This window comes from Neolamprologus multifasciatus, chromosome 16, assembly GCF_963576455.1.
Source record: "Neolamprologus multifasciatus chromosome 16, fNeoMul1.2, whole genome shotgun sequence".
Taxonomy (NCBI): Eukaryota; Metazoa; Chordata; class Actinopteri; order Cichliformes; family Cichlidae; genus Neolamprologus; species Neolamprologus multifasciatus.
The window spans coordinates 35,240,491-35,312,321 of NC_140454.1; the positions used below are offsets into that span (position 1 = coordinate 35,240,491).

Here is a 71,831-nt window from a genome sequence, read left to right on the forward strand (position 1 = left end):
ACAGGAAGGAGTCCATGTTGAAGCGGGAGTTGAAGACCACGACATCTGCCACCAGGCTGGTGTCGCACACACACACACACGCACACACACACACAGGTGAGACAGAGGACATGAAGCTCCATCACTCTGCAGTTTACTGAGATTCAGGTCACCTGTCTGAAACAAGCTGCTGTAGCTCCTCCCACTTTAAGACAACTAAACTCTGATTGGCTGCCCTCACATATAAATTATTTACTTATAGTGTGTAGCCGTGTCTGCACCTGGAGCTTTTGACCTATACATACCTGTGTAACGTGAACTTTGACCTGAGGTCAGAGCTTCGTCCTGGAACAGGTACACCTGTGTTTAAGTCCTGAAGTTCAGACTAACTCTGAGGAGAACCTGGGCGGGAGCGTAAGGACCTGCTGTCTGCAGGCTTACATAGGTCATGTTTAAGCTTCAGGTGAACATGAAGACACGCCTCCATGCAGTGATCCAGATCAGATACATTAGTTTGGACTGAGGCCTTGCGGGGAGGCGTGCGGACACCGCTGGGCGCGGGCCAATCAGACATCTGCTAACGATCCCTACTGTGTTATTTGATGGCACTGTAACCACGTTAGAGGAGACGGAGCGGCTCGGCTTATTGACGAGCTGCCCGCAGATCAACAACAATCAGTTTTCTGCCGCTCGTTACTGTCTCGCCACTGATTAATGAACACTACAGCCCCCGCAATTAACCAATCGCATCCCAGCAGCTCATTAACCAATCACACACTGCCTTACCAAGGCAAACTAGAGCACAGCGCATCAATCAGCTAATAATCAATAATCAGTTTACGGGCTGGATGCTGGCAGTACGAACATCAGAGTAGCCATTACTCAGACAGCTGACAGGAAGCTGATCGGCAGCTTTCTGTGGCACACCGCCAGCTCCAGACCAGCACAAACCCCAGACCAGCTGACTCGCTCCAATGACGGTAATGACAGTTACCGTAGTTACCGGAGCACATGGTTTCTGCTGCTGTCTGCGTGCATCACCCTCACAGCCTAATGGTGTCACAGCCCACACCCTGGACCCAGCAGTACCTTCTGGTTAGGCTCTACAAACGCAGACTCCCCCACCCCGTACAAACACACTCACCATGAGAGCACCTGGTTGTAGCCGTACTGGAAGTCCCTGTCCTGGTGTCGGCGGACCGGATAAAGCAGCTGGTTCTCGTGGAAGTACAGCACCTTCTTGAGCCGGGCCAGATCCGGTCTGAGAGCCGCCAGCTCACACAAGCTGAGGACGGAGCTGCTGAAGAGGAGCCTGCAGAGAGAGGAGACGATGAAGACGATGCAGACAGCGTGTCAGCAGCTCAGCTGATCATCTCAACACTGAGATTTCCTCAGTGAACTGCAGAGCCGACGCCTGCTTCCTGCTTCGAGCAGGTGAGGGTGTAAGGCCGGAGGAGGAGCTCCTTCACCTGGGCTGCACTGATGGAGAGGGCCAGTAAGCGTTCAGGGCTCACATGGATGCTTGAGTGATGGTTCGTGGCTTTGCTGAGTAATGTCAGAGTGGGTTTTCAAAATAAAAGTCCCTGCTTCTTTCATGCTCTGGGAGGGGGGGGACACACACAGACATGTCCTCATACAGTTGGTGACGGCGTCTAACCCACACAGAGAGATCAGAGGCCGGTGGCTCGTCACACCTCGGTGTTTTGAAGGAGTAGGAGGTCAAAGGTCAGCGTGGTGAGATGGCGAATCTTTGCTCCGAGGATGAGTCAGAGCGTTGTCCCTGTAAGAACGGTGGTGTTGATCTGCACTCTCTGATGTGATCAGATATGAATCAGCAGCTTGTCAGAGTGGCGGTTTCAGGTCGCTGTGATCCCTGCCTGGTTACGGTGAGTCGCTGTGGACACGTCAGACAGAGAGTTTGGGATGTGATGACATCTGTAGACACGTCTGTATGAAACGCTGTGGAACCATCTGCCTCCACAGATTAGACGGGCCTCTGTTTTTAAATGTCTTCACCCTGAGAGACGATGGCTTTCAGTTGACTGGATGTTGTTTTTTTTAAATGTAGAGCTTATTCTTTTGCTGTTTCCTTGTATCTGCTGTTCTTATGTCCTGTGCAGCACTTTGCGCCTGTGCTGGCTGTTTCACAGTGCTTTATAAATAAAGCTGGATTGGAACTCTGTTTGCTGCTGCAGTCACTGATGACATCACCTAAATGTTGAGCTGAGCGCCCAACCAGCCGGCCCCACAAGACACTAAAGGTGTTAGAAACAAACGCTCAAACTAGCCCTTGTGAGACTGCAAAGCATGCTGGTTGGTTTGTTGGAACGGCCTGCTGAGCGGATGTGTAGCTCGCTGCTACTAGCACGAGGACAAAGGTGCTGATGTTGGTCACATGGACTTTATCAGAACAAATCGCATGACACTTAATCTGAGCATGCTCATTAAAGAGGTTCCACGAGGCAGGGTTCCGTCTGCAGTCCTCTGCTCTTTCTGAAGCAGCTTACATTTCCACCCTTTGTGTAGTTAGTGTGAATGCTTGAAAAGCATTCACAGTATTGTTCTTCAAATCTTTATTGTGTGGATGCTGATTAAGCAACACAAAGTTTCATGCTTTTTTTCAGCCGTTTCAGAGTTTATAATGGGTGTGTATGGGACGGAATGTTGGTGCTAGAGTGAGACAGCTCACCTGCTAGCGTGAGAGGAGCGAAAAAATTTATCTTAAAATCTTTTCTTAAAACTGCTGCTGTGTCCACAGCGTTTGCTCTACCGCCATCATTTTACTCTCAAAATGTAGCCATCGCTGTCCTCTTTCATCAAATGTTTTTATTATTGTAATAGGTGTTATGGTTCTGTCATAAATGTCACCAATGCACAGCCTCCTCCCTCCAACTCTTCCATAGACTAATGTTAAAATGGCTCAGAAGGTTTGTCTGAAAATCAGAAGTACAGGCTGTCTTTACACTGTCACCACGTCCATATAATAAACTCCACAGGCATGAAAACTGAGAATTCAGTAGACTAGACATTGCTGGTGCTCACGGTGAAAGAATTTTGTCACTACGACCTGTACTTTTGATTTGGGAACGATTTGTTTCGGGCTGACTTTTCTGTTTATTTTAAGCAGCAGAAGAGAGGCGCATGTCTGTGTGCGTGTGTATGGAGCCATTGGGTGCAGTCACTATAGCAACCAGGCTCACACCTGCCTGCCTAACGAGCTCTCTCTCACTGTGCCAAGATTCATCTTAAACACTTCTCTTTCAACTGCTGCTGTGTCCACAGTGTTTGCTCTACAGCCATCATTTTACCCTCAAAACATCGCCATCGTTGTTCTCTTTCCAACAGCGTGTCTTTCAAAGCTCAGAGATGTAAAGTTTTTAAACTGTGTGGATCCAAGTGGAGGGATCACATTTTAGTCATTCAGTGATTTAAAGAATATGAACTTCATATCATAATATTCATTCAGATGTTTTCTGACTCTAAATTTTCTTTTCCCATTACTTAAGTTTTTCTAATTTACATTTAAACATTTTCAGCTATTTTCCAACTTCTGCTGTGTGAACATCAGCTTTCAAAAGTTCTACACTTTGGTTTTCAGGTGAAAATTTCTGTATTTTTCATCTCATTCAAAAAATTTTAACTTGAAATTCAGCAATTAATTAATTTCAGTGCATACATTGAGATTTCAGCATTCACACTGCAGTTTCTTCAGAAAATGCACTTTCTAGTTTTACCTGTTTTTACCCTGCAGGGACCACAGCCGCTGATTAATTCCTAATCTGAGTCATTACATGTACTGATGGAGATCCCCGAGCCTCCCTCCTCCGCATCCACAGCTGATGCAGTGCAGCTTCTTCTCTGATCCTCAGGCTCATCCTCATGGCCGTCACCAGGTAAGTAGCAGCGAGGCCTCTGAGACCTCCCTCTAAATGTCTGTGTGTTGACTCTCGTTTGGTGATGTCAGTGGTTAATGGACAGTTGCGCTCAGAGTTAACGCGGCGAGGAGTTCAGGTGGGGACAGTTTATAAGTTACATGCAGGTTTAAACCACAGCCACCCCACAGTGAGGGTTAAAGTGTGGATTGTGTTACCTGTCTGGGTCTCACCTGTATGACGGGCAGGCGGGGATGGTCTGGCTGAAGTAGAGCGCCGCTGTTCTTGCCCTCCAGTGCCATTTTTTGGCAGGCAGCGTGAAGACGGAGCAGCCCGCGATGTTTTCCTTCAACAGGTCCATAAGCTGTTTGTGCGAGCCGCCGTAAAACGCCTCCACCAGCAGGATGCGGGGAGGCGGGGTCTCCTGTGCAGGAGGCGGGGTCTCCTGTGAGGGCAGATGAGAGCTGTTACTCACAGATGGAGTCATATACTCTTCATACGCTCTTCAGAGTCATGAAACACCTGAGCGTCAGTGAATCAGGTTCGGTGTAAAGCGACAGGTGCACGCTCAGCGTCTGTGTGCAGCCACGCCCACACGCTCCATATAAGGACACATGTGCACCGGGCTGTCACAGCAGGAAATCAGGAGGGTTTGAACTGTCAGAGGGGAAAGTGGAAAAGCTTAAACAGTGGAGCTGGAATAGGCTCTGCCCCCAAGACCCTGATTACCTGTTGCTCAGGTGTATTAAAGCAGCTGGACAGATGTTAGAGTGTATTTCTGTTGTGACTGAAAGCTGCTTGTCAGCGTTTGTGTGTGATGATGCTCAGGTGTGTGACGTCACCTGGGACTCCAATCTCACACACACAGAAACACACACACACACACACACAGAAACACACACACACACACACAGTGTGTATCACTGCTTACAAACCATGAATGACTCATACCAACATGATCAATATGATCAATAACACTGATGATTATTATCACTGTGATCATTACTGCCATGCGTGTTGTGACGCAGCACTGCAGCACTTCCTGTCAGACAGGAAGTAGTGGGGTCGGTGCGTCAGGCCCATTGATGGTCCATCGATCATATTGATCACAGCGATACAGGAGAGCGATGGCTTTGTGAGCGTGCGTGCAGGCTGATGGAGCTGATGGAGTTTTCCTGCTCATCACTTGGACGGAGCAGAAGTTTTGCACAATCTGCTGACACGCGAGCTGAACCGATCACACGGGCTGCTGCGCCGGAGCAGATGTGGAGGAGATGGCGGGGCGCTGCAAGGCAATTAGCTGCCGCTGCATTGTTGTTGCTGTCGTTGTGTTGTGTGCGCTCGCAGCTCATCCCTGAGCACAATGCGTGCTGATGGATCCATTATGGAGTTTACGCAGCAGCGGCTTCCGCTGAATCCCCTGCCCATGATTTCCAGTCCGCCTCCATTTAGCTGCCCACAAAGCACTCAGCGCGCCCGCACACGCTCAATCAGTCCATATCACCGGGCATGGCGCGGCAATCAGCGCCGCCAATGAGCCGATTTAATGCAGACAAATCTGAGCACAATGTCGGCCGTTATTCTGAAAGCAACTTCCTGTCTAATACAGTCGGAGGACGCCGTGACCTTCAGAGCAGCCGGGCCCACACACACAGCAGGAACCCAGAAACCGAGAGAGCTCTACCCGAAGCGCCAAACATCTGTTCATTCAGAAATCAGACAACAATCAGCCTGATGTCATCAGTGTTTCCATGTTTACGTCACACGAGCTTAAACCTCTTCTCTGAACTTTCCACAGCTTCCTGTCATCGCCTCCGAGCTGCTGATCAGGAGCACCGACCTCTTTGGGCCCTGGAACCACATGTTTGACCACCCCCTCCCCACAAACCTTCAGATTTCTGATCATTATTAATAACAATGTTATTTACAAAAACAAAAGAAGTTGCTTGTCTTGCTGTGCTGACCTCTCACACTGAGCTCTGGGCCCTCACCAGGCCCTGAGCCAGAGGTTGGAAACACCAGAGTAGAGCAGGGCGATATGACCAAAAATATTTATCATGATATACATTTGAAAATTTGTGATAACAATATAACTGACGATATAACTGACACTAGACAAAATACTTTACAACTCCTCAACTTTATTAAAAAAAAAACCCATCAATGTATTTTCACTTATTTTCACTTAAACAAGCAGCTGTTTTTTATCTGCATTAAAGTTATATAAAAATGTAACAGTGCAAATTCTTTGCTGACAGTTTAACCAAAAGGCATTTCCAGTGGAAACTGGCCGACATATCCTCAGCATAACCATGTATAATATCCACAACACTTAAAAAGAGGTTATACACACACAATACGGTAACATTATGTTGAAGCACAGTACGTATCACTCCGCGAGGCTCCGCCTACAATAGCCGTAACATAAGACACACGGGATTATAAGGGGCTCTGTCGACTTTCAGAAAAATCAAAGGATTGATTTTAAGTGTGTCGTATTTTCCAAACAACACGGTAATAACGACGGCCCGCTAGCATGCGCTACCAAAAATAGTGCTTTGTTGTGTATCTGACGGACGAAAGCTAAACCAGTTCCACACCAGTGAAGCTGCAGCATTTTTACAAACCAGTTCAGGTTCATCTGTTTCATTCAACAATTTGCTTTTGCCACCATGCTTTTTCCGACGTGTGTGTATGAAAGCAAAGGCACTGCGCATGCGCGTTTTACCCATATTCTATCGCCATATTTCATTCTTCTATCATGGTCCAAAATTATACCGGTATATTGGCCCAGCCCTACACCAGATTATTTAACAATTTGTTTTTGATCAAATGAATCTGCACAAACAGACTATAAAAAATGACTGAATCATGAATGAAGGGATGGTGTTGTTTCAATTGTTTTAAATAAAGTTTATTTCTACTTTTCAGTTATGTGTGCACGAACCTCGAAACTGTCAGCGACCCTCGTTTACTTTACTCGACCTCTCGTCACCTTTCACAGTAAAAGCAGGTTCAAAGAAATTGGACTGTTTTCATGTTTGTGCCTGATCACATTACCAAGATTTTCAATCAGTAAATAAATGATTCCATCAGTGACGTGAAAATAAATGAATGTTCTTAGAGACATTTCAACCCCAAGGCCGACACACACACAGACTGCTATTAATGAAAACAGGAAGTAGAACCATGTCTGTGGTGCAGTGGTGAGATTTAATAAAGGTCAGAGAGAAAATTCACATCCTCACACCGGGACCGGTCGATCAGACTGATTATCGATCGGTGCTCGATGAAGCCGGGTTTGAGGGGCACGTAGATGAGGCCAGAGCGCCGGACGGCGAGGCAGGAAGCGTGTCAGTAGACGCGAGCTGGATGGTTCCACCGTGGAGCCGGCGGGGGATTCCAGCTCACACTCATCTCACCTAAACACCTTTCCTCCCACTGCGCCTGGAAGCTGCCGACTCACTTGAAACAAAGGGTTAATGCGAGCGGCGTTCCCCGTAGGGAATCCCCCCGCAGCCTGAGTCAGGCTGGAAACAGCATGCCGCAGAACCACGGTGTGGGCGGAGCCCCGACAGCCTCAGCATGCAGCGGCCGGACCGGTCAGGATCAGGCAGGCCAGCCTCCACCCTGCCATGACGGACAGAGCTCCATCCACAACCACAGATGCCCATCGCCCAAAGCTTTCAGGAGCCCTGCTACGAGGTTTCAAGACGAGCACTGGCATCACAGCGAGGGGCGTGTCTGACTGTGAAACTGCACACTCATTGGCTAATCTGTGGAGCTTCTTCTCCAGCAGCTCCCTGATGAGTCGATAATCTCCACGACCATGAACACGGAGGCGAAGCATCACTTTTGCTCTAAACCTGCCCCTCCGCCTCCACCCTCAGCCGGCAGTCCAAACCCACAGAGGTGACCTGTGCTGAGCTCCGACCTCACCACCTGCTGCACGCCTGAGCGTGCTCCTCCTCGGCCCTGCAGAGCAACTCAGATCGCGTCTGATAGCAAAGGTCACGACCCCTGGGGTCGGACTGAAACATGAACCAATCACATGTTTGTTTTTTTCTCCTCTCAATATTAAACCCTCAGCATGGACAGTACTGTGCCAAAGTCTTGAGCCACTCCTCGTGTCTTTATACTTTGCGTGTGCCATGCTGAGGCCTGTTGGAGGACAATAATGTGATGACAGTCCCAGTAGCGCTGCACCCGCCCCCATCTGCACTGTAAATGTCACTGTGGGGTTTTTCTGCTCAGCCCACAGTGACTCTGCACTAACTGATGTACAGAGGATCTCCACAGAGCCTGCCTCACTCTCACAAACACTAAACTAAAACTACAGAGAGGTGATGGTCGCGTTTAGCGACACTGTGGGCGTCTTTAAGTCTTTTCATATATCTGCCTCTGACACATGCCCTCCTTACAATAATCATTAAAAACACCAAAACCAGCAGTGAAACCAATAAAAACCAGAGTGAAACATCAAACCCACTGTGGAAATTCACCGAAACTAATGAATATGAGTGGAATGAATGTAACGGCTCACTCCAGTTCTCTGATCTGTCTCAGTGCTCCTGTTTAATGTTTGGATGTTTAGAATCAATAAATATTATTCTATGTGGTTATTTTGCAGCATTGTGAAATTCATCCGTAAACCATTCCCAGTCTGTCACTGCTAGTTTTGCCGTACAACGATTTTTATTCAACTCTGATGTATTTATGTTGCATTAAATCCCAACATCAGTTGCCTCACAGTATTTTCTACTGTGAGGTACAGACCCCACAATAATGCTGTCAGGCCCCTGTGAGCAGGCACTTGACAACAGTGGGGAGTAAAAACTCGCTTTGACAGGAAGTTTACTGTGGAACTGGGAAGTAAAAACCCACTGTGATCTGAGATGGGATGACCTGAACGTGATGCTGGACACTGATGGGGTGGAAATAAGAACACCTGGACCTCACAGGTGGAGGAGCTGTACCTGAGTAACACCAACAGGTACATGTTTCTTACTGAAAATGAAAACACACCTGAGACACCCCAGAGCCTTCACCTGTCACTAGTGCACCCATCAGCTGATTCATCCACAGACTGGTTTCTCAGAGCAAACACCTGCACAGGTATCCATCGCCTGTACCTCAGTGTGCGTCTGAGCGCAGGTACGGTGTTTGTTGGTGGTGAGTGCAATGACCCGAACACTCTCCCACGCACCGAGTCAGGGCTCGGTCTACGTCCAGGAGTAGCACTGTTTCTAGGCTTCTCCGTCCTGCAACGTGTTCAGCTCCGTTAGCTCTGTTAGCATCGTTAGCTCTAAAAGCGTATCACCAGGACTCAGTTAGCTGATAGCGGCTAACAGCTATCCGCTATCAGGTAGCTCTCCTTCCCCGGTGCAAAGTCCGCTCCTCCCCCCCACTGGCAGCCGGCAGGAGGACCGGAGCACCCGCCGGTCTGCTTCTACCGAGGACCCTCATACGAACGGCCAGTTCACCGACAGCGGGACACTCACCTCTGACAGCATCTCCCGGATCACAGCAGAATACGCACGGTCTGACGTCATCACGTCGGTTTAGCCGAGCCGCTCTTCCCGCCTTTTCTTCTGCGTGGAAAAATAGTTAAATGTAAATTAAAGTCCATCCATTCGCTTCCGCTTATCCTTTTTAGGGTCACGAGGGCGCTGGAGCCTATCCCAGCTGTCAAGGGGCGAGAGGCGGGGTACACCCTGGACAGGTCGCCAGTCTGTCACAGGGCTAAATTTTTAAAGTCAGAGGTTAAAAACTGCAGTTTAAAGAGTATTACACTCTCAGAGACACCAGCCTGTGGTTTTAGTACGCAGTAAAGTATCAGCAGTACTGCTACTACCGCAGTAATACTGCATTAGTATAGTTAGCAGCAGGCGGGGATTTACAGTAATTTAATCCAAGTTTAATTATTATGTGAATATACTTGAGCCATCGGAGTAACTTTGTGCTGAACATTTGGGGGGTCGAGATCTCTGTCTAAATAAATAAATAAATCTGGGGAAATTCCCAGATAATTAAACATGCAACTATTTTGCTGGGAATTCCTGAAATGAATAAAGAAAATCAACAGCCTATTTATGCAAGATAATTCATAATTTTATTGGGGGGGTTATATTGGTTGGGTCTGATTATTGGGGGGTTAGGGGGGTCATAACCCCCCTGGAAACTACTCCCCTGCCTGAGACTCACCTGAACACACCAGCCTGTGTGACCAGGTGCTATCTTACCTGGACAACAGTTTCTGTTCAGGCCCAAATTTTCACACAAGTTACAGAGGACACTCACGCCTGTTGTCCTGGGGACAGATGTGGCTACATTTTTGAAAATCAGCAGCGTTAAGAAGCAGGCAGCAGGTCACCTGGTTAACCTTTGACCCTGATGGTGTGGCTGAAAAATGGAACGTCACGCCTACATGTTTGCATAAAGTCTGTTTCTCTGTTTTATAAAACGGTTAAACTGCAGTCACATGATGCTGCATGTCCGTGGGTCACTTGATGTTCTCTGACTATCTTCATCACACATCTGCGTGTCTCATGAATACATGTACTTCATGCTTCAGTAAAGGAAACCTTTGCACGGTGTTTACGCAGGTAAAACTCTGCAGCTCACACTCACCATACACACCTGTTCTCACCTGCATGAGTCACTCTGCTTCACTAACAGTCATTAACCAGTGATCAAAGGGCAATGACGGGTCAGCTGACTGCTGTCTGGCTGTTGTGTTAAATTGCATAAATCTTTATTAATAAACCCTGTGGGACATGTGTGACGTTGGGCTGGTTTCAGGTGGTTTGAAGGCTTTGCCTTTGTTTCAGAGCAGAGATCACTGCACCAACACTGATTTAAAACCACGTCAAAGTCAAACTTTATCGTCCGCGTGCCACGCTTACAGGACCCAGTATGGACGTACCCCGTCACACACCTGAAGCAGGACTAAAGTGAAAGCTGTGAAGCGCCGTGTGGACGTCCAGCATCATTCAGGTAAGAGGACTCATGACAGCATCCGTTGGCTCGCCCGGTGGAGGCGGGGATGGACGTGAGCCGCTCGGCAGGTGTGGATGAAGGTGTGAACGGAGAGTGTGAACGATCACATCTTCAGTTACTGACATGTTTGTCAGGTGTGCAGAGACAGCACTCACACCACAACCTTTATTCCAAAAAGGTCATAGTTTATTCAGGAAATCATTAATTAGAAACGAGCCTAAATTAAAAGCCGCGAGTTCATTCTGAGCAGTTTAATCCGTGTCAGCTCTCCTCAGGCTGTGTGGGTCCTCGCTGGTCTCAGATCAGCTCTTCTCTGCACTGTGTGTGAACCACACTTGTTTGCATCTGCAGGTAAAAGCCGTAAATCACAGAGGCTGTAAGCGCGCGTCCTGCTAATGTGGAGAAAACCGATGATTTCAGCCGAGAGAGCTGCGCAGTCTTCCTCCACCACACGAATCATCTGGAAGTAAAATTTACAGAGCGTTTCTTTTCCTTTCTGGTCCATGCTGTCACAGGCTAAGCTCCCGGAACACGAGTTTGTCAGTTTAAATAAAGTTTATCCGTCAGTGCTGAGCTCATGTTCCGGACGGAGGTCCAGCCTGAAGCCAGCGGGCTGCGAGGTGTGTACTGCGGTCAGGTGTGTGTGTGTGTGTGTGAGGAGCGATGATGTGAGCGAGCAGCAATGTGACGGTAACACGAGGAAGCTAAAAACGGCGCTCGTCTCCGTCGCTGAGGCGTTAATGAATCAGACCCCGGTGCTACAAGAAGAATAACACAGCTTTATTAAAATTGATTTCGGCTACATTTATTCGAGCATGGAAATTAAAAATGAAAAATAATAAAACATTTCAGCAATTCCTTCATCGTCTTCACCAGTCTTTCATCACCTCTTTAGTGGGATGAATAAAGTGGATTTTTTTTTTAAATACAGTGTTTTCACCAGAAGCTTCGTATCCAAAGTTCCCCAAATTTAAAATTTCCAGTAGTTTGGAAAAAACAAAGAAAGCAACAAGAAAAGCTCCAGAGTTTTGCTCCGATCATTTTACTAAAATAGATGTTTGTGAGGAACTCTAATACTGTACACTACAGTATGAAATAAATAAAATTAGGAAATATAAAATGAGTCACATAAATAAAATGGCAAACTCTCAAATTAAAAACAAAAGTAATACTGACAGAAATACTGAGGTGAACAGAAACACAGAAAATTGCACAAACGTGTAAACTAAGAAACTGACGCCTTGCTACGCTAACACTGACGCATCGGACAGGTAAGCTCGTCACTTTAATACTGAAGCAGAGGACAGGTGGCGCTGTACAGGGATGGCACAGGTGAAAGGTTTGCATATAATAAGGCTTTCTCTGGAGAAAAACTCAACACACTCAGAGGGCTCTGCCTTTCATTTTCATTTCCTCTGCGCTTTAAGACTCCACGTTTTATTTTGAAAATCACACAGGTTTAAATGTTCCTCCACGTAAAAAAACAAAATCAGAGGCCCAAAGCCATGTGGTTAGTTGGCAAAAGAATAAAGTCGAATAAAAAATAAAAACATCACAGTAAAAGGAGATAAAATACGACAATAACACTGACAGGAAGTGGCCGAGTGTTCGAGGCTGTATACCCTCTTTTTTTCTTTTTCTTTTATTTTGTAGTGATTCAGGGAGTGGAGTGCAATTTCCTGAAGTGAGGTTCGAACACAACAACACACCGAAAGTTAAGAACATCATAGCACCACACAGCTTTTAGGCCTTATAATACTGTACATTAAAAACAGCTCATTTCATTATAGTGATACTCATTACGACTTCTTCTTCTTCTTCTTTTGTTTTTTGCATAATGTGGATTTTTAAACGGTCCCACACGGCTTGGGGGGGAGGGGGGGGACGCTCATGGGGTCGAGTCTCCGCTCAGGGACTGACGGAGGTTACCTGGGGCGTGGAGACGTTTTAAAAGTTAAACATTAACACTGATAATAATAGATCCCAGTGTTATTCAGACTTCCTGTGGACCCGCCTCTCCGTTTGGGCTCATCAAACCAAACTTTACACAAAACACTCATGACCTTTGACTCATCAGGTTCAGGCTGTGATTCCAAAGATTTACCCTGAAACGCTTAAAATCATACAAAATAATGTTGCTAGCATCATTATTTCATTCACATAAAACCTCCCACAGGTCTGAATGTGTGTTTAGGTATCATGGTGATGAAAACAAGCTAACCTAGGAAAATCGAGCAGGGATCATTAACGACCACGCGTATATGACGCTACGCCTCAAAGACCACACCTGGTGTCCAGAGAACTACAACTTGAACCTGCCCTTCATTCCACAGAGTCCCCAATTAGACCGAGACCATCGCTAACCCTAACACGTCATTCAGAGTTGCTACGGTTGCTGTTAGTGTCTTTAGTAAATGGTGTTCTGCTACAACAAAACTGGTTTCTCAGTAGGTCTCAAGGTAAACCCGTCTTCTCTTGGATTCACAAACACAATAATAAAAAATACTTCTGTACTGTACAGGCTTGCTTGTCCGATTTAAGTAGAAGCTTTTTGGGCTCTATTTTCAGTGTTTTTACTTAAAGGCTGAAAACTAGTGCCTTGGGGTCTTGGGGTTTTGCCCCCAAGATCTAAAAATCTATAAATCAAATCTAACATCAGCTCAGCAGAAACCTTAAACTTCAGGGTTTGAGAGCTTCAGACTGAACTGCCGAGGTTCAAAGTTCGGCCTTTCTGGCTGTGAAACTATCCCAGCACTTTAGCTAACGGCACAACTTAAACTTTAAAATGTTAAAGAAACAGGACTCCATTAAAAAAAGCTGTCAAACACTTTGAAGGAGAAAATAATCAGACTGAACCTGATAAATCAGAGGCCAGAGTTTTGTTAATAATACTAAGTTAACTGCACATTACAGCCTTTTTAAAATCATTTATGTTTTCGGTCGGCTGAACATGAACGAAGCTGAATCAGACCATAAACACATTTGCGACCCATCAGTCTCAGCAGGAAGTCTAAAGTAAACACTAATTTGGTGTGAGAACATGACCGCCGTCCCCTCCGGCCCTCGTCTTCCTTTCAGCCCCTCATAAAGCAGCAGCTGCATCGAGCCAGCGTCCCAAAGCTTTTGTTGCTCCTCATCAGTCCTCCTGGTCTGACCTGCCGTCTGTTTTCCCTTCTCGTGAACTCTCGTCCATCGGCAGCGGCGAGCCTTTACCCTCAACGTCCCCCATCAAGTCCATCTGGCTCCTGCTGTCGCCCTCCTGCTCCTCCTCTCCTTTTCTGAAACTTCCCTCCTGCCGCTCTGTCACCTCCTCAGACATCTTGCCGTCCATTTCCCTCTCCTCCCGTCCTCCTCCTCCCTCACCGCTGACCCTCAGCATCACACTGCCGCCATCCTCCTGCTGGTCCTCTGGGTCCGAGTATCCAAGTGGCCCCAGTCCCTGGAGGTAGCCCCTCATCAGCAGCTCGGTGGGCTCCAGCCCTGCAACTGCAACGCCTCCTCCGCCTCCCTTGTCCCTGGCCTCCCTCTCGGCCGCCTCACGCTCCTCGGCCTCCCTCTTGCAGTATGAGTAGCGGTGGTTCATGTGCTGCGAGTACGAGCCCGAATGCGAAAAGCGCTTGCCGCACTTGTCGCACTGGTAGGGCTTCTCTCCAGAGTGCAGGCGTGAGTGCTCGATCAGGTGGTGCTTGTGTTTGAAGGCCTTCTTACAGATCTGACACTGATGGGGACGTTTACCTGCAGAAACACAATGGAGGGTGGGACACGGTCAGGACGGACACAGCTGGACACGGAGACACACAGCAGAGTGAATCAGCACAAGACAAACAGCTGCAAACCCAACGAAGGAACAAGAAACTCTGAACAGCTACAGACACCGAGGACGTACAAACACTACAAAGAACCAGGAAACATTTGTGTTTCCAAGGTTTTCCAACTACATGAAATCTGGAAACTGTCTGGACTCTGTGGATGCTGTTTATTAATTAATCAGGTAAGAAGATTTTAGACTTTATTTTGAAGTCTGGCCTAAACTCAGGCGCAGCTCCACCTTTATGGAACCAGATGTTAATTATCTTTGGGCCACATCTGGTCAATAGCACAACAGCTGTAACTGGGCATGAAGTGCAGTAACTAATCCAGACTAGGCTGAATGAAATGTGGGCGTGATAAAAATGAAATTAAAAAAATGAAAAATGGAAGTGATGTTGTCCATTTATCAACCTGTCTGCTGATTATTTCCACGGTTTATCGCTTCAGCTCTGATCTACATGGAAAACTCTCACGTGTTTTTTCATAGAGACATAAATCTACAGCTGGACCAGAAAAAAATCTCTTAACTCAAAGACACAGCTGAAACAATCACCAATCAGAAGATTGAACTACAGATCTTTGAAATCTGTGCGGTGATTGGCTGACGGTAAAAAACAAAAACATGACGGGTTTGAACTAAAATCTTCAACTCATCCTTTTAACATTTCATCACACCCTCTGTGTCTGTCTGTTGCCATAACAACAATGAGGCATGCTTGAGACACCACGAGGTAACGCGAACCTTCATCGGCCTGCGGTGAGCTGCGATGACATCACAGCTCCGGATTTAAATTTAAGGAGGGGCAGGAACCCTAACAGCTGTAACAGCTCCCAACACACACACACACACACACACACACACACACAGAGCTGGTTTACTACGACTGTACAGGCAGAAATTTCTTATGTCTGACTGAACAGGATGCTTCAGCTGCTGCCAACTGGCAGGCTGAATGCTGCCCAATCACACGTCCCACGCACACATGCACCAAAAACATGGCTTTACCCCGACACACACACACAGGCAGATCATAGCCACAAATAGACCCGGAGCGCCTGTAACATCCACCATAGCTGGCATTCTGACACACACACACACACACACACACACACACAGAAATAACTGAGACGGTAGATTCCTGCTTCGAGTGTTGGAGGTGGGAGGGAAGCATGAGGGTGATGCAACTGAGTGAAAGACATGAAGGTAGAGCAGGTCTGAGTCTGAGGATGGCACACAGGTAAGATCAACCAAACTCCAATATTAGCACAAACACGCAGGTTTTGTATCAATGGGAACAACAACGACGTATTCTCATGTTCAGTTTTTGTTCACATATCAGAGGAATGCAAACAACACATGATTATCATTCCGTGAGCCCCCAACTCCCAAATCATAAACCCCACTTTACTGTAACACCAGCAGCGAATCTGACGACAGGAAGCATCAGTCTGACGTCTGTCAATGAAAAATTACTATTTAATATTAAATCATAAAATCATGAGAACGACGAGAAAACAAAAAACACAAGTAAAATCGAGATGAATGTGAGTGTTCAAGAACAGAAAACGAGTCATTACTATGTGTTACTACCTTTAATAACGAGCAGCTGAAAGGAGGCTGCATGTTAATGGGTCATTAAGTGGAAGTGCTGTGGGTTAATGTGTGAGGCAGGACATGAACCAAACTTCATTCAAAAAGCACTGATTTTATCTCCAGAGCAGTGAGAAAATGACAAACTGAGCTGACGCCGTGCAGCCAGAGTCGTCTGAGGGCGTGGCTCTGCTTAACGCCACAGATCACCTCTATCCGTGACGCAGCGAAAGGCGTGAAGGTGAGACACCAAACTTTAGTGAAACACTGACTTTATTCAGGACATGCTGGGGGGTCGTTTGGGATTTTGATTTGGATCAGAAGAGTCCTGCAGAGAAATCTCATGAAAGCATTAAACCCCACAATGCTGCAGTCTTACCGAAGCCTCCACATTCATCACATTTCCTGCGGGGCGACTCAGTAAACTGGGACGCTTTGATACGAACAGTGTTTGCTGCTTCACCTTTCCTACTGTGGTGTTATCATAAGTTGTTTGCTTCCAGTTTAAAAATGGAAAAAAATGGACCATCTCTCGGCTGTAATTAATATTTCCTTTTGATCTTCACACAGTCATGCAAACATGCACTCCTCCTCCTCTCTCAGTGTGAATGAGGTGCTGCTGATATTTGGGGCGCTGAATGTTTTTGTACTGCTCTCTGTATTAAAGGCTGCCTACCCCCCGCTGAAAAGAAAGGCGCATGTTAAAGGCCACGGCCTGCAGAGAACAAAAGAGAGAAGCAGAGCTACGAGTGGGGAGCTACGTGAGGAAACAGAAGAGTGAGGACAGAGGAAATAAGGAGGCATTGGGTGGGTAAAAACAAGTGTCCAAGTGTTATATATACCTGTGTGCTCATATTTGTGTCTTAGGAGGGAACTGGTCTTCTGGAATGTTTTGTCGCACAAGTCACACGCGTACATACCACTTTCAGTCTTCTTAATCTTCTTCCTGGAGAGCAGCGAATCGCTGTCTGTCAGGTCGTCCAGGCCTGACAGATAGTCCGCCGTGCCGTCCAGCAGCTCCCCCTGAGACAGAGACAGAGCTTCAGTACCCCGATAATCCCACACCTGTCGGCCTCGTGCCACGAGACTCCCCCCCACCGCCTCTGTGATCCCAAGTCTGGACAGGGCTTAAAGGCCCAACCCGGTAAGTCCCCCTCACCCAGGAGACTCGGAGAAAGAGGGGTGTGTTTACAGATAACAGCTGACAGCAGGTGAGCTGAGGTCAGAGGTTTACCAACGCTGACCATCATTTTTAGTTTCAATTTCAGGAACTTTCCCAAAAAGTCCACGCAGCTGCTTTCGTACAAATCATCCAAGAGTCAGCGGTGACCGGCGCTTCAAGGGGCGGGACTTATGAGCTGTTTACCTTTGGTGCTGCTGACAAACGGTATTTATGATGGCACAGTGAAAAACTCTCAGCATTTCACTAAATCCAGATTTGATCTGTGATGTGTTTTCAGGAGATGAACTTCCCTTCTTTACAGGAAGTGAGGTTTTCCTTTAAAGGGCAAAAAATTCTGAATGTGGAGGCGTTCCAGTCTTACGCGGAACCAGCCTCACTTCCACACTTTGCATTTTTACAAATACTCAGACATGAAACCTGGAAAACTCTGACTACTTTCAGTCGGAGCAAACACGTCCCGCCCCATAATGAGACCAGTGAAATGTAGACGCCACAGTGGAAACGCTGAAGCTCAGCTCATAGGTCCCGTGGCAGGGAGACCCTTTAAAATTCTCCATGCTCAGCACTGACTGGGTCAACAATATATTTAACACATCACTATACAGACAGCTGTAAGCCCCAAGCCCCACAAACAATCCCTTTATCTAACTTCTGTGCTGTGGAGCAAACACGTCATCATGATCAAAGCTAACGGAGCTGACGGCGGGTTTGGACTGCCAGCCGCCATGTTGTGTGATGGAGATGACAAAAGCCCTGAAAACTAGCAGCCACCTGTTGTCTTTGCTGTTATCTGTCCAACCATGAGCCATGCACGGCCAGTTTGCAGGTTTTCAGTGCAACACACTCCAGTCTGAGCAGGTCAGGGTTACTAAAACCTGGGAATACTGACCCTCCATGGCTCCTGGCTGGCTCTGTTTAGAAGAAAGAAAAAACAAAATGCATTGCCCTTACTTTACATGATTTTTACCTGGAAGCCTGGTTTCCGCTGGTACTTTCTCCTCTGCTGCATTTCAGCGAATGTGGTTGCCCCGGTGGCGTAGGTGTAGGCCATGTGAGGCAGGAAGCTCATGGGGTCAAGACCCGGGTAGGGCCTGAGGCCTGGGATGGTTGCTTGGGCAGGAGTCATGAAGGTGGGTGGGGGAAATGCTCCGTGAGGTGGAAGGGAGGTGTAGACAGGTCCGCCAGCAAAGGCATTAATCCCAAAGATGGGACTGGTGCTTTTCTCCAGTTGGTGAATAGCATTCCCTCCACCATCAGATCCCAGGACCTCCTTCTTAATGTTGACCAAATCAAAGGGCCCAGACGCCTGCTCTCGCCCCAAAGCCTCCCCGTTGTGCTCTCTGATTAAACCATTGGGTCTGGGCCGCTTCTCTCCGGCGGAGGAGAGCTTCTGCGCCAAGTGTTTGGGTAGCGACAGATCCAGCGGTGTGTCCCCGCGGGCTTCCTCCGAGTTCAGGCTGTTCGGAGTGTAAGAGCTACTCTGAGAGTGTTTGGAGGAAGTAGAGGAAAGGTTAAGGGGTGATGGAGTGTTGCTTCTCAAGTGGTCCAATGATTCTAGTGGTTTGTGCCCTGCTGTTTGCCGGCTGGTTGTAAACTGGTGGGAGGACTCGCAAAAGCCATTAGTGAAGCCTCGGTGTAAATCTGTAGCTGGAAGTGACATTGGAGACCGGTTCAAGCTGTGGCTGACTTCTGGTCCACTGCAGTCAGGAGGTGGTGACCTTTTACCGTGGTGGTTTTGGCTCTTCCACTGGGCAAACCACTCCTTGACAAACTCTTGAGGGAGGCCAACAGCAACTGAGATTTTGAGCAGTTCCTCTGAGTTGGGCTCAGTGTTCATGGCGAAATAAGCTTTGAGCAACGACACGTGATCCTTGAAGGGGCTGATGGGGCTGGTGGCTCGGTTGTTGCTGGAGACCTCGGAGGACATCCCTCCCTGGTGGCCAGCGGGACAGCCGTCTGCCGGTTGCAGGACGGCTTTTATTTCCTCGTTCATTTTGCACAGGTAGCGCTCGTGTTGGTGCAGGGGGATTGGCCCGGGGAAGGTCTCCTTGCAGTATTGGCAGGAGAATGGCAGGAACTGGTTCTGGCTTTCATGTTTCTTTTCCTCACTGCTGAGATCCACAGAATGGCTTGGTTTCTCCTTCTTAACATCCTCTTGCCTCTTAGACTCATCGATCAGACTCTTGGCCTCATTGACCTTCTCCAGTGTGTAATCTATGATGCTCTTGGTGGGACTGCCGTCGCCCGTCACCAGGAAGCCACCCTGAGTTGTCTTGGTCTCCTCCATCTGGGCACCTAACTCCTTCATGTAGGACCTGAGCTTGTCTTCAGGGCTTCCATCCATTTTTTGCCTGTACACCGTGTTGTCCACAATCTGGAGCACCTTCTGCACCTCGCTCAGGTTGTTGCCAAGGGATCTCACGTAGCCCAGCATTTGGAGGTCCAGCCCAATGCCTCCCAGATGTTGAAGGGGACTCTGGGAGGAGTTGTGAAAACCCAAGGGGCTCCCCCCCCGCCCGTTCAGGTAGACCCCGGGTCCCCCAAACGCATGCTGTGAGGCCACCAATAGCCGGTAGTCGTTGAAGTCCATCGGCTCAGGTTTTATGTCCAGCTGACGTGGCTGGTCTTGCTGCCCCAGCGGGCGCCCGTTTTCAAGTTTGTGGCGAAGCTGGGCCAGGGCGGGGCTTCCAGGTGATGAGGTTGTAGAGCTGGGGGAGGAGCCGAGTTTGCCACCATTTCCATTGCGTACTCGTCCATTGAGAGCAATCAGGCCAATGCACTTTTTGCTGCTGATGTGGGAACTGTAGGAGCCGGAGTGGGAGAAGCGCTTCTTACAGTTGGAGCACTCATATGGCTTCTCACCTGAAACACAGCCCAACGTCTGCATTACTTCTCAGCCCACAAACATGCTCTATAGTTTAACGTCAGATATTTACTTAAAGAAAACATCATCATTCGTCCACAGTTAGTCACCAGTGTGAGCTTTACACCTTTGATCCAGAATTGGAGCTGGTGCTTTTCCTCCTTCAACACCAGCAAAGTGTATGTTATTCATTCACCATCTCAGCTGCTGACGTCCAGGATTAACTATGAACTGACCCTCTGGCACATTTTTTAGCTAACGTGTCCCCCACTGTTATTCAGAGCTCATAATATCAGTTCATTCGCTGATTAAAACTATTCAACAACGATAACCAGCAACTGTTTGAATAGTTGTTTGTTTGCTGACTAACAAAAATTGAAATGAACAAACAGATCAGCAGCGAGATTTTGGAGGCGGTCCAGATGTTCTATTTTAGAAAGGTTTTCTTTTTGACAACTTTTTTCAATGAGGTGCTTTATGAGTATACTTCACAATACTATGTATGATACAGTAACTGACGCTTTGGGTTTTGGTTTTAATAATCAAATCAATGGAAAAATTAGTGGATGAATCTTCAATAAAAATAGAAACCATCATGATGAAAATGTTCCTTTTTTGGAGCTGAACTGCTTTGTGATCAGATATGAAGATGGGAAGTGAAACTGTTGACTGTCAGATGTATTAATACTGTGGCTAAAGCAGAAGCCAGACAGTCAGATGTGGAAACACAATCAGCGTTTTATCAGAGTCGATGTAAAGGCGAGGAGGACCGGATCAGACCCGTGTCTGCGGAAAGTTTCAGCTCTGATCCGGCCCTCAGAACTCCACTCACCGCTGTGAATACGAAGATGCTCCTTCAGGTGGTGCTTGTACTTGAAGGCTTTTCCACACTCGCTGCATTTGAACTTGCGGTTTCCAGTTCCTTCAGTAAGCAGTGGTGGCTGCAGAGAGAAAAAAAGATTTGAAGTGATGGAGGAGGAGTGGGAGTCGCTGCAGAGAGGGAGCACGAGCTAACGGGGAATTTAATAGTATTTAGTGAAGCAGATCTGATAGGCATTCTGAGAAACGGCGTGGGTGGCGCTGTGCAGAGGTAACACTTTCTGGTGGAGGTGCATTCCCAACATTTGAAATGCAAATACAGAGATAAACAAACACAAACAGTTGGGGAGCGTCCTCCCCCCTCTGCTGAGTGGGAGCTCAAATCCTTTCGTCTCACATGCAGATGATCGGTGAAGGAAACAAACCTGAAGACTTGTTTCTGTCGTCTACAGCAGAGAAAACAGCTTCAAGTAAACGCTCTACTCTCTGCTCTGATCTGCACTCATTCACCATGAGTTCAACCCCAGAGGAGACTCGAGTCCACAAATGCAGGAAAGCAGATCTCCTGGGATCCAGCAGCTCTGCCAGGACCTCGTTATTCCAACATGAACCAGCTTGTCCCAGTCCCTCACACGCAAACACAAATGTTTTTGTTTCAACTGAAATTACCGCTGAAAGAAATTACATGCTTTGAATCACCAACAAAACTTCTTAACCACCGTCGTTAATGATCACGTCTTTGTCTGCAAATCTCTTAACTCAAATCAAACACAACCTGCACGAGGTCCATCCTAACCAAACACTGCTGCTCCCAGCATCCACCCATCCATCCACCCATCCACGCAGGAACTGAGGACTGGTTAAACTGGATGAAAGTGGGCTTGGGCAGTTTGTGCTGACTGAGCACTGTCATGTGTTCCTTATCACACTGTCATGCAGTGAAGATTAACTGTATATATATTTAACTGCATTAGTGTGGCCACTGCTTGAAGCAGCCACATCACGGCAAGAAGCAAACAGCTGTGAGTGTTTGTGCTGCATACTCAGGAGCAGTCCCGGGTGTGCGAGCACAGCCTGAACAGCTGTGAGGCCGTGCCATACAGATGTTTTACCGCAGCACTCATCATTGTTCACAGGCTTTCTACTGTGCTGCTTACTGAGTGAGGCGCTGCTGTCGGGGGCAAACCGTGAAGAACAGACAGATCTGCTTCCTCCTCACCGACGCACACATGCCTGTTCTCTCTTTAACAGTTTAACTCAGGAAGTACACAAATAAACGGCCACTTAGAGGATTATGAGTCTTCAATCCAGCAGGGAGAAGACCATCTGGTGCTGGTTAAGGCTGGTGGAGGGGGGGTCAGGTATGAAAGCTATTTGTGCTTCTGTGAGGAGACCCGAGGTCTAAACTCAGGAAATCTCATTACGATCACAGCATAATTGGAAAATTGAATGACTCAGTGCTTAGTTACCGACTCTAATGTGAGTTTTTGATCATGAGGGCCTGCAAACAGGCGTGTGCAGGAAACATTTAACACCAGCTTATGATTAGATTACTGTGTGACACCCTGCCTGCCACCGAGGCTGCCCGAGCATCAGAGGAAGGCCGTGAATCTAATCGGTTCCAGCAACAGCAGCTGATGGCCGGAGGAAGTCAACGCAATCACACCTCCCACGCACGACACATTGCAGCTGCTGAGAGAAACACCCAGAACGGAGGTGGTCAATAATGGAGCGACTGGGCAGACTGGAAGAACTGGGAGGAACTTCATTCATGTGTTAGACAGCAGGAAGCCACGTGGATCTCTCACTCTTCTAAACAAACATGAGGCGGCGTTCCTCAGGGCTCCGTCTGCGGTCCTCTGCTCCTTTTGACGCAGCTTAAATTTCCAGCCTTGGTGTATTTTTATCTGTTTTTACCCTGCAGGGACCACAGCCGCTGATTAATTACTAATCTGAGTCATCGCATGTACTGATGGAGTTCCCCGAGCCTCCCTCCTCCGCTGCTCAGCATCCACAGCTGATGCAGTGCAGTGTCAGCACCTGACGGCAGCTTCTCTGATCACTGCAGTTTTCTGTCTGTTAGTGAAGCCAGCGTGGAGTCAGTCCTAACGTTTGAAGACTGTGTCTTTAAGGATTTCATACTGGAACTCCTGTGATAGACTTTTCAATAAAGTTTGAAGGTTTAAATAGATGTAATAGGTGTGCGTTACCTGGTCTCTGGCAGGCTTGTGCGTGGTCATGTGACGGTCCAGTTGAGCACGGTGGCCGAAGGTTTCGGCGCACAGCGGGCAGGGGAAGCTCTCCTCGTTCTTCTCGTGACGGTACTTGATGTGTTCCTTCAGAGACGTCAGGCGCTTGTAGCCGCGGTCGCAGTACGGACACGTGAGCAGCTGGGCGAAGTCATCCTGCGTGTCGGGTCCCAGGTCTGTAGGTCAGAAGTCAGGAAAGAGACAATGTGCTTAACCCTTTATTAAGACAGACAAAATCACATGACCGAAGCTCCCCAACTGTTTTGAACTTAGAGATGATTCTACAGTCAAAATGTTGAGTCCGGGATCGAAGGTCACAGAAACACACATCATACTAAAGGTCGCGGTCGGAGTGGCACCAGTGAAATCTGAATCTTCTATAATCTCGTTAACAAGTCAGCTTGTTGACTTCTCTCTACAAAGCTTCAGAGTCACATGTTTGAGCTGCCAGCTTTTTGACTACTAATCTCTTTAAAAATGAATAATCGATTTGTAAGGCTCAGTTTGTCTCTCACCGTGCTCGCTCTCCTCCTGCCCCGTGGCCTCAGGCGTGCCCAGGCGCGTCACCTCGTCTGGGGCTTCTGGATAAATGACGGCAGTGTCGCTGCGCTGCAGGTACTCAGCGATGCACGCAGAGTGACTGTCGCCGTCCTCCAGTTTACGCTTCAGGAAGTACTCGTCCAGCTCAGGGATGCCCTCCAGTCGCTTCCCTGGATGCAGGGACAAAGCTCGTCCGGTCAGAGGACCAATCATCACACTGCAACCTCAGAGGACCCGGCATCGAGCCCTGAGGGACTCCTAAACTAACTGCTGGGTCCTCTGACCGCCCATTGACCATGATGACCCGGGATGTCGTTTACTTCCTCTAAAGTTACGACAACAGCGAAGGAACCAACTGAAATCAGCCTGCTGTAGGCCACGCCCACACCAATAAGCAATCCCACAGTTTGTATGAATTACTCAGGAAATTATGTGAAAGACAAAAATTCAGCAGGACATTTTACATTACGCTTTTAATTACGATCGCTAATTATCATTAGTCATTATCATTAATTAGTTTTAATTACTCAAATAAATAAAGATGAAGAAAGACAGAAAATATTATCCCAAAGAGTCGTACAGCAAAGTTAAGTAAAAAATGTATAAAAAACAAAGAAGTATGGAGACAGAGCTAAAAATAAAATAAGACAAATATAAATAAAACCTCTTCTGACGGCGATGACGCTGATGGGTGACGATTGATCGTGTGTGATCTCACCTGCACTGTTTTCCACAGCGTGAGGAGACGCCTCCGGGCCCACGGCTTCGTACTCGTCCGTCCCCCCATCTGTCCAAACACAGCACAGGAGCACATCATTTACCCTGCTCTTCCTCTGATGGAGGCTGGTCCCTTCCTCCTGTATCCTCCTGAGTCTATTCAACCCCCCGACACTAATAACAGTAACTACAAACAACTATAAAAATATTCATGACAAAAACAGTGAGAAAATGAGAAGCAGAAACGTGAAACCAGATTTAAAATCGAACAGAAAAACTACAAAACACTTAAACATGGCCCAAAACACCACACGCTGACCTCTGACCTCACAGGTGACCACGTGACTCACCGATGCGTCTCCAGGCGTGGGGGTCCTGGAACCCATCTCCGCTCTCGGCGCTCTCCTGATCACGGTGGGACAGCAAGGCGTGGCCGACCCGGGGCGACGCCTCCAGAGCGGGCACGTCTGCCGGACTGCCCTCCTCCTCGTCCGCTCCTGCTCCACCTCCTCCGAAACTGTCCTCGTCATCGGTGTCTGAGGTAGTTTCCACAACGTTCTCATAGTTTAGCACTGAAACACAAAAGAAGAGGGGGTGACCTCTGACCTTAGTGTGTTTGTAAACACGGCGTATGTTCTTTAACAAGTGTTAAACAGGAAGTGAGAATCGGGTGTCCGTGATTGGTCTGCAGTTGTTCTGCGCTCTGATGTGAGCGGCCACACTGCGCTGACATCATGGGAACGGGTTAATCTGGCTCTGATGGCGTTTCCTGTGGCAGGCGGCGGCGGGTTCCCACAGAGCGCAGATCCTCCTCCAGCTACACGCAGATTAGCCCGTTTATAATATGATCTTTGTCTGCAGCCTCCCGGACAACTGCACAACAGGTGCAGATGAAAAAGCACGACGGAGAAATCTGCTGACCCGGGCTGAATACCAAGAACGGGGGGGGGGGGGGGGGGGGGGGGGGGGGGGGGGGGGGGGGGGGGGGGGGGGGGGGGGGGGGGGGGGGGGGTTTAACCCTCTGTGATCAAACAGGCTTGCTGTGTGGTCCCAGGACACGTTAGACATCAGACACAGGCCCCGCCCACACACACACACATTCTTTCACTCCAAAGGCAGAAAACACAATAGCAGAGTGTGTGTGTGTGCGTGTGTGCGTGTGTGAGTGTGTGAGAGAGAGACTGGGTGCATACAATCAATCGATCACTAACCAGGATCATCTAATCAATAGGACAGGGGTGTCCCCAGGACTCTTAACTGGGGGACCCCGGTGGGGGTGGGGGGTGGATTCAAACAAAGCCTGTGTAAGCTGGCTCAGCTGTTAGTGTCTGAGGGGGAGGGGCGGGGCAACAAACCGTGACTGCAGCTTCATGCTCCTCTGGGTCAGAATATAAACACCAGCGTGTGAAGGAATCCCCCAATCACAGCCCGGCCTGCTATCGTCTATCTTTAGACCCTCATTCAGCACATCCGCAGTACCAGCCAGGTATGTGCACACCTGGACACGAATAACACTTGTATGGATGAGGTGCCATCACATCCATATTAATGAATACATATCTAAACACAGGAGAGCCAAAAGTATCTGGACAGTCACACTCTATATTAGGCCCAGTGTGTCCATATACTTTTAGTTTTTACCTGATTTCCATTCTAAACTTTCATCTGCAGTGTTAAACGTGTGTGTGTTTTATATCTCCTCAATAATAGCTTATCATCAGAATGGGCAGGGCAAGAGTCTACCTGTTCTCAGCTCTGAACCACATATGTGACAGGCTAAAGCTCCGCCCACATATGTGGCTGATGGTCTGGTTACCTGCAGATAAGCACCAGTGTCCCTTTTATCACTCGTGTTAAACTTTAAAAACCAAAGCGTTCGTTTTCTTTGAGCGCTAATGGTAAACACACAAACACACACACTTCCTCCACTTCCTGTGGACACCGTCACAGAGCAAGGAAATAAACACTTTATGCTTAGAATTCCACCTTAAACTTCAAGGCTAACATTCCACCTTAAATCCTCCCCACCATGATTCCACCTTAAAGCAGAGAATGCCGCAGCAGGCTGAGGGTCCCGTGCTCTGATTGGTCGGTGGGCAGCAGGCACTGACCTCCCAAACAAAGGCCATTCACACTGCTGTTTGCCTGCCAGGTCACATGACGGAGGCAGAGTGGCAGATGTCACCAGGGGCAACGCAGACAGCGTGTGTCCCCCCCCCAGGTTTCAGGGGGTCTTTGAGTCCATTCAGGGATAAAACAGACGACACATCACAGAGCGCCGCTCCTCCTCATACAAAGACACATTAGCCCCGCCTTCTTCCTCCTCCCCGGGTTTCATCTTCCTCCTGCTCCAACATTTCTGTCAGACTGGGGGGAAGGACAGATCGAACACTGGCTCAAGTGTCCGTCGACTCACACACGAAACACGACGATGTCAGAACATCACACTTACATCATTCATGATGACATCAGTCAGCTGACCCAACACACAGGCACACACAGCAAAACAAAAAAAACAGAGAAGAAGAAATGTCAACAGAAACATGACGGAGTCAAACTGCCTGCACGGAGCGCTCACCTGGCAGGTTCTACTTCCTGTTTACGTGTCTCAGATCAGCTGTTGATCACATGATCAGACTGATTGACCACTGATCACTTCCTGCAGCAGTGTCACAGCTTCATGGAAATCTCCACCTGACTGTCATCTCTGGCAGCCAATCACAGCTCTATATCTGCTGTCTTGCAAAGAAAAGCGTCTGGACTTCTTTAAGTTGTAGTCAAAGCTCCTTTGACTACAATGACCTGGATGACTGAGAACCTTCACAGACATATCTGCTGTCAATCATCTGTTGTGACGAGTGGGCGGGGCTCCACAGTGCCTCCACAGCAGCTCTCGGGCTGAAATGGGACCTCCAGATGTTTGCTTCATCCCTGCAGGCTTGATCATTCTGACACGCTGCGCCGCTCTCATAACATCCAGCCATCAATGATCCAAATCGATGAGGTCACAGAGGGCGTCCCCATGCAGGTGCTGCGTCCGGTTCCTGCCGTTCGCTGTGAGGTAATGAAAGCAGCTCTGCCTCCTCTCTCACTCTCTCTCACTCTCTCGCTTGCTCGCTCAGAGCAGATCACCTGAGTAACGGGGGAGGGGGGGAGCCACACGTTGCTGAGGAAATGAGGTCGCTGCCTAGCGGCTAAGAGCTGAAGTGAATCATTATAGAGAGAGCACATAGGTGAATATGGGCAGAAGTAAGTGGACACCTGATGTTACACTCACATATGGTTTAAATGGACAAAGCCTCACAGCAATAGTTTCAGCTAATAATTACACTGCAGAGCCTAAAGTTTGTGGACAGCTCAGGACTCACATATATAATGTTTAAATGGATATGGCCTAAGATCTGTCCACGTAGTTTTGATATTTGAGTGAGTGTTTCTGTGTGACACATGGTCCACTGCTAACAACATCTGTATGGATTCGACCACAAAGCCTGAACGCACACTTTTGCTTGTGTAACACGTATACATTCAAAAGATGTCTGAGTCAAAAGTATGTGGACAGCAGGCTGTGCGACATGACACTGGTTTCACACGCTGTGATGGCGCCTGTGTGGATTACATGATTGGTCCATTGCACACGGACTTCCTCTGAACGCACCAATCATCACCTGAAGCACCAACCCTGCAGTTCCTCTAACACCCAGTAGAGGCTGCTTCAAACGGTGAAAATCCCACCATAGGTTCACACGTTTGTGCTGACGAAGCAAACCTCCACCCGAGCTGCACCTGTGGACCGTGTTGGTGCTGCTGGAGCATTTTTAATGACTTCATCTGCTGCTGTTGGAGGGGGGGGGGGGGTGAATTAAATTCATTCTTATTTATCAGCAGGAGTCAGCGTGCACACACACCCCACTAACCATCAATGGTGCTGCTGTGGAGAGGGTAAGTAGCACCAAGTTCCTGGGTGTGCACATTTCAGAAGATCCCTTCTGGTCAAAGGACACAGCATCGTGGTCAGCAAAGCCCAGCAGCAACTCCACTTACTCCTCAAACCATCAAAATACATGTGGGACTTCATTTGGATGGTTTGGGAAAATATTATATCAAATAGATGTCCCCACAAGGATATGAAAACATGTCTGTGTGTGTGTGTGTGTGTGTGTTATCAGTGTGAAGGTGTGACAGCAGCAGTTCCTCTTTGAAGCGTCGGTTCTGAAACTGTTAATCAAGTTTTGGCACCTTGAGTGTTCAGGTCGGTTACAGCGGCGCGTTGGCCGTCGACCTCCACCCAGATACAGCAGCAGATAACACACACACACACACACACACACACACACACACACACACACACTCATCTTTGAGCGAGTGTCACATGTCAAACATATAGAACATGTAGTGCACGTGGAATAAGTGCAGCACTTGCAGCACGCTGACGTCACTTCCTGTCTGTCACAGAGACAGAAATGAGAAAAATAACATCAAACATTCAGTTTGTGTAAATCATGTGAATTTAATGTAACAACTTAAAAGACCTTTGTATCAGTGCCAGGCTCACAGCCTTCACTCCTCGATCGATCAGTCAGTCAGAGAGATCGGTTGATTCATCGGTCGGTCATTTCTCTGCAGCTGAATGATGTTTACAGTTGAAGGAAGGAACTCTGATCGCTCCTCAGGTTAAAGGAAATAATCAGAGCCACGGACAGATGTGCTGATGATTGATCCATACATGAGCAGGTGTTTATGACTTCAGTGTGTGAGAGCCGTGACGCCGTCACAGCCTCGGTTACTCACAAACACGGGCCTCGCTCCATCAGTTCAGCAGCTTCACTGACGGTTAGCGAGGAGGTGCCAAGGTGATGCCGGCCTCGACCTGACAGCTTACGTTACTCCTATCAGCAGCTCCGCCTCGCCGTGCCGTCTGATTACAGACGCAGCAGAGAGGAGGCGGCGGCTGCGCAGCACTGATAACAGCCCACACCAACCGAAGGAGGACGAGGAGGTCAGAGGTGTGAACGGCGCTCTGCCTCACTGCTGTTTCTGCTATAGTTCAAGTACACACACACACACACAGACACAAACACACACACACACACACACACACAGGATCTTGTTCTACATGCATTTTGAAGCCTGTCAAACTTCATGTTTCTGTGTAAGTGTTTAATTAATCATCAGCCTGTGGCTGCTGGGGAAGGAGGGGGTGGGGGCACGTGGAGCCCCCACCAGTAAAATGTAGGTTACCTTAAGAGAAAGTCAGACTTTGAGTGTGAATTATGGATGGAGGCAGCACCGAGGACGTTTGAGGGTTTACAGCCCAGCAGCCTCTCGGGGTGCGGGTGTCTGAATTATTCATCTTCCCAGGTGGAGGATGAGTCTTTACAAAAGACGAAGAGGAGGAAGAAGACTGTTATTAAATCCCTCCAATGAATACCTTCTCACAGCAGCGTTACTAAAACTTTCCCTCCAATAATTCACGACTGCAGGTATTTTAACTTCCCGCCGCTCTGGGAAACAACAGGCGGTGCGCGCCCGTCTCATTGCTTCTTAAAGCTCGCTGTCAGTTTCTGCCGTCACACTCACCGACTCGCTGCTGGATCAGGACCAACGGTCCTAATCCGGATCACAGAGCTCCCATATAGGGAACACCTGATCCTACCTCAGCCCACATCACACCGACACTCACCTGAAACTCGAGCAACATAACCCGAGCACATCCCTCCAACACTCAGCTGAACACCAGCCAGTCAAACCCAGGCTCAGTTTGGGGCCTGTGCTGAGTCTGACCGTCAGCTCAGTGTAAGTGAAACAGTAAAAAATGGCACTTTAATAAACCCGTAAACAACAGAAGGTAAGGGATCAATCACATGAATCAAAGGCTGTAAAGTCAGCAGGTGCACTGAGACACGAGTCCGTTACTGTAACAACACAGGCCGCCATTTCACGAGCTGATCGACCACATGACTCACATCTGCGACGTCTGTTCCAGGTATTGCTTCACTGCGGACTGACTGGACTTCGGAGGTATTTTAGGTTTGTTCCTGGAACAGTTTGAGGTAGTGAAACTGCTGATGGAGTCACTTTAACTTTGACTCACAAGACCTTTGTCCACCACAACCTGCCGCCGGACACAACCGCTGGGCACGGAGGAGCAGAAGAAGAAACCGCTGCTGTCAGCACATTCACAGTTCACCCAGAGTCACCATTTCACAGGCTTCTGTTTGCTCCTGCCTGCTAACAGTAAAACCAAACCCAGAGCAGCTAGCACGTAGCAAGGTGCTAACATGTAACGGTTAGCTAATTGTTAAATGTTAGCACGTAGCAGAGCTAACATATAATGGTTAACTTTTAAGTACTAGCTAGCACGAGTAACCAGCTAAAACCTAGCTTATCTTACCGTACTTATGCTGTCTTATAGTAAGTCAACTAATTCACTTAGAAGAAAGCGCCAAGCAGCTGTAAACTACAGCTAAATCATGAAGTAACCGGATCCTCTATACATGAGTGTAGCTGCCAGAACAGCATGCCCACACACCGACTGTGTTAAAAGCTAACAACAAAGAAATCGCATTTATAAACTGTCTCACGTTTGTTCTGAAGTAATGATTCCAGTCCATTTTTAATGCCATACATAGTAAACTGTACACGACAGTGATGAATAATTATACCAGCTGATCGGCTCACAGGTGGAGCATTGATCCATGTCACGCAGAGAAGCATGCAGGGTGCTGCTGTGCAGAGTAGTCCAGAGTGAGGAGAACCAATCAGAGCAAATAAAGAGTGAAGCAAAAGAAGAGCAGCCAATGAGACGGTTTCAGGCCTGACGAGCAGAGCGGCTGCAGGCAGACGTGGACACGTGTTTGTGATTGTTGTAGCTGTGAGGTCAGTTTAAACGCCGTCTTTTGACCTTTTCCAGAACGTTCTCCTACAATAATGACATTGTTTACATGTGTTCTTTGTTACCTGCTTGGTTATAAAATATATTTTACCCTCATCATCTGTAATAAATTAAATTACTGAATGAACCTCTAAACTCAATCTTACATACTTGTTAGATCTAACTTATAATTGAGAACGAGAATTGAGTCCTCCCTGAAGTACACTGCTCCCTCGTTTATCACAGGAGTTACGTTCTAAATATAACCAGCGCTCGGTGAAATCTACGAAGTAGCCAGCTTTATTTTTTACAATTATTAAACTTTTCTCTCCTGTTTAAAAACTCTCAAAGTTCAAACCTTCGTAGAAAAATACATCCAGTATTATAGAATGAAACCAAAATCACCTGGAGGTGACGACGTTTCGTCGACATTGGTGTGTTTGTTGGGGAGCAAACTTCTAAACATACAGTACAGCACTTCACAGTCACACTGCTGGCGATCAAAGATTTATGTAAATTTGACAAGCTGAACACATTAGCTGAGTGCAAGGCTGTGAAATGGGACGGTCGAGCCTTCAGATGTGCGTCACCGCTGTCTCGGTGGAGTTTAATAAACTCGGCCGTCTGCTCCTTGCTGTCTAAAATATAACAGGACACTGGTGTAAACTCTCGACCGTCTCACACTTCTGTTTAATCAGCTGTGTGAAAATCCCGGAGGAACCCAGCCGACGGATTAATAAAGTTTTATTTAATCAAATCTAATCTAGTAACTTTGATCTCAGTCAAACCGATTTACTCCAGAACAAATAAAACGCCAAAAAAGCCAAACAATTAAATTTTTAATGACTTATATATCATGTTTAACCTGAGTAGTGAAAGACAGCGGGATTCTGAAAACGATGAAGCCGGGAGTCCGCTGCTCTCGCCGGGTCGAGAGACCACTGAGTGACCACCGGCTAGCTATTGAGCTAGTGGCTAACAGACGTCTCCGAAAACGTCGGAGCACTTTTGCAAATATGTGGTGTCTTGATAAACCAAGCAGATCTTTAAAGTTTACACAGCTACTTTCTCGCCTGAAAATATGTTAAACGTTTGATTTTTCAACCCAGAAAGATTAATAAGAGTAATATTAACACTAAGTAGCTGCCACCATTGTTGCCTTTAGGGGTGAAGGACAGACAGGAAGTGAGGTGTCATTAGAGCAGGTCAGCGCTCGCGGTCGCACCTTTGGACACACAGATGTGCTCATCCACCACGTGACCTGCGACCCCCATACAGTCGCTCTCACTGCACGCCATCGATGGCAGCAAGGAGCAGCCAGTGAGGTGACGGGAACTGACAGGCATTCTGTCCTCGGGGTCGAACTTTCCACTCAAGTGGCCGAGCGGCACACAAATCAAAGAAATGACTTCTGATGCATCGCACGCTCCTCGCTGTGAATCACCGACCAATCACAGGACTGACGGTGACTGACACCTGAGCATCCAGTGATGTCATCATCAGGTGCTCCACACTTACTGGTCCCAGTTACAACCAGCAGGGAGTGTGGGTGGAGCGTACTGTCCACATACTTAAATAAAATGTGACATCACTACAAAAGAAGTGATTTGACTTCCTGTGTCCTCCTGAGCCTGCACGCCGGCGTGCCCGCAGAGAGTCGAGTCGCTGTGATGCTGCTGACCTGAGCGGGAGCTGGGTGGGGGCGGGACAATGAGCCCGGTGTTGCGGCGCTGTGGTCTCCATTAGACCTCTCGGGGGTCTCCACTTCCTGCTGCGGCTCATTTTACAGGAAAAAGGCGACCGCTCAAACTGAGCTCCCGTCACACACTCGACTCCAACCGAACTCCAACCGAACCCAGCACCCGCTGATCCTCAGCAAATGACCATCACACCTCAGACAACACGAACAAACTACAGACGCTCCCTTCACCTCCATATTTGTGTATGTGGATGATGATGGTGGTGGTGATGAAGCAGCAGGTGCCTCTCTGCTGTGAACCCGCAGCTTCCCTCGTCTGTCTGCTTAAAAACCACAAATGGCTGAGCGAGTCGCCGGGCGGCACTCAGAGCCTTTAAGTCCTCGCCGCACTTTACTCTTCCTCGTCTTTTATTCGTCCTCGTGACGTTAACGGCGAGCGTGCGGTCGAGCGGCTGCAAAGTGGACAGCGTGTTTTACTGGAAGTGGTCGTGGGAAATGAGAGAAAGATCAATTATCAGCTGATTTCCAACAGGCGACGAGGCGTTCACTGCCCGATAGAAATGTTAGAAAATGAGGAAAGTGAAAGTGACATTTCCCTGAAGAGAAAGAACCGTGACGCTCGGTGGAGGAAACGTCTGAGAACCTCCGCACTTATCACCTGACGGCGTGACGACGTTTTCCTCCATTTCTCTGTATCAGAGAGGAAATGAAAGACCCCGCCCTCATCAGGATGCACACACTCATCAAGGAGTCACCGGGCTCACAAACGGAGACTTTTCTGTTTTTGGCAGCGTCACAGACACACCTCGCACCGACAGACCCGTTGAGTCAGGTAAGACCACCTGAGCAGCAGGAGCAGCTTCCTCTGTGACTCTGATGGTAGTGGACCAGTTTTAACTGGTTCTCAGATCAGGGTTCAGGTCCAGCTCAGGTTAGACACTGACCCGAGAGACAATAACCCAGTGCGTCTCAAACCTGCACACACAGATCACATGATGAGCGGCGAGGATGAGCATTGCCTCAACTTCCTGAAAACTCTGATTGCACAACAAGTCTGCTTCATTACCTGATCGCAGCTGAAAAACAGCTACTTCCGTCTTCTGTGAATAACGGGGAGGCGGGGAAGACCTCAAACAATACCACGACCCATAATGTTCTCTGCTCCGAGGTCTCAGAGCATCGCTACACCCGCTCGGAGCGGCGAGGAAGAACCCGCAGAACCCGGGCCTTGAAACCACAATTTCAAAGTTCGGCTTAGAGTTGAGAGGAGATGTACGAGCAGCAGCTGAAAACTTTTTGGGTTAATGAGTTCATTGTCTTCATCATTAATCCTTTTATTCACCTCTTTCTTAAAGTCTTCACATGACCCAGCAGAACCTGACCCCAGATGTCCCCACAGTGGACAGCTGTCCTGTGGACAGCTCAAACCAACTCAAACCATCCAGACTTTGAGGTTCTCGTGGAGCCGTTTTTGGAATCTGAGGCCACACCGGTGTTCCCAAGGACCGCCTCCTCTGATACGTCACATCCTTGGCACTGACTGTCCCGACACCTGCAGAGAGACGAGGACGCCTCCGATTGGTCCGCTGTGGTGTATATCACGCCCACAGGAGCATCAGCTGATCAGTGTGAGGTCACAACCACCTGATGCTCAGGTGTTGAAAACTAGAACCTGTAACCTGGTAACAGTAACACGTCACTGTACAGTGATGACATCACCGCCTCTCAAAGGTTCATCTGCTGATCAGCTGATTCCAGTGTGGGGGGAGAAAACTTCACTTAACTCTCTGTCAGAGCCACCTACAGGTGTGTGTTAGGTGTGTGTGTGTCTGTGTGTGTGTTAGGTGTGTGTGTGTCTGTGTGTGTGTGTCTGTGTGTGTGTTAGGTGTGGTCTAAAGCCAGTACGATGCAGCATGTGTCAGGAATGAATAGAGACAGACGGAAAGACAAGCTACTATTTCAGTCCACACACACACACACACGCGCACACACACACACACACACACACACACACACACACACACACACACACACACACACACACACACACCAGCCCCTCCCTGCAGGAAGCAAGAATGTGGCTGTTCTGTGTGATCACAGCAGCTCATCCACTTTCCTCCTCTGACCCTTTGAAACCAGTCCGCTGGTTCTGAGAGCTCTGCTGGTTCTATGAGCTCTGCTGGTTCTAAGAGCTCCGCTGGTTCTGAGAGCTCTGCTGGTTCTAAGAGCTCTGCTGGTTCTAAGAGCTCCGCTGGTTCTGAGAGCTCTGCTGGTTCTAAGAGCTCCGCTGGTTCTAAGAGCTCTGCTGGTTCTATGAGCTCCGCTGGTTCTGAGAGCTCTGCTGGTTCTATGAGCTCCGCTGGTTCTGAGAGCTCCGCTGGTTCTAAGAGCTCTGCTGGTTCTAAGAGCTCCGCTGGTTCTAAGAGCTCTGCTGGTTCTATGAGCTCCGCTGGTTCTGAGAGCTCTGCTGGTTCTAAGAGCTCTGCTGGTTCTATGAGCTCCGCTGGTTCTGAGAGCTCCGCTGGTTCTATGAGCTCCGCTGGTTCTGAGAGCTCCGCTGGTTCTAAGAGCTCCGCTGGTTCTAAGAGCTCTGCTGGTTCTATGAGCTCCGCTGGTTCTGAGAGCTCTGCTGGTTCTATGAGCTCCGCTGGTTCTGAGAGCTCCGCTGGTTCTATGAGCTCCGCTGGTTCTGAGAGCTCCGCTGGTTCTGAGAGCTCTGGTGGTTCTAAGAGCTCCGGTGGTTCTAAGAGCTCTGCTGGTTCTGAGAGCTCTGCTGGTTCTGAGAGCTCCGGTGGTTCTAAGAGCTCTGCTGGTTCTAAGAGCTGCGCTGGTTCTAAGAGCTCCGGTGGTTCTAAGAGCTCTGCTGGTTCTGAGAGCTCTGCTGGTTCTAAGAGCTCTGCTGGTTCTGAGAGCTCTGCTGGTTCTAAGAGCTCTGGTGGTTCTAAGAGCTCCGGTGGTTCTAAGAGCTCTGCTGGTTCTGAGAGCTCTGCTGGTTCTAAGAGCTCTGCTGGTTCTGAGAGCTCTGCTGGTTCTAAGAGCTCCGCTGGTTCTATGAGCTCTGGTGGTTCTATGAGCTCCGCTGGTTCTATGAGCTCTGCTGGTTCTAAGAGCTCTGCTGGTTCTAAGAGCTCTGCTGGTTCTGAGGCCCAGCCCGCTCGCTGAATGAGGTCCGTGGTGTGAGGAGACGCCTGTGTGTCAGAGTCATGGCTCCTCCCTCTGAGACGCTCCCCACAGCGCACCAGGAAGTCACAGCGAGAAGCAAGTGTGAAACACACTGCATGCTAAGCTAAGACCTGATTATTTCAGGTTCTGACGCAGTTTGGAAGTGACCTTTGAACTCTAGTGGACAATCCCTTTCAGATCAACCAGTTTACACCCGATCCTTCCATCCGCCCAGCATCACATGGGCAGGCTCACGACACTCAGGTCAGACCTGCCTCAAGTCCTCAGTTTGAGGCTGAAAAGCCTTCATCAGCCTTCATCATTCTATCCCTCCCCAGTCACGCTCTCACTGCTCTTCAAAATAAAAGTCCTTTATCCTGTCAACGAATTAAAGCGTTTAACCAAAGTGACTTCATCTCTGATACGTCATCGGGTTTCATTCTGCACCCCGAGTGTGAGACAACAGCACACTAATGAGAGGAGGAGCGTGTGACAGAGCGCCACGTTAACAAGAGGAGGATGAAGAAGAACAGAGTTTGTCAACGAGCTGAAGAGGCTGTGAGAGAAGGAGCTCCGCTCACTAATCACGAACTCAGAGGACACCCACCAATCAGAAGCAGGGACACAGGAGATGCTGAGTTCTGAACCACAGAGAAGAAGCAGGTGAGACAGGTGAGTCGGCATCACACAGGTAACCCAGTTCCTGTGTGCGTCCCTGGCATCACTCTGAGAACGGAAACTCTAACAAATGTCAGCAAAACCTAAAATAACTGAAAATTTCCTCCCTGTGCCCAGAAACCACCGCAGCCCTCTGATAGCGGGGGAATCCCTGTGTGTCACCGAAACCCCAGCTTCAACACTACTGATCTATTTCCAGCTCTTCTCCTGCTCTCAGCACATTTACAGAAAGTCAGAGCGAGCGCCTCCATCTGAGCATGTGAAGTCTGAGGTGGTGTCCCGCAGGGCTCTGCTCTCGGCCTGCCCAGAGTCCACAGGCTTCTCCAGGTGACTCACAGCAGGGAGCTCGACCTGCACACCTCCCTGTCCTGATCCGTCTCAGCGTCACCTTACCCTCATAGTTAAACTCGTAAATATGGATGAAAACATTTAGTGTCACATTCAAGCATTCTAATACATACTTCATCAGCGTCACTCTGACAGGTGACAGCTTCATAGTTTATGTCACCATGTTTACTCTTTGAGTCTAGGAACTTTAAAACGACATCTGCAGCAAAGAGTCAGAGGCAGCAGGTTTGACGTTTGTGGTGGTTCTGTTTATTCTGATGGTTCTATTGGCTCTACAGATACGGATGCTTCTAATGATTCAGATGGTTCTGATGCTACGGAGTCGTCCTCCTGTATTCCTGCTGGAGCTGAGTGCAGAAGCCTGTGAAGTTTTCGGGTATGCACTATCGAGCCTCTGAGTTTTACTGGTGAGTGCACACATGAATAAATGCTCACAGTGTGAAACTCAAACGTGTGGCATCCTCACTCGCTCACAGGAACGTCTACATATTTCTTCTTTACTCACTGACGTAAAGTCCCACAGACTGAATGAGTGCATGCTCAGTCGAGCCACCACGTCAGATGTTCCTGGGCTTCAAACGCCCGAATGTCCCTCAGTCCCCGACTCAAGGGACGTGAGGCGGCCTATGGCTGCCAAGCGGTCCTGAGGTCACAACCTCAGCAATCCGAGCAAAACAGGAAAGAGACAAACATGCTGTCCATGCAGATCCACAGGAACACTATTGTCTGAAAACTGTCCGAACACACTGAGGGCTGAACACTGCCAACACCACCCAGGAACCAGATCGAGAACAAGAGCAGGACTGAGGCTCCGGTCTGTGAACGGGACAGCTGAGCAGAAACTTCTAACTTAAAGGAGCTGGACAAACACGAGGTTTCATCAGTCACATCCAGCTGACTCAGCGTGAACTCACTGAGTGCGCTCTAAGACACGACCCGCACAGCGCTGAAGGTTCAAACCGTCAGCCTCAGCGCGGAGGTGAGCGGAGCAGAATTGGGAAGTGTAAAAGAAGAAAAGGAAATAGAAGAAGAGTGTGAGGGCATAACGGGAGGTGTGTGTGTTCTCAGAAATAGAAGAAGAAGCAACAGTGCGGTGACGAGGTCGCCAAAGCCCGGAGAAACGGTGTGTCAGCACATCGCAGCAGAGGGAAGTGAGGGCCGGCGAGCCGAGTGTCGACACGAGAAAGAGGAAGCCGGCCGTGTGACTGTTTATCTGCACTCGTTTTTACCTGCTTTCACACGTCCGAGTGCCGCGCCGCACCGGAAAAACAAAAGCAGAAGAAGAAGAGTGTGAGCAGAGAGAAACACTGCAAACACACACAGCCGCACCAGAAAATAGCCACAACCCATCCCAGTGAATACTCACAGAGAGTTTCTGCTGAGGCTCAGGACAGACTTCAGGTCTGGCCAGCAGCAGTCCACAGACCTTCAGCACTTCCTGCTCGGGCTTAGAGGGTCAGCCTGAGGAAGTCAGGGAAGGGACCGCCATCGAGTTTAAAGACCACATGTTAGTTATTCATGGATGGTGGAGGGAGAAGTTCCTGTGAGCACTGAGTCCAGGAGCATCTTTAACCTGCTCATCAAAGCCGGTCTGCACAGGTGAGAGGAGAACATCGGCTTTAAACACAGATGTGAGTGCGTGGCCCAGATGTGGCCCACAGCAGGCAGTGACCCAGGCTGACTCAGGTCAGGTTCACCTTTAACATGCCAAAACTCAGCCATGCTCCAACTGAGCTCGCTCAGTAAACGCCGTCACAGACGGGAGTCACACATGAATCATGACAGATTTGGTACAGCCCGGCTTACAGCTCATGGCGGGCTGATGGCGGCTCTGTGCAGTCAGACAGCAGAGTGAAGGCTGCGAGTCGACTCGAGGCATCTGTGATCCTGCGTGAAGCTCAAACAGCTCCACCATGAAGAATCCAGCTCCTCCTCCTCTCGCCGCAGCGGCCGCAGAAAGCTCACGGCCTGCTCTGAGAATCTTGCCGCCCATCCCCATCGACCCGCCGGCCTTTCTTTGGCTACGGGCGATGACTCGAGCTGGGACTTCACTAAATTCTCTTCTGGTCCGTTGCACGAATACATGAGTCCGACGGCGATTATTGTCTGCCATCGCTCAGATCAATTTGCATTTAACCCAGATTCTGGGACCAAAGAGGACTGTCAGAGAAACGGGGACAGGAAGCGGTCTTAACGCAGTCTTTGTGCGCGCCTCATCTCTGCTGGTCTACGCTCAGCCATAAATCACCGTCTTCACATTCAGCGTGCCAGACGCCCAGGACAAAAGAGGCTGCTGCGACCCCCCCCCCCCAATACCCCGGGGCGGCCTGTGTCCACTGTGTCACCTAGTTCGGCCCCATGGGGGGAGGGGCTTTTCCCAGGCTCATTAGAGTGGTGAAGGCAAGGAGGGGCGGGGTTGTGTGGGGAGGCCAGCCTGGTGGGATCATTAGTTTCAGGTGAACTGGTTTACCCGGCAACTGGACAGACTCCCAATATGACCACTAAGAGCTGCACACTCACACCACAGGCAGCTCCCAGCTGCAGGTTCAGCTCGCGTCCACACAGAGCCACGCATCAGCCAACCTGTTAGCATCAACGCTGTTAGCAGCAGGCTAAACGTCTGATGTCACTTCCTGTGCCAACGCCTCTGTAGCGTCAGGGTTAGCATGAGCCAGCTGACGCACCGTCTGAATGATGGCGCACAGCACAGTTCAGTGCTCTGAGCATCAGCCATGTTCAGAGCACTGATGATGATGAGGTGCCTTCAGTGAGTCACCGGTGGTCCCCAAGCACGCTCTGCATCACAGCTCCAAAAGTTGCTTCTGTTCATCTGGACGCAGCGTTTTACGTAGCGAGAAACGTTTCGTCATCATCAGGTGACGTCTTCAGTCTCAGCTGCAGGTTTCAATCTTACAAACAGGACATTTGCATCAGACTGAGGAAACCTGCAGATGAGACTGAAGACGTCACCTGATGATGACGAAACGTTTCTCGCTACGTAAAACGCTGCGTCCAGATGAACAGAAGCAACTTTTGGAGATTTATTTTCCTGGATGATTGAGATGCATCAAGACGTTTTTATCTCCATCACAGCGTGCTGCTTTAACCTACATGTGCAACCGGATGCGGGCGCAATCACAGTGCCTCATCGACTGACCCGGTTACGCCCGTCGTACTGTCACACCATTGCTGCTGTACCTCCATCCATGTGTGAAGCCACCCAGACTGTAACACGCCTCATGTGTGTCACAGCGATCGATCGCAAACACAACACGGCGAGCGGCGAGGGAAGAAAGAGCACGCCTACATCAATGACCTCTATTGACCGAGCCAGGCGCATGCAGCCAGTGGGCGCTCACAAAGCCGGCCTTTCAAGTTCATCTGGACTGATGTAATAAAATTGACACATGCAGTCGGATGAATTCTGGGGCGCCGTTACCTAAACGCTGCCCTGCAAAGTGCTGTCTCCGCCCCTCACTGCAAACGAATCAATTACAGAGCAGCGTAATCCTGTTAGGGGCATGAATGCATACCTCCCCGCTGGCAGGTGCTGGCAGGCTGAGGGGCTTACTGGAGCAGGCCGTATCAAAGCCGGGGTTTATCTGCCACATTAGGGCTGCGGCGAGCAGCCGAGGACGAGCCGCTGCGCCCGTGCTCGGCGCCGACACAATGAGACCCCGTCCCGCGGCTTCCTCTCACTCGTCCACGACTGAGCCTCAGAGGAGCTGTTATTTCTGATGCTGCACTCGCCTCAGCCTCATGTGTGTGTCTGAGCTCTGTCAGAGGATGGAGCTGGTTCAGCTCGTGTTGATGAGCTGATGAAGTCGAGAAGAATGATCCTGAACCCAGAATGCACTTAGTGACTGACGACCTGCTTTCTGCTCCACTGTTGAGCAGCAGAAACAGGCTGCAGACAGCTTCCTGTGATTTCTGCTGTTTATGGTGGTGCGAGGATCAACATACACACACATATGGGGGGGGGGGGGGGGGGGGGGGGGGGGGGCATGGCTGCATGTTAACCACGTTTGACAGGCTGCACAAAAGGGTCAGAAGAGGGACACCTCGGGTCCCATGACGCAACCTGTTCCCCGCCCCATCGCCCTCCTCCTCCTCAGCAGCCAGACTTCCTGTTGCTCTCCCGTGCTGCCAGAGAGGTCACAGCTGACTGTAACGGCGCCGCGGCTCAGCGTGGTTACAGGACCGTTCACACTCTGATCACTAACACACATCTACTTCCCGTGGACGATGAGAAAAGGACCTATGAGGTTATTTCTGCTTGCATGTGTATCTTGCTGCTGTGACTTTGTCGTCACAATGACTCTGAGCCACCGTACGTCGCCCGATGCGTTCTGACACATGCGTGTTGAGCTGTAATGAGGCGGCGTGGACAAAGGTGGCGGGCTGAGGGAGAATGAAGCGTCTGTCAGGCTGGGAGGGGGATTATTCTCCCCCTAACCTTTTCAGCTGCGCCTGCTCCTTTGATGGCTGACAGACTCACAAAGGCACCTGCCCCATCCCCGAGTGTCCCTCGCCGCCCCGGCCTCTCCTCCCCTGACCTGACCGGCATTCCTGGCCCACATGAGGTCCTCCCCATGGCTACCTTTATGCCCCCAACCCACACCAAAGTCTGATAATCCCACGGCAAACAGAGGCCGTGCACGAGACTTCTCACAGCCTCTCGGCTCAAAGGTGGACGACCGATCAGCCCGTCACCGTGGGAACCGAGGCCGGGAGAGAAATCAGTGAAAGGCATTGTGGGATCGGTGCGAGGAGGCGGTGTGGTGTCGGCGAAGACGCAGACCGAGACTTTACAAAAAGATCTGAATGTGTCCTGTTCTCAATCTTTATTTAAATAGGAAGTTGTCTGATGTCACGCTGATCACATGGTCTCGTTTTAATCAAATGACTGTTCCTGTGTAAGCGGCGATGTTTCATCTTCAGCGTCACCCGTGGCTGTATGAAGACTCTCAGCAGCGAGGCGAACGTAGACTGTGCCGCCACGGCGCTCAGACACAAAAGAGAAGAAGGAGAAGGTTTCATCAGCTGTCACAGCGCCACACACACACAGTCAGATGAGCCCTGAGGCCACGCCCACACTTACTGCCACGCCCACTCATGCCAATCATTTAACATGCTGGTGAGAACTGTAAGGACTCAGACTCATGTTCTGTGTTTCTTGGTGGACTTCCTGTTCAAATTTTTTACACAGTGTAAGAGATTCATTATTTGAGCGTTCATTAGTCGGTGTGTGTGGACGATGACCTTCAGCGCGATGCTCCAGGTTGATGACTCCGATGAAGCTGAAGGCTCGGGGTACGTCATGAACCTGCAGTACACCCACCCAGTCCCTGCCTACACACTCGGTGCTTCTAACTGAGCGGGCTCGCCTCTTGTGGCTCGCTGCGTTCGGGTGTTCACAGCACCGCAGAGGTGGAGAAGTTTCCCTCAGCCCAGCTTCTTCGAGCAGCTTTGACAGGAGCGTCAGCTCCATTATCTCACACTCTGAGGTCAATCGTCAGGACCGGGCCGGAGGCAGTGAGCTCGCACCGAGCAGCACCTCATTACTTTGCTTGGCAGATCAGTGACCGGGACGTGGCCCGAGGACGTTTGTCCGAGTGGACGGAAAATCCTCCTGAACTCTGGAGGTGAAAGTGAGCCAAGTCCTCGCGAGACACAAACTCAGAGAGACGGGCAGGAGAGCAAACTCTGTGCTCCTTCCAGGCCCCTTTAAAAAGTAGAGGTCAGAGACGGGCCATCGGAGTCACAAACATTCGGTAGTCGTAGTTCAGGATTTCATTTCCAAACGGCAGCCGGGTTCGTCTCTCACACTCTCTGCCTGAGGCTCTGTAGGACCTCCAGCCCACTCAGCTGAAGATCAGCATCCGCCCACAATTTAACTCACTGCCTCAGGATTCACCTGGCCCAGTACCATACCAGTACCATACCAGTACCATCGCTTAATGTGCTGATGAGCTCTGGCTGCCTCAGTGGTTTAAATCAGAACCGTGAGCAGGCCGTGGTGATGGACAGCAGGCAATAGGAACTGGGCGGGGCCTAAAGCTGGATATGAGGTGTGTGTGTGTGTTCAAGAGTTATTCAGCTGTACGCTGGCTGGACACACAGATGTCCTGACACCTTAATCCAGCCATCCGTTATTGATTGTTCCCCGTGTGTGTGTGTGTGTGTGTGTGTGTGTGTGACCTTGCCGCAGGACCCAATCAAACAAACCTTTGCTGTGAGGGAGGGGCCAATGAGAGTGTGAGTGCAGCAGAGCGAATGGGTCTGATCATGTGTCGTCCAAATGTAAACATTCAAAAATAAAAAAAGTGAAATTCAAGATAAATGAAGAATAAAAAGAAAAACTGAGAAACACAAAGTTTATAAGAAGAAACGTAAAATAATATCTAAAAGTCTTAAACACATAACACCTTGTTTTAAAATGTTTAAATGTAAATTAAACAGCAACAAATCATGAAATTATTTTTAAAGTCATAAATATATTTTAAAAAATGTAAAATTATGAAGTACAAACAAAAAATAAATACAAGTTTAACCATTACAAAAATGAAACTTTCTTTCTTTTTAAAAATAAAAGTTAGAACAAATAAAGCAAATGATCAGAATTATAAAAAAAATACTAAAGTTAAAACATCCAAAACAAATATTTGGTGATTTTTGTGTTTTAATTATGTTAAAAAAGATTAAATTAAAACATTAAATCTTTTAATGATTCTCACACTTGTTATACAGTCTGTGTGTGTGTGTGTCTGTGTGTGTGTGTGTGTGTGTGTGTCTGTGTGTGTGTGTGTTATCTGCACGGCGACCTCGGCCGTGACCTTGGCGGTGAACGTGTGTTTAGGCTAACGGCGACAAAGCGTCACCGGACGGCTCATCGCTCACTCATGAAGAAAATGTGCACATGGCACACGGTGGACACACACACACACACACACACACACACACACACACGTCAGTCACCTTGAAACACAACAAACAGCAGAGAAGTTCACCACCAACACTGTTCCACACCAACCTGAGCATCACAGTCACCTGTTGAAGTCCTGTGAGCTCAGGAGCGATGACATCACCAGAGCGAACAGGCCTCCACAGAGCCGACACGTCTCACCTCCCACTTCTTCCTTTTCTAGAAATCAGCCTCAGAACAAGAAACGCTGCAGCGCAACTTCATCTCAGAAACTGACGCGCTGACCTCATCAGGATTTCATTCGACCACAGACAGGAGTTACAGCCCACAGCGGGCCGACGGTACTCCAGCAGAACGCGCGAGGAACCCGAGAGGCCGATCTCAGCTCAGAGACACGTCCACAGGACTGTTCGTAAAGACCTGTTTTACAACTTTACCACAGAAATGCAGGAGAACGCACGTCTGCCTCAAACAACAAGAAAGATATCTGAAAAACAGTATCTGAATAAAAATGTAAAAACGTCACACACGCCTGACAGAACGACAAAAGTCTGAAGAAATCAGAAATCAGGTGCTTTCTATTTTTAATGAACTTTAATCACACTCATCCACGATGAATGCGTCAGTCTGCAGTCACCGTTTCTGTTGGTCATGTGACAGTGATGTCACTGTGATTGGGATGTTTTATTTTGGCGGGACAGCATTAAGCAGACTCCGTGTTGTTAATGCAATTTGAACAAAGGGCCCGTTCTTCAGCGAGCCAACCGGGCTCCTCCTCCCTGTCCCACCAGAGGTGTTTGCTCAAATCCTGCCGGGGGGGATAATCTGCTGTCTTTCACAATAAAAGCGTACTGGGAGGGCACGGGCTTAAAAATTAGGGATTCATATCACATGCTGCATTTTAAACTTGATTCCTGACCTGTGAGGGAGCTGCTGATGCTGCAGCACAGCTGAGGGACGAGGGAGGCAGGCGGGCAATCCTGCACATGCACGCACACACGTTCATTTAAACACATTAAAGCTGCTCTCTAAATCCTCGTTAGTCGTTCTTGTAGAAATTATTCTTTGACAAGAGTTGAACATCAAAATTGAACAAAAACCAGAAGAAAAACATGAAAAATAAAATTAAATCCAGAAAAACAAAAACAGGATTCATTTAAAATAAAATATATTTTGTGTCACACAGAAAAGTAAAGGTGAGAAAAGGAGGACATCCCACCGTGAATATTCAAAAAACAAAAGACTGAAACAAATGTGATGGGCGGGACCAAAGCTGTGACATCATTAACACATTTAATAAACATCCCCCGACCCCGTCAGCTGACAGCTGCGTCTTTAAGGGTCGCCATAAAGTTCAGAGGATGAGTCGGGGCGAGGGGGAGGGGCTTAATGCAGGCCGTACACACACCTTCATCCACCTTCCTACTTTCTTTTATTAACCTCACTGCTTTTCTCTGCCCTCCATCTTTCTTTTCATGTGAGGCGGCGTAGCGAGCGTCCCCAACGGCGCTGCAGCCTCTGAGTGCTGATTAAGGATGAAGAGAGCAGTGCTTTCTTTGTTCTGCCCCCAGGGGGGCGCTTACTGAGGAGGGGGCAGATATGAAAGACATTGAGGTCAGGGAGGAGGAGGAGGAGAGTGATGGCACGGCAACGGACCAGGGAGCTTTACGGGGACGTAAACCTGGACCGTCACCAATGGACAGGCACACAGCAGGTCCTGGGGGGGGGGGGGGTGAGGTTCAGCACATCAGCCAGTTTACACACACACACACACACACACACACACACACACACACACACCTGTCAGGGGTCACCTGCTGATCTGGGATCCGCCTGAATGCTGGAGTCAGCTGACTCCAAACGTTACAGGTGTTCGGGCCTGCAGGGAGGACCGACAGTCTGAGCCTCAGCGTGTTTCTGAGTATTTCCTGAACAGTTGTGTGTTTGTGCGTATTTACAGCTCGTCTGCAGCGGCGCTCCTCTGCAGCGGCGCTCGTCTTGAGCGGCGAGCATGCTTCGTGTTCAGTGTCCGACACATTTCAGTAAATTGACAGCATCTCTGTCTCTGAATAAAAACCTTACCAACATGAAACACTCAGCTGTGACGGCAGACACACATGCACACAGACACACACAAACACAGCAGAGTGTGCATGACCTCTGCTGATGTTGGATCGCATGTGGAGGCGAGGTTTATCAGAGCTCGCCGTCCCCACGCCTTCAGCGTTCGCCACATAATCCACAAAAACCTCTATCAGCCGCACACTGCTGTGTCCACACATCTATGAGGCTGAAACCACCAGGTCCACCTTCTGGTCCTGTTCCAGATCCTGGTCCTGGTTCAAGTTCAGGTCCAGGCTCTGCTCTGTGTTTGTGTCACAGATGCTGCTTTAAAGCGGCTCCTGCACCGCCGGCACAATGACACGGCTGTGAGACATGTGGCATGAATGGTGCAGCAGGCAGCCTGACACGGCTGCAGGGGGGGTCGCCCTACACACACACACGCACACACACACACACACACACACACACACACACACAACACACGCACGCACACACACACAGAGTCGTTGCTGCCGGCGGCTCGGCTGTGCAGGAATCCTCAACTCACACAGACAGACTTGGACTCAAACCTGTGATTTCTTCACCACATCAGCTCCGTTTAAATTTAAACGTGTCCCAAAAACAAACCCATGCACTTTTATGACATGTGACCTCCTCCTACTCCTCAGAAGGAGGAGAAGAAACCACGGAGACTCTGAGAAAAACCAGCGGGACAAACAGCTGCAGCCTCACAGCTGGATGGGACAGCCAGAGGTGGAGGAGGCCCTTCAGATCCTCTTACACCCCCCCACCCCCCCCCAACCGTCACCGTGACCTCCAGCCCATCAACAACAACCCACCCACCCCCCAGGGCCAGAGAGAGCCACATCCAGAGACAGGGACAAACCAGAGCAGCGTGAAAACACAGGAGACAAAATATTTCGTTGTACTATTGTACATGTATATATATATATACACACACACATACACCGTGCATGGTGCAGAGACAGTAAACAGTTATCTTGTATCTCATCTAATGAAAACAAATGATTTGATTTTCACGGATTTTGCGTTTGTGAGGCTCAAACGTGTTTCGAGGAAATGAAAGTTTAAACGTTTAAACCAAAATTCACAAAGTGTGACACAAAAACTCAAACAGCCCAAACTCTCTTTCACTTCCGGTCCCTCTCACCTGTCCGTTTGTTTGTTTTCACATAAAATAAACAAACATGGAAATGAACTCCACGGCTCCGCGCGGACCCGCAGGTCTGCGCTCAGCCGGGCACGAGGACCGTTACCCGCCCCGCCCGGAGCAGCGCCTCCCGGTCCCGTCAGAAAGTTTGAGGCCGGCGGGACGCGCCGTGCCCGGGGCCGTGACAATGTGTGAGTCAGTGTGTGAGTCGGTGTGTGTATTCGTACCGTTCTTCCTCCGGGGGTTGGCCTGTTTTCGCCTCTTGCAGCGGGGACCCTCCGCCATGATCTCCGGCTTCATTGATCACTGAGTCCGCGGCTCCTGCTGCTCCTGCTGACGGCGGCACACACACAGTAAATCCCGGAGCAGCAGCTCCTCGCGGACCTCGCGCTCACACTAACGTGCGCACACTTTGCGCTCACTTTCTGGGAGTTTGCGCACCTCCGCCCCGCGTGCCCGTCCGCCTGATCTGAGCGGAGTGTGTGCCGCTGTGACAGAGGAGGAGGAGACACACACACACACACACACACACACACACACACACACACACACACACTCATACTGACACACAAGTCAAACATGCACTCTCGGTCCCTCCTCCTGTCAGTGAACTTGTTGATTTTAGGTGTAAAATTAAAACCAATTACTCGTCGATACATGATCGATATTAGAGTATCAGGCCGAGAGCGCGCTTATATAAGCTCAACATTCAGGCCTGCAGTTGTATAATCGTGCGCGCGCAGGTCAACATTTCCCATCTCATCCGGAGCGAGAGCGGGGAGCGGAGCGCAGGCACGCCGGGAACGACCTCATCCTCCCCGGCCAGCCTGCCTCCATCCACCCGCTCCCGGCGTGCAGGCTCAACACCTGCATCCGGATAATACCTGGTGGCGGGAGCGCGCCCGCCTGCGCTCACCTGTCCGGACAGGTAGAGCAGGCAGGTGAGCAGAGCGCATTGATTGGAGGAGAGGAGGAACGGCCACCTACCGGCTGGCTGCTAGGTTCCGGGAGGAGGCGGCAGGGAGGCAGGAGAGCCTCCCGCAGAGCGGTACCAGAGTCCGGCCACAGAGTCCCGCTGAGTCGAAGCGGAGAGTCCGGGCTGCGGGTCGGGCTGCTCCGGTGTGCGCGTGCTCCTCCCGCCGTCACCGATTTTCTGTCCGCATCACAAACAGCGCGAGAGCCTCGGCAGCACGCGCCACCTATCTGCGCGAGGAGGAATAATGCCCCCCAACACACACATACTTTAATTTGCAGGTTCATGTGTCCATATGCGCTCACCTGAGCCTGCACCTGATTGGCTCACAGGTAGATTACCTGGACAGGTGAAGTCGCTATATGCAGAGGCACGCGCTGCGCTCACTGAGCTGCAGATCACAAGCACGCGCAGACTGCTCCGAACTCCGCAGGTGTTTCTCACTTGGAACAGTGGTCACGTGATTCTTTTTTAGTTTGACCAACAGATGAAAGAAGCTGACGTTACATTTCAACAATGAAAAAAAAACTTTGTTAATAAAATATTATTTAAATTCGTAAAATCATATTTTAAAAAAGCTTTGACTACAAAGAAAGAAAATCTAAAAATACGTTTATAACGATAATAAAATATGTCTTTTATTTTAATACCGGTAAAAAATATGCTAAATTCAACCTGAAATATATTTGTATACATTTATATTGTCTGGTAAAAATGCACTTACTTTATTTAAAAGAGATGAAAATACAACGGAATAAAGATGTAAACATGTTGTTTACAGTTGTTAAAAGAATCATAAAAAAGCAAAAATAGAAAAGAAATAAAAACAGAACTGAATGATTATTTGTCATCATCATCGTCGTTGTCCTGCAGCTCCACCAGAAATCCATCCGCAATCTTTGTGCTCAACACACACACAGTCGTGTTTTCATATCCTTGTGGGGCATTGACATAATGCTTACCCTAACCATCAAAAAAGACCCCTAATTCTTAGCCTAAACCAAACCATAACTACCTCTGTCACTAAAACCATATTTTGAGCCTTAAAATGACCTTCAAACTTGTGAGGACAGGCGCTTTGTCCCCATAAGGACTGCTGGTCCCCACAAGTATAGGAGCATGCCGGTGTTTGGTCCTCACACAGATGTCTAAACATGGTATACACACACACACACACACTCTCTCTCTCTCCCGTGACTCCCCACCCACCTGATCCTGATCATCTGCCTGTTCCTGCAGGTGAACTTTGACCTTTCCTTTCTTGTCCCAGCACCAGTTAGTCATGTGATGTGTGGGAGGCGGAGTCACACAGGTGGGTGATAATCTGTGATGAGACGTGGATTACCTCAATTTGTGGTTTGAGTATGGGTGGGGGTGGGGGTATTAAAGGGGTATTACACTAATCACAGTTGTAAATGTCCCATTAGGCTTACAGCAGGAGCGTGGTCACATCTGGCTTCAGTTATCAGCTGCAGCTGCATGGCAGCGAGAACAGGTGAACATCAGGTCATGTGACCTGTTAAGGGTTTGAGCCGTTTGTTCTGTACCTGCGGTGCTTAAAGTGAGGCACGCGGGCCCCCAGGGACCCTGAGGGAGGTGTAAGTCAACCTGTGGCTAAGGACAGACTTCCTGATTTCCTGAGTTCCTCAATGCAGACAGGATTACTTCCTGGGAAGTGTTTGGACCTCTCTAACTCTCTGTCCTCCAATAGTCATTGTTATGAATATAGTTACAGCTATACTTACAGGTGCATCTGCATAGTTACAGTTACATCTACAGTTATAGTTAAAACTGTAACTATTCACATACAACTGCAACTATAACTGTAAGTATAACTGTAACTATAGCTGTAACTGTAGATGTATCTACAGTTATAGTTACAGCTATAGTTACATTTACATTTACAGTTATATAGTTACAGTTGCATCTGCATAGTTACAGTTATAGTTACATCTACAGTTGCATTTAGAGTTATGCTGTTAGTTATAGTTCTATAAATATATATACATACATTCTAGTTATAGTTACAGTTACAGTTACATTTACAGTTATAGTTACAGTTACATCTACAATTATATTTACAGTTGCAGATACTGTTATAGTTACAGATAGGAACAGGAGGCAAATCCAGAAACACAGAGCGTGACAAGGAAGCGTTATGTTGTTCCTAGAGTATTTAAAAGTAGAATGGGAGGCAGAGCCTTCAGTTTTCAGGCCCCTCTTCTGTGGAACCAGCTTCCAGTTTGGATTCAGGAGACAGACACTATCTCTACTTTCAAGATTAGGCTTCAAACTTTCCTTTTTGCTAAAGCATATAGTTAGGGCTGGACCAGGTGACCCTGAATCCTCCCTTAGTTATGCTGCAATAGACGTAGGCTGCTGGGGGATTCCCATGATGCATTGAGTTTTTCCTTTCCAGTCACCTTTCTCACTCACTATGTGTTAACAGACCTCTCTGCATTGAATCATATCTGTTATTAATCTCTGTCTCTCTTCCACAGCATGTCTTTATCCTGTCTTCCTTCTCTCACCCCAACCACTCACAGCAGATGGCCCCGCCCCTCCCTGAGCCTGGTTCTGCTGGAGGTTTCTTCCTGTTAAAAGGGAGTTTTTCCTTCCCACTGTCGCCAAAGTGCTTGCTCATAGGGGGTCATATGATTGTTGGTTTGTTCTCTGTATCTATTATTGTACAATCTACTGTACAATATAAAGCAACTTGAGGTGACTGTTGTTGTGTTTTGGCGCTATATAAATAAAATAAAATTGAACTGAATTGAATTGAAGTGAATGATGAGGTGACAATAACAAGGGTTACAGGAAGTAAAAACAGTATAAAACACACGAGGAGTTAACCTTCCAAACCTCTGATATCTGACGTGTACAGCATCAATCATCAGTCCTCAGCATCAGTCCCATTAATCCCTGAGCAGGTTTACAGATGGACCTCCTCTTTCTGGGCTCCAACCTTCATCGCTGTAGCCTCCTCTCCTACTTTGTCCTCCCAAATAAAAGCTGCAGAGCTTTTCAGACACTTTGACTTTCAATTAGCATGAGCGGCTCAGCAGGAGCCTGCAGGAGGATTAACTTGTACCTGTGAAAAGCCCGGCAGGTAGACAGAGCAAGTGAAGGAGAAGGAGAGTCTTATTGCTCCTCTTTAATACCAGCAGAGTGAGCAGGATGAAGGATGTGCAGGTTCAGGTCCTCATTTCACCTCTGCACACTGTAAGAAACCTTTCATCAGATACAGTAAAGGTCAAAGTTCAGGTGTGTCCACACAGAAAATATCCAGGAGTTGCTTAGAGAAGCTGCGGGATGTCTGGAAGTATCTCCTTAAAAAGCTGCCACCTGAGACCTGGAGAACAGGAAGAGCAGGTATGGATGGATAACTGACCACAGCAAAGGCAGCTGAAGCTGTTAAGGAAAAATATATTTTCTAGTGCTTATTTGCTGTGTATTTTGTTTATGTATTTTAATAACAGGCCTATATACAAGAAGGGCAGCTTTGAATCACAAACTGTGTCAGAGGTTGTAAACTGCTTAGCCAGACTGAGACTGCAGAACAGTTCAGCTGAGTCATGGAGCTACAGCAATCAGCCAATCACCGTGTTCCATCTCCATGTCACTGTGCAAAGCACATCTGTGAGACCAACATCTGGACTCTCATTTCAGCCCTCTGCTCCACTCATCTTCACACAGACTTTCTGTTCTGTTTCAGTCTATGTTCACATACTTTAGGTCACGTGTGCAGAAACCAGTACACACTGTGTCAGAGTGTGTTGGGACACCTCGTGGCTTTTTGAAACGAGATGAAGTTCCTCTTAGAGAAACCTCACCTGTGAGAAGCTGCCGCCAGCCCGTCGTGGTGAAAGATGCGGTGGTGAAACAGCTTCCTGTCATTTGAGCTGCTGGAGGTGAAGCTGCTTCAAACAGGTGAAGTCACACAGGCAGCGAGCGGCGTGTTGACACAGCAGGCGGTGGGCAGATGGTGGAGTCAAACTTAATGCGACCCTTCAGGGTTGCGTGCGCCGCCGGGGTACCGCCATATGTGACGCAGCTGAAGAGCAGATCCCGGATCAGGCCGGCGAGGTCGCACGCCGCACGCGCCGCCACCTGCTGCCTCCACAGCGCTGTTTAAACAGCTTCAGAGTCGCTGCTGCAGATGCTCAGAGATGCTGCCATGACAGCCAGGCTTCATCACAACCTGAACCTGAACTGACCTGCAGCAAAGAGGAGAGCTCGCCGCTGGCCTCCTGGGGGGTAGGTTTACCTCGAGCTCAGTTTGGACCCGAATGAAAAAAACGAAGTAAACACAGGAGATTTCACCAGAGAGAGATGAGGAGGAGGAGGAGGAGGTAAAGAGCCATCGGCCGAAGAGCCTGCAGTTTGTTTCTTTGAGATTAATTTGTGAAGAACATTGAAGATGTTGTGTTTGTGCTCTCTCAAAGGTTGTGATGTCACTCTGCGCCCACCATGTTGGTGCTCTGAGCCAAATCACCCAGCGATGACCTGTCAATCACAGGAAGCCCCACCCACAATCTTCTGTGATTCTAACAGGATCAAATTAGGCACTGCCTCCACCTGACCTCCAACTCAACACAGCAAACAGCAGATCCCACACAGGAATACTTGCAGTGTATGTGTCTGAGTGTGAGTGTGCACCCCCCTTTAGTTTGGGCTTTGTTGACACCAGGTTGTCGAGCTGATCTTCTCACACCACAGAGCAGCTCGCTGTGACATCATCAGGAGTGCAGACGCCCTCACAGTGAGTCTAAATCCAGGAAAACACTCCTGACTCCAAAAACAACAGAAACTCAGCACTGCAGTAAAAATATCAGCTGCTCCCCTCTGATCCAGTCTGTCCCCGAGGACTCCACGGGTCACATCTCAGACACACACTCTGATATTTACCACGTGACGCGTGACTGGCTCTGTGACGCTTCCAGGAGCAGCAAAGGGCTGTGAAAGGTGGAGGACGATCAGACTCTGACCTGAATCAGCCAGGAACATCTGGAACACCAGGTGTGGTCAGTTGTAGCGCGAGCTGCAGCTCAGATGATCAGATGTGCAGGTTGGTGGTGCTGGTGTGTTGTGTGCGGGTCATTCAGGGAGGTTTTCTGTCTCAGCTCTGCTTGGGGGTAATCCACCTTTGTGAACCTTTGTTTGTGCCCACGCACAGATTTAAACACAGATCCTGTGACGCCATGTAAACGTGAGGGCGGACCTTCTTCTTCTGCTGCATTAACTCTTACAGTAAGTTGGGTTTGTGTGGAGCCTCGTCACACGCAGCCCTTTTCCTTTTCTTCCTCCATCCACAGGCTGACAGGCTTATGCAGCACGTAGGATGTCCTCATTGTCTGCAGCAGACTGTTTCCACAGCGGCATGTGGGCGGACGTGTTTCATGTGGAGAAAGAACCACCACGGGCGCTTCGACAAACAAGAGGAAGGCTTTTGGAACTTTGTGTAACTCCATGCTTTCAGTCTCCCTGCTTCAGATCCGATTTCACACTGCATGTGTGGACGCTTCATTTCTCATGGTTCATGTTCAGTCCTTGGGGACCCGGACACGTGCTCAATAACGCTGCTAAAACAACATGTCCGGGGGTCGAACGCGAAGCCGCCCGGGCATCCGGACCGACTCTGATTCCTGCACAAACACAGAGGCTGAAAATCTTCTGGACGCCAGACAGAAACCTGCTGCTCAGGACAGACGGCTCACCCAGCTGGACTTCAACCCCACCTCTGGCTGCACCTCACATCCCCCACAGCCTCCAGCCCTGCCTCACAAATACACTTACAGTTACATTCATTTCAGTGTCATTAATATAGCACCAAATCACAACAACAGTCACCTCGAGGTGCTTTAATTGTAAAGACCAAACAATAATACAGAAAAACACAACAATCATATGGCCCCTTACCAGTGAGTGCTTGGTGACAGTGGGAAGGAAAAACTCCCTTTAAACAGGAAGAAACCTCCAGCAGATCCAGGCTCAGGGAAATGTGATTGGTTCATCAGCCAAAAACAGAAACGTGCCTGGACTTACCTTCAGTACAAAGTGTAGCTGCTTCGTTACTGTCCTGAAGCAGAATTTTCAGGAATCTGTACCTTACTTAAGCATTTATTTTTACTTTTAGTCCCTAAATTATAACACAATAGTTCAATTCCTAACATTTTCCAAACAGACTTTCAGGTTGATCAATAGCGTTTATGCCCAGGGGTTAAAGTGAGAGCAGGTGTCCGTATGTGGTAGTCAGCTACGAGCTGCAGAAGAGGAGCGTAGAGGTCTTCTTTCTCCACCATATAATGTTCTGCTGACAGAAAGTTAGTGACACAAATGAGTGAATAACAGCCGGTTCGCTTTAGCTTTGAGGGCTTTAGTGTTTGCTTCAGTTTCCTTTGGTTGTTTCGATGTTTTCAGTACTTTTGGCAGGATTGGATCGTTCTGGTTACTGATGGTCTCATCCTCTCATTTTTGAAATAAATGTGATTGAAGCTGAACGATGAGCTTCTGACAGGATTCAGAACCACAGCAAACCATCATGGCTGACGACAGCAGAGCGTGTGTGTGCGTGTGCGTGTTAAACAGGGAAGTAATGTGACTTTAATGGTGTCAGAGGTCGAGGTAGGTACAAGCGCCCTGACGGGTTTATGGGGCGAGGAGGGAAGTGCAGCTGGCAGAGTGCCAGGAGCCTGCAGGTAGCTACGCTAACGCTAACAGAGTGTGCCACAGATTACAGTCCAACCAGACTCTGTGTGTGTGTGTGTGTGTGTGTTTAGTTTGTTTTTTGTCTGTTTGGGAGCTGACACAGTCTCTATGGAGATGGGTTTTTGGGGGGGGTAGCAGGAGGAGAGAAGCTGCAGAGAGGCGTGTAAGACTGCAGCTCTGCTTCCTGGTCCCAACTCTGGATAGTCATATTTTGGGGGGTTTAATAAATTTGTCCATATTTCTAGAAATGAGAGCTGCTCCATCCAAAGTGGGATGGATGCCGTCTCTCCTACTCTTAGCCAGCAGTTTTACATTTCTCTCGTCTGCTCTGGCCCCTAAATTACAGAATTAAATGAACAAAAGACAATTTCAGAGGTTTCATGTAAGAACAACATGTGTCTGTGTTATCTCTGAAATAATGAAATAATGATCTCACCTGCAGGTCTGGAGCCCGTGAGAAGTCCTGCAGCAGGCTGTGGATCACTACATCACTACATGAGGTGCTAAAGAATAACTAACGAAATTTAAAAGAACAAACCATGAAAAGCCCACAAAATCCCAGAACATAGAATAACAAAACCAAAACACAGAGTCACCCAACTCTGGACCATGACACTAGGGGTCAAAAGAAGCATAAGCTTATAGTTTTACCTGCTTTTACATTATTTGAATGTTGTATGGTTAAAAAATATTGTCTGGATTCATTTATAAAGCATCAAAAAGACAGTTTGGCGTTAGAACATTTGGATTTATGTCTATGATAATTAGCAAGTGAAATTAGTAAATGAATCAAATAAAATTTGTTTGCCCTGTTTGCAGGGTAATCAAAACTGCCAAACAATATTTTTACATAACACAGAAGTCAGAGTACATAAAGTACGTAAGCAGGACTAAGATAAGTGAAACTCTTCTGACAGTTACAAAATGAACAGTTAACATCAGTCATAGCAGAAACGTTCTGGTGCGGTAAAAACGACGAATGTTTATCAAATATATTTCCTGTATTTCGATGGTTAACAGGAATTTCGATGGCAAGTTCCAAATTTTCTTCCACTCCAGGTCCCAGTATTCCAGTAAGCAGTTCTGCCGTACGTATGTCACGGGTGTTTTTCTTCTTTACAGAGGGGAAACAGATCTGTCCAACACAGGAAGCAGCAGGATCCAGTGGTGGTCAGATCATTAACAACAGTTTCTGTGCAGTTTGAAACACCAGGAAGGACAGTATCAAACACTGTGGCATACTCCTTCACTGGGACAGGAAGCCCATATATACTCAAACATTCAGAGTAAGAAAGTAAACATCCATTTGGATTAAGAAGTTGCACGATAAGACGAATCCCACGAACAAACCAGTCACCTAAAAATAAAGATGTGTGTTTGTATAAAATGTCTGTGTTGAGCAGTGTTGGGACTAACGCGTTATTAAGTAACACGTTACAGTAACTACGTTATTATTGTGGTAACGAGCACGGTAACTAGTTATTATGCCAAAATCAGGAACGCGTTAGTCGTTACTGGGATTTAGATAGGGTCGTTACTCGTTACTTCGTGTGGTGGCATCGCGGAGCTTCCACAGATTCAATAACATTAGCAAGTGGTGGAGGCAGCAGGTGGATGAGAGAAAGGGGACGCAGAAGGAAAAGAGACCCGAGGCGGCCGCCGGTCCAAGTGTGAACTGAACTTCAGGTAAGAAGTTCTGACCTGCAGTCTATCAGGGTCAGATATAAACCAAGTTTAGGTGGAGTTTATTTTCGTTATTCTGACTTTTTCCGTACTGCGTACCAGCTAGCATGACGCAGTTTCTATACAGCTGGGTGGGTGCTATGATGTTACTGATGTTGAACTTTATTTTGTTCATAAGTTATTAGAGTTGCCAACCGTCCCGTCTGGTATTCAGAGAAAATATTACGCGTTTCTTATTGAGGTGAAAAGGAACAGTTTGTCCCGTAATTCAGCTACAATGAAAAAGACACAAAGCTGGAGTTATTCTGTGTCTTTGCTGCACAGCTGCCTCTTCTTCTTTCATTCTCCCCCCTCCCTCTCCTGTTTCTACTTCAATCATGAAAACTGATCAATGATCAGCTGATCGGCTCTCTTGTTTGTTTATCGCCCACTTTGCGCCAGAAAGAGGAAACCAGCCGATGTCGCGCTAAACAACAGCACGTTTAAGCTTGATCAGCTGTTGTTAGAATTTATTTAATATTAATTTCTAGTATCAGCTGATGTTTGCTGGAGCCACAGCTGCAAAAAAGCTGCTGGTCATGATGGTTTGGATATGTGGTGAGAGGGAAACATGAAGATGAAACCAGGAGATGTCCTTACTGAATCATCAGAGCTGAACAGGTGATGGAGAAACAGGTTTACCTTTTAGGTGACATGAATGAGTTGAAGTTATGAACTGTTTCTGAGAGACAGATAACCCCAGGATCCTTTTCTAAGGAGCTGACAGCTGGTAACTGTGCAGGGGTGGATCTAGCAAAGTTTTGCCAGGGGGGGCAGGTGGGGCATTAACAGGGAGAGGGGGGCACAAAGAAATACTTTCTTATTCTCATTTAAAATGTCTCGCTTTTAATAAATAATTATCTGAATCTTACAACAAACGATTGATAGATTGATGCATATATACCATCAAGACAGTGAACATCACTGTCACAACAGCGTTTGTTTTCATTCAAAGGCTTTATGATTTTTCCTATAATGGTGGGCCAGTCTCTAGTCAAAATGCCCGGGCCGATTTTTTGTCCCCGTCCAGCCCTGTATGCAGCTCATCTGCAGTCTGGTGTTACCTACATCTTCCTATTCAGAAGGCAGAATTTCTGAGTTCTGAGTACAATCAAAGCACCACGACTGCAGTTTTTGTGTTGGATGTAAAAAGCGCACATGACGCTGTGACGTAGGCTAGAATCATGGCAGCAGTCAATGATGGTCCAGGCGTGGGATTTCTCTCGTGGAAATATGCACATTATCTTTTCCTTTCTATTGGTAGGTGGCACAGTGCACTTGTGGCAAGTAAGCAAGCTAGAAGACTGGCAAAGTTATGGAAGCAACACATTAACAAGAGAATTCTGAGTAAAACCAAAGTTACTTTCCCTGGTAACTAGTTACTTTGAAAGTAACGAGTAACTTGAAGTAACTGAGTTACTTTTGATAGAAGTAACTAGTAATGTAACTAAGTTACTATTTTAAAGTAACTTACCCAACACTGGTGTTGATCCAAAAAGCTTCTGTCTAGGAAAGTTGACCAGTTTTACGGGAATTTTATCAACATTGTAATTACAAAGTAAAACTAACTTAAGACCACCAACTTTAAAAAAAAAATATAATTGGGAATAAAGTTGGTTCCTTGTTGTGTTCCTGAGAAACGTTTGATCCAGTTTATTTTAAACACATAGTTTATTGTAGAAAATTCAAGTGTACAACACCATGTTGGCATGAGTTGGATAAAACTGTTCTCTTGTATGATGTATTGGAGAAGAACGTCTTACAAACTGCACCCTCACCCTCAGACTGTGTTGTCACTGTCAGGGAGTCCGTCATCTCAGCGCCCACCTGCGAGTCTGAACGTACGGTTCATTCGTCAACATCTGGACAGCTTTAAAGTGCTGATGTTGATGTCAGTCAGGATAAAGATAAGTGGAATCTTTCTCATGAAACATGTTGCTGTTCCCAGCAGAAAAAGGTTAGAGGGCGTGACGTGTCTGTGGCGCGTGAGAGCGCTGGCCTCAACCATGTCTGCACTGATATCTCATTATAATCGTCCTCCTGCTCAGAGACGATCAGCCGCTCAGAGCTCAGTGATGTTTGGACCGTGTGAGGAGATCCCCCTCTCTGACCTCTGAACTCCTCCCGGCGGGACGGGGCTCAGGTCCTCGGACTGACTGGCTGTTACTGAGCACGCTCAGACCGCCCTCCCCCTCCCCGGAGGCTAACAGTGGTTCATCAGAGGAATTCTGCGGAATTTATGCACCGTCTCCCGGCTAATTGAATTAGACACATGTTGTCAACAGTGTGGCCATTGTGGGAGCTGCACAATGTGGACTTCATGTATCCACAGCCATCCAGCCCCCCCACTCACAGCCCCCACCCCTACAACCACCACTGACTCTTTATTGTGCTGCAGTTAGAGATCTGCCCCAGGCCCCATCATCGACCATCATTAACCAAACCGGGGGCAGAGAACCTGACCGGCGGGTGGGGGTAGAGTGCACCACAGGACGGGGGGGTCCAGGTCACCTACAATGGGGTGGGAGCAGAAGTTCAGTGAGAGTAAAGGAGTTTTTATCTCTAAAGATGCAGCTGATCATCAGTTTGATTGATGATTATTCAGCGATCGATCAGTCTACTGTGAAAACCTGCAGTTTGTTTTCACATGAAGTCTGCAAATGAAACCCACAAAGTAATTCATTGAATATCTGACTCAGCAGACTATCAGATGAGCAGCTGATCACTGATGATCAATAGTCGGGGTTTTCTTTATTTTAACCAACACAAATCAAACAGAACGGAAGCAGCAAACAGCTGCTCACATGGTCTCCGGTCTGAGGTTGACCCAGAGCCTGCAGCAGGTCCAGAAACCCGTCACACACAGTGGGTATCAGTCTCAGTCTGGTCAGTGATGGAAGCAGGAGGAGCTCTTCCTCTCCTCGGTTAGCGTTGTCTGATGAGCGCTTTGTGAGGTCGTGCAGTGACCCATGTGCTCACTGACCTTCTCAGCTGCAGATGTTTGCAGATGTGTTAGAGGACAGGAGAACGTCAGAGAACGTGTTTCACAGCTCGACTCAAACGTCATGCATGTCTGAGATGAAAAATCACACACTCTCGTTTTATGGTTGTCATGGTAACACCTTGAGTGATCCTGGCAACAAATAAAAACAGACAGGAAAGAAGACTGACCCACACAATAAAACAGGAAATAACAGACAGATGGACACGATTACATGATCACAGACACACAAACTGACGTTTAGTCTGAACCACAAACAGACTAACACAAGTAAACACTCAAACAAACACACATCAGGGTTAAATCTTTTCAGGCTGCAGCTCTTTAGACTCCTTTAGTGTGAGTAACTAACTGTGTGTGTCCATTGCAGAGCAGGAACAACACTCCTCTGTGTGTAACCTTTCCTCCTGGGGCTTCGTGCTCTGCACCAAAACCACTAATTAGCATGACTGTCATCGCGGCTGTGAGGAACAGTGCAGCCGTGATGGAGCAGTCACAGGACCGCTCATGTGACGGCGTTACACATTACGACATGAAGAGCCGTCGCTCCTTCAAGCTGAGCAGCAGTTGAGACGCTGCGACTGCGTTTTCACTCGTCGACATCCGTCAGAGACAAAATCAGGCCCAAGAATCAGATTTCCACGTCACACTCCTGTGAACCTGAATCCCACATCAGGCACACACAGCACGCACATCACAGGCACGTTAGCTGAAAGAACAGCCATCACGTTGACCCCCCACAGAGAGCAGGCTGGCGTGAGGCTGTCCTAATGAGCCCTAAACCTGTGAGGCCCTCGGTCCTGCTGCATGGACCTGAGAGCATAATGGACTGAATCAAATCCAAACATCAGGAGGATCCAGAAAAAAGCATGCAGGGCTCCCTGAGTGCTCCTGAAGGAGGAAAGAGCTCCAGTGTCTCCTCTATCAGGAGACGTCACCCTGCAGCTCTCAGATCAGCTCGGGGTTCACAGGCAGGAGGAGGAGAAACCACCTCCAACTGCTGTGAACACGTCACACCTCGTGTGACCGTGAGACACACCTGCAGTCACATGACTCCTGATAGCCGGTGTAAAAACACGAGGGACCTGCAGATGCAGAAGAAGAGGCCTTTGTGAGCTCAGACATTCCTGTGAGCGGCTCCCCGTCTTTGCCGTACAGTGGACACTTTATTTCTGCTCCCGCTGCAAACTTTGTTTACAGATTTGCGAAACCCCCCAAAGCCGAGTCGATATGCTAATGGAGAGTACTACTGCGACCCGCGGCCATTCCTGGACGTGGGGACACTGCCAACAGACGCTCTTTTGTTCGGCCCAGGACTGGGACTGCGCCTGGCCTCAGGGATCTCTGATTCAGAAGGCATCTGGTGTTTAGTGACTGAACATGACAGATACACACAGCTCTGCTAATTCTGGAGCGCCTCTGGTCATACACGATGAATGAAACGATAAATAGTGAGTGGAACAAAGGACGGGCTCTTCGTGATGAGGACGATGACCTCCGATGGGCTCATCTGACCTCTGAGATTCCAGCAGTATCGGAGCTCTACTGTTTAATGCCTGAACCCTGAACCAGAAACAGTTAATCTCCCTCTGAGGGTTAAAATCCTGAACATGAACTCCTCACGGGACCAAAGCAAACAACAACAAGAGCGCCTAAAAAGCTGTGAAAAAAGCACGAGAAAATGTGGAGGAAGTGCCAGAACAATTAGCTTCACTGCGACTCACACTAACCTTCAAACAGAGGGTGGACACGGAGGGCAGCCGGCCTCCCGCCGGCCTGGTTTCACCTGCTGTGACTCTGTGTGGCATCTGTGGGGATGCCAGGTAGGAAAACCCCAGCGTGGAGCCAAACTGGGACAGAAAGAACAAACTGTTCCCCTCCAGCAACAGAAAACAGCTCGATCATGTGGTTTGTATTTCTGCATCGTTCCCGATCAAACGGGAAGCTGACATGGAAAGACGCTTCAATTAACCACGATTAACACGAGCCAACGAGGCCCCTTTGATTGAATTATGTGAAAAATAAAAAAGGGGATTTCTGCACTATGAACCATGTGTTTGTGATCTGCTCTCATCCGCCTGATGGAAACCTTCACAGGTAAGTGGCAAACATGAGGTTTCTTCGGGGTGAGTTGACCCTGACTCTGAAAGGAAACTCAGGAGTCAGGAAGGCCAAATCTGTGATCCAGGCTGAGGTCACAGAGAAGGCATTGAGATCTGAGAGGAGACACAAGGAACAGCAGCTGAACGCCTGACTGTGGCAGGAAACTGAGGTGCAGACAAACAGGAATTCCAAAATAAAACAGGAACCAGAACACAAAACAAAATCCCAAACTTTGGAATGAGTGCAGAAAAATCCAAAACCCGAGCTGGTCTCCTCTTCTCCGAGTGCACCTCTGGACCTCCACAGCCCTGCGGGTCCTTTATGACCGCCTGCAGCTTTCATTGTCAGGAGGAAGATAAGAGGCAGGAAGGTGAATCTGCTGCTGTTGGCGATGTTACAGCAGACCTGCACGGCCTCAGCAACAGTGGAGAAAAGAAAGAGCGAGTTCCTGGAGCTCCAACACTGAGGACTCAGACTGTAAACTGCTCAATCATCAGCAGATTCAGGTCCATTTGAGCAGAAGCTCATGCCTGCAGCGTAGCAGAGTGGGTCAGAACAGCACCACTGCTCAAAGCCAACTTCCTGTAAAACTCTGAGTCTCTGTGGACAGATGAACCGTCTGGGGCTGTAATGAGCCTTAAATACAATAGAGACAAATGACCAAAATGAGTTTTCAAATGATTATATTTAAGATTTAATACAAAGTTTTATTGGTTTCACAAATAATTGAGATCATTACATCACAGATCGTAAAGTTAAAATAGTTTAAAGTTAAAACAAATGATACAGTAACACATCTGAATAATGTAAGCAGCAGAGAGAACATTACAGAGAGGCTAAAGATGAGTTTTGGTTTTAGTGAAAGTAAAATAAAGAAGATATAAAAACTGGGTGAATAGCTCACTGTCTGCGTTTTAACACTGAACTCACAGCTGAAACAAAATAATTATTGCAAAGATACTGTCCACTCTGCTGCTCCTCAGCTCTGTGCATCTGATTGGCTGCCCTGCTCTCCTTTCTGTCTTTATTTGCTCTGATTGGTTCTCCGCACTCTCTGCTCCGTGCGCCCTCTGACCCGGCTCAACAGCCCATCAGCACTCATCTTTAATAACTTGTGTTTATCAGTTTATCAGGCACACTGTTGTGAAATGTGTGTAAACAACACATGTTGCTAGGCAACCCAGCATGCTGCTGTTTTACATTCAGATCTAGTGTTAGAGGGAGACCTCTGCGCTACAAACCACTGTCAATGCTGGATGGTTGAACTTTAATATTACATGTATGCTGTTTGTCTGTGCGTGAGTGGGTTTGGCTGTTAGCAACACAGTTGGAGCCCTGTGACTCGTTACAGTAAAAAGTTTTAGCCGTGCCTAACTCCAAGAGAGCAGAGACTGAGTACTGTGGACACGCATCAGTCACCACGAGACCAGCCTGATGAATAACTGTGCATGTCCTGGAAATCTGCAGGTGCTTCACAGCGACTCACAAAGCTGCTTTAGCACGTGCTGACTCATCATCCTCAGACCTCTGCAGGGTCACACCTGAGCAAAGACACAAACTAGACTCCATTCAAAGCGCTTCACTCCTGAGCCTGGGACCAGGTGCTTAAGGTGTGACCGAAACAGGAAGCGGCCCTGATGGACAGTCGGAGTGGAAACCCCCATTAGCCAGCACAGAGGAAGCCAAACGCATCAATTTAATAAGCTCTTGTTAGTGCTGATTTAATCATGAACACAAGCTGCTGCTGTGCTCCATGTTTTCTGAGGTAATCAGATTGAGAAGCTGCTGCATGAATCATAAAACAACTGGTTTGCTCCCATCATGAAAATGAACAGAAGACCTCCCAGAGCTAGCACTACGAGTTGGTCCTGGATTCTGGTGGAGGTTCAGTTTTTCTGTGTCAGCGTGACCTCGAGACAGAAACAAAGCCAGAGTGTGACAGCACACACGGCAGCAGCACAGAGAGCGCTTCATGTCGGGCTGTAAATCTCTTCAGAGGAGCCAAACTGTACAATCACATCAAAAAAGCGTTTGTACTGCATATAATTTAATAATTAGAGACTCGGTGGAAGCAATAAAGACTGCACTCATTCAAATCATCCCAACGTTACAAGCAGCAAAATAAAATTTAATCTCTAATGAAGATTTAGTGTTGAAGTGTAAACACAAATAAATGTAAATCACCGAGAGGCTTCATGTGGTCTGAATTCCCCTCAGTTCCTCTCCTGATGTGTGCCTCTCTCTTATTTTCTATAAATCTACTAATTCAGTTTTTGTGGCGCGCTCACAATTACGTTGTACATGTACAATAAGGGGCTATTCTATTCTATTCTATTCTATTCTATTCTATTCTATTCTATGAACCTTGGCCTGATGCATGCTGGGAGCAGGTGGCCGGCGTCTCGCTGTCTGTCCACAACCTTTCATTATTCCATTTCCTCCTTTTCTCTGTTTCCACCTCTTTCTGATTCCATCAATCTTCATCCTGCTTTACGTCAGAGTCTGCTGCACATCTTCATTACCTCGATGTCCTCAGACCATCCGAGTCCACCCGAGAACATCAACCTCTGTTACACCAGCAGAGTCCACCTGAATCCTTTCCAGACCACCAGAGTACTGCAGAGTCTCACAAAACCCAACGCAGTCCATCCAAGACCCAGAGCAACACCTTACAGATCAGTGGTCACCTGATCACATTGATCATGATCAGTAGGCCTGGTTATTGAACAGAGCTGTTCTGCTCTGCGTTCTTTTGAGCGTGGTTTCAGTTCTGGACAAACTAAAGACTTTTAAAGCCTTCATCATCAGCTCCTCGTTCTTCTGTGAAAGAGATTTCCAGGAGTCTGTTTTTAATGGTCATCGAGCTGAGACACCGAAGCTGCTTCAGCTTCATTTTGCCTTCTCAGTTTCTATCTGCTTGGTCTGTAAGCATGGTGGTGCAGTCGTCAGCACTGTTCCCTCAGAGCAAGAAGATCCTCGGTTCAAATCCACCATCTGCTCTTTCTGTGTCTGTGTGGGTTAAGATGTCTCGACATTCTGAAATATCCATAGGTGGAAATGGTTGTCTGTCTCTCTGTGCCCTGTGACAGACTGATCACCTGTCCAGGTGCTTCTCTTCCTATGGCAGTGGGCATTGGCTCCAACCCTGAAGACCCGGAAGAAAATGGATTGAAGAGGATACAAAAGGCTCTTGATCCTGTTGTTGCTATGATGCCTTTTGATGCCACCTACAACATGAAAGTGTCCTTTGGCTGGCATCATGCATTTATGACAGCAGCCAATCATATTCTGTTTGTAGCAGTAAGCACGAGTGCAGACTAGAAGTTTTCATGTTACTCTCTGTGAATGGTACTTATGGTCTTTGACAATTTGCATATTAACCCTTTAAGACCTACCATAGAACCAAGTCCGCCAGAGCTCATATTATATGTTTACATGCTGTGGAGCCATTTTTGGGAGCATTTCAAGTTGCTATACATCAATACAACCCTTATAGCCTAAATTTTAATAATATGTCTGCATTAAGTGCATAGTTATTACATAAATTGCAAAAAAGTGCAATAAACTACAAAAAAATTGAAAATCGTTTTTGTTTTTTTAACATATATTTCTAGTTGGAGAAATTTAAGAGGTTTATCCCTCAAAACTGTAAATACAAAAAAGTTGCACAAAATAGTTTCCCACCACAGGAAATTTATTTTGAGTGTCTTCATAGTTTTATTTTTGAAATACACCAATTTCTATACACTGCAGGAAAAACGAAAATAAATATTATAATGCAAATTTGCAAAAAAGCAGCATATGCATCAAAATAAACTATTTCCAGCAGTGCAATATGAGTCCTAAGCATCCCAGAAACGACACAGAAAGTCATAAAGTCAAAGATAACTTTTAAAAACACCAGTATAGGCTCATGAGGCCGTGATGGTAAAAAACTACATTTCCGCGAAAATGACGCCACTTCCGGTTTCGGGCAGGTCATGGCGGACATGCGATAGTTCACGCTGATGGACGTAGGAAGTGTTATGAACAGCTGATCGGATCGGCAAAGCGTGTTTCTGGAATATTATGTTTCTGTTGCTGCAAGTGCTTTTTATGCAGTTTTTGCAAAGCTATATGTGGAAGGAAACTGTGACCGAGGACAAGCTGATGGCATAAGATGTAAGTACAACTCCTCCGGTTTCATATGCAAAAAAAATTATTGTGCTAGCTTACGTGGTTGCAGTGCTACAGGGATTTAAATGTAGTTGCACAAAACGGAGCGTGCTGCTCTGACCGGCTTTAAAGGGTTAATGATCAAAAACTGACCTCACAGCCCAGTGTTCCTTCAGTGGTGCTGGTGTCAGTCATTGTGCAAATGTCCTGTTTATAAGGTTGGAGACCTGCAGTCAGCTGAGACTGAAGACGTCACCTGATGATGACAGCAGGACTGCTTTAAGACAACCTGAGTGTTTGCTGCTGTCTGGATCTAAAGGTTAACACTGAGCATGTGTGTGACTGAGTCTTCATCAAACATCATGTGTTATGTGGTCGTTGTGTCCTCACCTGTCTCCTGCTGGGCGAGCCGCAGCCTGTAATCTGGTTTTCCTGAGGATTATGTGTACAGATGAAAACAGAGGATTAACAGACAAACCGACAACATGTGGCGACTGTCGACACTCTGACGGGCCGACTCCTGCTTTTATTGGCAGATTCATAAAGGTTGGTTTCAAGGTCTCAAGCATGTATTTTATTAGCGTTATTAGTATTCGAGTATTTGAACTGACGTGGTGAAAAAATTCTTAACTGAATTTTTAAGATTTCAAATTGATGCACTAATAAATAAATCACTGTGCACGTGTAACAGTATCTAAGTTATCGTTGCCTTTTCATTTATTTCAGGAATAAAACTCTTTTTTTCATGCGATTTTTAATTTATCTGAGTTTCATGGGTGAGACCACACCTCCATATGTGCCCTTACAGTTCTCTGTCTTTATTGGGACCCCCTCTCGTTCACTTGTTATCCCCAAACCACTGCCTGAATTCATGCTTCATTACCTCCGAGAAACGCTGTCAAATCTGAAATGAGGATGTGGTCCCAGCGAGTGAAGTCCTACCAAAGACCTGAGCAGAAGCTGCACAGCATGTTCAACACTTCCAACATGAGACATGTGACCATGAGAAAGTGAAGCTCAGATGTTTTGTTCTTGCTGAACTCTGTGTGTTTTTTCCGTTTGTGGCTTCAGGAGTTTGGAGGTCTGCAGAGCACCTGAGCGAGCTGCTTTTAGTGAATGGAAAGCTCGTAAAGTGAACTCGATTAGTGGCTTCAGAAATAACGCGCCTCCCTGGGCCGAGCGTGCCGGGTAGTGCCTCCTCCTCGTTATCCTCACATCAGAGTCAGACTTTCCTGCTTGTGCTCATGACGCCTCAGACAAGCCAGGAAACCCGGAGCCCACGTTGGTGCCCGAGCACACACGTCTGAACTTAAAGACGCTCGTCTTGCTGTCTCTGTGGGGACCGGTTACAGGGCAGCACCCAGGCAAGGACACGTCTGAGAGGGCAGAGCTGCACTGACACACACACACACACACACATTTTACAAAATGTTTCAGGTCATCGTGTTTCCAGATGATGATGAGTTAAAAATGCTGCTCCAATCAGATTAAACTCTTAGTAAAGCTAAGTCAGCGTGCGGTCTGTTTCCTTTGCACACGTTCAGACTCAGAGACCTTTGAGGTGCCACAGAGGAGGCTGCCTTTGGTTTGTCTTATGGTTTCTTTGGCAGCAGCTGCTGGTTTGACATGAACTGCCTTTCAGAGAGCGACTAACGAGCTAACACGAGGTGGCGCGAAGGCAGAGACAATAACCGAGGACTTTAGGAAATACAGGGACATTAATGAAGGTGTGAGGGCGTGCTCTGAGGACCGTGCTGATTTCACCGTGCCTTCCTCTTCTCCTTCGGCTGGTGTCCAGAGAGGCCTGAGCGGTGGGAGGAGGCCGGCGGAGTGATCAGCTGCTGTTTGTCCTCGGCTGACTGACAGCTCGGTTTATCTGCGGCTGACACGGCGTCCTGCCGAGCGTCCTGTTGGCTGCGCGGGTTTGAATCCCGGCCAGAGGAAGTTGGCAGCGGCAGCTCGCAGTTATTAAAATAAACTTCCTGTCAGAGATGTTGCCATGGCATCTCACTGTAGCGTCGTTGTTTCCCATCGTTATGTTTCAGCTTATGGTTCCTCTTTTCACACGGACACGGTGGTGGCGGCGCTGAGGACAGCAGACAGGAAGTGTCCCGCTGAGAGACACAACAGTGTGTTTGTTCCTGCATAAACTGAGGACAAAGCACCGATCACTGATCTATAACCAATAATCACATCACAGGAAACAGAAGGTCGTCTCTGTGAGAAACCAAGCCGTTAATCACTCAGACGACGGTTACCGTGGACACAGAGGAAGGAGTCAGTGTGTGGTTATTATAGCGTGCAATAAGGCTCATTGTTTTCTTTGTTCCAGCTGCTTTCACTTTAGTTTCTACTGTTTCAGTTTATTTTGGTTTGAGTTGGTGTCTCTGCTGCAGAGGACTCGAAGGAAGAGTTTTAAATTGGACGTTTTCTCTGACTGGACCCTGGTGCAGACGGCTCAATGGCTCTGTGAGCACTTGTTTATCTGAAACACATCACCTGACCGTTTTTACTCCACCCACAGGCGGAGTCACAGGTCTGACAAGCAGAGTCCTTTTTTTCATACGAACAGTGAGTGTGAGGCAGGAGGACCTAGATGCTCTGACACCGAGCCAAGCATCTCGCTGACAGAATCAGTGTGTGTGCCTCTAACTGACGATGTGATGCATCATCTGCATACTGATTGGCTGTGAGGTCCACCCTGCAGAGCACCACAGAAGAAGAGTCAGTAAACCATTGGACTGAATTCTACTCAAAGCGCTGTATACATTCACACCCTTCGATACTTAAGCCGCATACTTGGCATGCAGGCTGGGGAGGATCGAACCACCAACCTTCCAGTCAGTAGCTGATCTGCTCTACCACTGGAGCCACCGCCACCCTGCCACACACAGCACGCTGCTTGTGATGTCACAGTGCAGTTAGTGGCTGCTCTTTGAGCACAGCGAGGGTCAGCAGCACGCGCTGATGTTCAGTGGTGTTCGCTGATACGAAATTCCATCATAACCTGAAACATCGGCCGATATCATTCTCTGTCAGACGGCCTCAGGGACACAGTCGTGTAGCGTTCACAGCAGACCCCCACGAGAAAGTACGGACACACGTTTGACTCACACATGCCAGCAGCTAATTAACAGCTAGCACCCAATCTCAAGTCAATGTTTAACCCCGCCCACAAATGACTTTTAAGCCATTCAGTTCACAGTGGCTTTGGTATTTAAGCGCCCTCTGAAACAGGAAAATAAAGAGGTAAAAATCCTTTAGATCACAGATGAATTCAGGTCAAAGCTGTGCCTGTGTTCAGTCGGAATCACTGCAAACCTCAGCATGTGTTCACCATCGAACCAATGAGAGCCGAGCAGTTAACGGGAGGTTAGCGAGGCGACCCTCTGTGTTCACCTACATTTCAAACTCTGGCATGTCTTCACAGCGATCTTCATCGTTCAGCAGCTGGTCTCACGAGGACTTCAGACTCTGCTCGGGTTCGGGGGTTTCGTCAGCTGAGGATCTGATCAGTTTTCTCTGACAGAGGAACCCTGAGTACCCAGCATGCCTCAGGGAAGCACCTCTTCACATTTCAACCATCAAACCAACCACGCTGTGGCTCACGGTCACTGCGCTCCAAAATTATTCTTGTCTGCAGAGAGAGGGACGGAATTACAGCCGACTGACAGCCCATAATTTCATCTGCAGCAGAGAAGCAGCCAAACTGTGTGGGCTCGTCTGAATGCTTTGCTCACGGCAGCCAGCAATTATCCAGCTTCAAGGAAACGTCGGAGAGGTGGATAAACCTCTCCGATGATGCGGAAACCCACAGCACGTCGACGCTGCTCTGCTCAGAGGTCGCTCGGTTTGTGAAGCTGAGCGCTGACTGCAGTCTGATCAGAGCCAACAGCAGCGTGCCCAGCGTTTCCTCCGCCTTCCTCAGCTGATCTGCAGCAGTCACACTGGACCTGTGGCAAGCTGCTGCAGATTCAGGTGTGTTACCTGTTACAGCTCACCTGTAGACCGCTCCGGTCAGAACATGGAGTCAGCTTTCAAACACCTGAACCCCCTCTTAAACTCAGAGCTGTGCACTGCAGCAGGAAACTTCAGGATTAACAAAATCACCATGGAAACAGATGCTTCAATCTACCCTGCACCAGTTATTTCCAGATTACTCCACTGACCAATCAGATCTCTAGAAAATAGCATCTTCATACCTGTAGGACAGGGGGGTGTGGGGGACAGGTGAGTGTGGAGGACAGGTGAGTGTGGAGTAAGAGCACTGAAGAGAAAGTGGAGACCTGTTGTGTCCAACACTGCAGAGCTTAGGGTTAAAGGTCATCATCGCTGCAGATGAGCCAGACAGGAAGTGAGCAGTGGAAATAGCTGAGGGTCGGCAGGTGTGTGACCGCCCTGAAGCTGTGGGTAAGGACACCTGAGCTATCTGGGCTCAGACTCGAACACCTCGCCTCCAACATGTTCAGGCTCTGTTTGTTTTGCTGAAACAGTCCAATCAGAGCAGAGCTGCTAAGGACGCTGGATCAGATATCAGACCTGTGTGGGAGAGTCCACGGCAGCACGCGCTGCACATCAATTCATGAAAACTGGAGCACATCAGTCGCTCTGAAATCATCGGCTGTGATGCAGCCTCACATCCAGACGCCGTTATTTGACTGCGCCGTCCCATTCTCGGCTCATGTCAGTTCTGAGCACTGCTCTAACCTGAACCAAACAGTTTAAACAACGCTCCCATAGAGGTCAAAGGTGGCCTGGACCCTGGCCTCAGGTGTGCTGTCGGCGCACCGACTTCCTGTTCCTGCCATGTTTTCCCTCCATTAGCTGGCGGCTACGCGTGTCATCACAGGAGATAATCCAGGATTTCCCGACCTGAACACTGACTTGTGCCCGGGCTCTTTGCAGACGGTATCAGGGTCACACGGCCTCAGATTAAGGACCCCTACCGACTCTAGTCTGCAGATTATCTGCCGTGGTCATCCCACACACAGGTGGCGTCCTGCTCTCAATCCGCCCTCGCGCAAATTTCCAGCTGCAGGAGGAAACATCTGTCCTGATTGCTTTTTTCTAAGACTGATTAACGGAGAGAAAGCCTCTGCTGCAATCCTCCACCTTTTCCAGGACTTTGTGTAACGTGTGCAGATCAAAGTAAATCCTCCACCCGCTGCTCTCGTTAAAGGGCTCGCCGCCCACGTACACCTGCTGTCATCACCACCGTCATCGCCACAGTGCAGGTTACTTCCAGGTAATAGCTGACTACACTACGTCACGGCTCCAACCACCTGAGCTCAGAAACGCTCTAAAAATGACTTCTTCCCTTCTGTGTCTGACTCAGGAAACTTCCTGTTTTCCCTTTAATTAGTCATATTTGTATTTTAGACTTTGTCCTTTTTCCTCTCTCTGCTTCTTTGTTAAAATGTGTTTGTCTCACAGACTTTGACTCATTTTCTTAGTGGACTTTAGTTGGAGTTCAGGTTCGGTTCTGAGTTTGGTCCAAATCTATTTTGTTGGGCTTTGATCTGTGGCTTTGTTCCTGCTTAGTGTTCCTGTACCCGAGTCTTCTTCATTCCTCGGGTTTCTCCTCAGTCCTGTCGTCCCTCTCTGTGGTTTTTTGTCCTGGTCCTTG

General features: G+C 48.3%; 2 protein-coding genes across 8 annotated transcripts in view; both read right to left on the reverse strand.

Moving 5' to 3' along the window:
• Positions 1–9,459, reverse strand: part of qtman (queuosine-tRNA mannosyltransferase) — a 46,486-nt gene extending 37,027 nt beyond the window's left edge. For 2 of the 5 annotated variants that reach the window (XM_085135367.1, XM_085135365.1), the window contains exons 1-4: positions 8,877–9,346; positions 4,085–4,296; positions 1,124–1,291; positions 1–56 (exon numbers count right to left, since the gene is read on the reverse strand). The exon at positions 1–56 is cut by the window's left edge and continues 118 nt beyond it. In XM_085135367.1, coding sequence (XP_084991493.1) covers positions 1–56; positions 1,124–1,291; positions 4,085–4,296; positions 8,877–8,930 — 490 coding nt within the window. In that variant the 5' untranslated portion in view covers positions 8,931–9,346. The other 3 variants (XM_085135366.1, XM_085135368.1, XM_085135369.1) reach the window with 3 other exon arrangements.
• A 2,156-nt stretch (positions 9,460–11,615) lies between these two features.
• Positions 11,616–48,726, reverse strand: zeb2a (zinc finger E-box binding homeobox 2a). Of its 3 annotated transcripts, none has more exons than XM_085135362.1 (10): positions 48,531–48,726; positions 47,771–47,873; positions 24,973–25,194; positions 24,624–24,692; positions 23,881–24,075; positions 23,327–23,541; positions 21,130–21,238; positions 18,402–20,296; positions 17,094–17,274; positions 11,616–14,585 (listed from the first exon to the last, which is right to left on the reverse strand). In XM_085135362.1, the coding sequence occupies exons 2-10, from the start codon at positions 47,841–47,843 to the stop codon at positions 13,987–13,989; spliced, it is 3,558 nt and encodes a 1,185-aa protein (XP_084991488.1). In that variant the 5' UTR covers positions 47,844–47,873; positions 48,531–48,726; the 3' UTR covers positions 11,616–13,986. The 3 variants fall into 3 exon arrangements, with proteins under 3 accessions (XP_084991488.1, XP_084991487.1, XP_084991489.1); XM_085135361.1 differs by having other exon boundaries at positions 47,771–47,876; XM_085135363.1 differs by lacking the exon at positions 48,531–48,726 and having other exon boundaries at positions 17,172–17,274; positions 47,771–48,517.
• Positions 48,727–71,831: the final 23,105 nt, after the last annotated feature.

Coding starts and splice junctions, on each gene's coding strand:
- zeb2a (XM_085135362.1), bottom strand. CDS start 47,843: ATGAAGCCGGAGATCATGGCGGAGGGTCCCCGCTGCAAGAGGCGAAAA. Junction 21,239..23,326: donor ACAAGCCTGCCAGAGACCAG/GTAACGCACACC, acceptor TTCTCTCTGCAG/CCACCACTGCTTACTGAAGG. Junction 17,275..18,401: donor AGCGGAAACCAGGCTTCCAG/GTAAAAATCATG, acceptor TCTCTGTCTCAG/GGGGAGCTGCTGGACGGCAC.